At 35.1% G+C, this 72,089-nt stretch overlaps 2 pseudogenes; both read right to left on the bottom strand.

The window, feature by feature from the left end:
- Nucleotides 1–52,129: 52,129 nt before the first annotated feature.
- On the bottom strand, nt 52,130–54,704 carry LOC100026256 (succinate dehydrogenase assembly factor 2, mitochondrial-like; annotated as a pseudogene).
- Nucleotides 54,705–58,414: 3,710 nt separating this feature from the next.
- Nucleotides 58,415–59,123, bottom strand: LOC130457994 (monocyte to macrophage differentiation factor-like; annotated as a pseudogene).
- Nucleotides 59,124–72,089: the final 12,966 nt, after the last annotated feature.

Below are 72,089 nucleotides of genomic sequence, written 5' to 3'. Positions count from 1 at the left end.
GCAAAAGAACAACAACTGCTGCTGAAGGGTGTCGATCCCCTGAACATCACAGGGTCACCCTGAGGACTCTTCCTATCTCTTGACCTTTCCAAGAAGGATGCTAGTGATGTGATTAGAATAGAACAGTGACAGTGCTTAGAGAGGACAGAGAAAGAGATGCTGAAGTCTGAGTCATTTAGCTTGGCTGAAGAAAGAAAAGACAACCTGTAGGGTCTCCTATTCCCATCCCCCCTTTTAGGACTTGAACTATTAAAACACCCTTGTTTGAAGAAACTCTCAGTCAGATTCAAATCATAGAAGTTTAGGAGAAAGAGAGGGTACTGGGCTAGGCTGACCATTTGGCCTTGGCTAAACAACAAAGAGCCAACAGGGACAGTCTGCCTGTCTGACAAGTAGCCCCTCATCTAGGATGTAGGGGCTCAGGCACCAGCCAAGTACTGAGGGCAAGTGAATTCCCTAATTTCCAGAAGTCTACTTATTGAGACACAGCCCTTTTCATCCTTGCCACATCAGCTCAGGGGTACCTCTCTCTTGGATTTGAAAGGTGAGGGAAAAAGAAAATTTCACAGACCATCTCTCAGCCCCAGAGCTTCTCTCTCTCTCTCTCTACCTCACCAGCCCTCCTTATGCCTTCCATCCCTTTACCTCTTCCAATCCCTGTTACAAACCATCCATATTCCCTTTTATTATCCGTACAGTGCTGTCATTTATGCCAAGCAACTTCCTAGTGAAAATAAACCAAACACCTCAGCTTTTTTAAAAGCAGTTAGTATTAGTGATGAAACATTCTGATGTCATATGCTTTACAATCTAAAGATGAATACAAGGTATAGGTTTTGTCAACAGATTGCTTATAATAACTTGAATATGATAATTTGTATAGAAGAGATCATTGAAGAAATATATATTGGGAAAGAAGACCATTCAAATGGCAAAAATGCAGAATAATAGAGAGAAAATCCAAATGTTGAGTGGATGATACAATATATTAGAGAACCAAAGAAAGGTCCATAACTTAGAAGCTTCATCTTTTATAAAGGGTAACTTTTTGAATAAGATGTAGAGGCAGGGACTAGAGTACAAAATATTTGGTTGGATTTCCAACTTCTTGTATGACTGGATCCAAAGAATAGTTATTAATTAGCTCATGTCAATCAGACAGGCATTATGGCATAAAGCAATGATGTCAAACTCATATAGAAATTGGTGCCACTAAGCCATTCATAAGCACCCTGCAGGTTGCATTTTGACTTAGAAAAAATATGCATTCATATTTTCCAGGTTCTAGCCTATTTTTTATGTATTTTATAAAGTATTTCCTAATTACATTTGAATCTCAGAACTGTTATGGCCCTTCACTCATCTGGTATTGAGGAAAGAAAAGCAAAATGATGTCAGAAGGGGTTAGATTCATGATCTGGTGCTGCTTACAACTTTTGTGATCTTGGTCAAGCTACTCAATTCCTCTGAGCCTCAATTTCTCCTCATCAGCAAAGATATATAATCAAGCAATCAACTATTACATTATCATGAAGGAATTAGCTGTTGAAAGGGGAGTCCTTCAGAAGTTCAAGTATAAACTGAGTCTGGATCAGATGACCTATAAAGACAGTTCTAATTCAAGCTTTATTATCCTGTGAGGGACTTGAAGAGGGGTGTCTAATAGAGAATCTATAGAGATTTATTCTTTCCTTTAATGCCATTTGTAATTTTGGACAATGACTAAGTTGAAAGCATTTATCTCACAGTAGCCAAATTTAGAGATGGCTGGAGTCTGGAGGTATTGTTAATGTTGGATATTGGAAGAAAGAGAGTCAGCAAACAAAAAGATCTTAATAGCTTAGAACATTGAGCAGAATCTCCTGTAGAAAGATGACATTTACTATGGAGAAATGTCAAGTTCTACACATGGATTTTAAAAAACAATTTTACAAATGCAAGATGGAGGAGAGTTGAGACTAGACAACGATTCCTGTGAATTAGATCTGAGGGCTTTAGTGGACTACAAGTTTGATATTGATCAACAGAGTAGTTAGGCAGGCAGTCTGCTATGTCATGATTTATACCTACTGATTTATACCCCATCTACTATAACCCACCAGTTTTCTTTCTTTCTCAGCTTCTGGTTGACTGTCCTCCAGAGGACCTGGGCTTCTCCTACATGAGTTACACAGAGATAATTAATTTATATTAACCCAAACAGTCTAAAAAAGCACCTTATCTGTGTAGAGAAGTGACCTTCTTCCTGAGATAGGTCAAGAAGTCAGGGAGGTTGAACCACTTACTTCATTGTATTTGTAGGGTTTTCAGTGTGTGGAAGGGTTCATGCCCCTCAAAATGATTTTTTGTTTGTTATTTTGCAGATGAGTACCCAAATAAGCTTTCGATCAGACTGTTTGATTTAGTGTGTATTTATTGACACATCCAGAGAGAACCTTCAGGGTTGTACAATAATTATTCCCTTTTGTTTCAGGCACCTGCTGTCTTTACAAGGACTTTTGTTAGAATTAATTTCTAGGCTTGAGGACAAGGTAACTATTACAGAAAAAGCTACAGATATCACCATAACATATTAGATCAAAATTACAAGGATTATCTCAAATACAAAAATGTACCTTTCCAATGAAATCTATAAAATTCCTATTATTCATGATCTTGAAGTCAGCTTGATACAGATCATGAAAAGCTTTTGCTCACGGACCCTTTATTTTCAGTACAAGCTTCACCAGGCTGCCTGACAGTACAGAAATGGCACTCTGGACAAATACATCATCTTGGTCCTCAAACTCACTTAATCTTGTCATCTAAACAAGGACTATTTATTGTGTTGGAGAGAGGATAAGACGTGCACACAGATCAGCGCTTTGATCATGAAATTCATTTTGCCATTGTTTACTCTAGCAATCTGACGAAAGTCATTTTTCGACCAATCTTATTAGTACAGAAATAAACCTTAGCCCCAGCAGTAAGATTGTGGTGATTAATTTATATAGCTACTCAGTCCTCGTTCCTATTAATAATGGGACTACAGTATAACTGTATTCCATGGGCTAGCATTTTATCTGATTTATAAACACATTTTATATATTTTGCTGATGCAAGTTTTAATACATTTAATAAAATGCTCTATAAACTTCATTATTAATGTGGATATTTCATAGAGGGCTGAGGAGAAAACATATCTTCCATCTAGGTCATGGCCTAAACAATTCATAAAAAATTGCAAATGTTTTATTTGGGTGCTTCCAGATTGCCACGTGAAAATTTCTTTTTGCAATATGCTCTAAATACATTTCTTTGCAAGAATATTTACTTTGTGACAGTTTGAGTTGTAAAATGCCACAAATGTTTGCAAAAACAGTGAACTCTTAAGAATATTCATTGTTGTACATTTCTGGTTACAACACAATTCATGATATAATCTGCCATAGAAGAACTACGTAATAAAGAATAGTAACAATAACAAGCAAAACATGCTGATATCTGGTTGAGGACCTTATAAAATGGGGCATTAGCCTATCCTAGTAGCACAAGTGATGTAATGGGATTCATCATCAGTAGTATAATGGGATTCAACTTTATTCTTTTGACAGTTCTCCATTTTAATCTCAAATTTCTCAGTTTTAGAAAGAAGACAATTTTACAACAAATTTCTGCAAATATTAAGTGTACTGAAAACAATAGACAAGGTGAAAACTAAGAGATCCTAACTTTCAGAACAAACTCAGGAAATAATAACAGCTGACATTTCTATGGTACTCTGTAGTTTAAAAAGTGTTTTATACATATACATATGTCAAGTATTTAGTAAAGTATGGTGCCCACCTTAGAAGCTAACAAGTATCAAGAGTGGTTTTTTGAAATCAAATCTTCCTGACTCCAAATTTAGCATTTTGTTCACTATACAAAGTTGACTTTCAGCAAGAAAATCTAACACTTTTCAATTAGTCAAGAAATGACATCCCCTGTGATTCAAAAGAAAGATTCCTCATACTATCATTAGTAGTGTATTTGAAAATGCTAATATCGATTGGATTAAAGTGCTTTCCCCAAATAAAAAGTAGTACATGAAGATAATCTATAAATTTGTTGATTGTTAGAAGAAGAAAAACTTAAAATGAAGGAAGAAACATTGCAATGGTGAAGGGATTCAGGATACTAGTCCCCAAGGTGAACAGCAAAGAAAATTGATCTGTTTGTTCCCCTCAATGCCTAGCTAATTTAGTGGCATACCTATATGGTCCACTTGGCAAGTATATTTCTTTGATAGAAAAGTTTATCTATAAGAAAGAGTTTTAGAGTTTGTGAAAAATTTCCATTAAGACAACATCTTAGACTGAAGACAATTTTACTCAACAACCTACTAGTTTGTGCATTAGGTTTTCTTGCCGAGAAAATAATGCATTGACTGACCAATATAAATATCCAATCTACTTAGCAATTCAATTTCTCATTTTGAATTATTAAATTGGAATCATGGTACAAAGAATTCTTCAGTGAATTTGGGCAATGTAGAACTGAGATATCATCTTTACCCCACTACCTTGCCACACACACCACATAAAAACACCACCATTCTGCTAGACTCAGTCATAAGTGTTATAGCTGTCTTTCTGCATGCATATTAATACTTTACATGCATCAGTTCTCCTGAGTGTTCTATTCTATTTGTTATTGAAAGAGACAGTAATATAATGTACAATTGTGTTGTCTCGAACTGCAGGAGTGGAAAATTAAAGGACCTAAATGCCATAAAAAAGGTAGAGACTAATTTGGGAAAATCTACTTAGTATGACAGTTGATTGGATTTCAGGACACTGGTGCCTGAAGAGGGAATGGACTATCAAATGAGGGGCCTGAGGTATCATCGATACAAATATTATTTAAGAAGAGCAAAAGAAGGGTAGTATAGTACTAAGAGCAGAAGAATAAGCATTGGTTGCTCTTTGCTATAATTATAACTTCAGTACACCTTACTCTGGTTTAGAAGATGACTATGGCTGGGAAAACCTGAATGGAAGATAAATCATGAAAACAAAATATCTTATGAATGGGGTTCTGACATATATATATATATATATACATATATATATACATAACGGGGAAATAAATAGCTCTTTCCTGCTCCTGTCACATTCTAGCTGTCATGTTTTCTAATTGAAGGAGATTCCAAATTCACACAGAATAACATAATTTGAAAGATGGAAGGGATCTCAGCAGCCATCTGGTCCAAGAACCAAAGGAATTATATAATATTTGGTCCTTGTAAGCAGAGTATCTTTTACTTTGGGGATGATGGTGCCCAACCTCCCCATTTTGTAGTGCCAATTAAATAATTCATGTATTGACTAAGTGCCAGAAGGAGAGGGGAAATGAGATGGGGAAGAGATGTGGGAAAGGATATAGAATCTGAAATGAGAGGGAAAAGTTGTAAAAAATACCCTTTGTTGGGAGATGGAAAAGTATACTGGACACATCATGAACATACAATTTTAGGACAGAATGGTAGAAGTGGCATTAGTAATCCTTTTGCTCAAGCCAATGATTTTTTACAAATGAGGAAACTGAGATACAAAGAGAAATAATGATCAAAATTAGTAAACAGAAGGGGAAATATTCACATATAGCATATATGATGCCAAGTGCAATGCCCCTTCCACAATATCTGACTAAAAAGGCTATAAGTAAATGAAAATGAAACAATCCGATATGTGACTTGGCTGATAGTCCCTGCAGCAGCAATCGTGGATAGAGTAAAGACAAAGAGCAATGACAAGCACTTAAAGGGACAATATCTCTTCTATGCTGTGATTAAGTAAGATGCAAGTGAACACTTGTTTTCCTTTTGTATGATTGTTAACTTAAATAATTGAATTGCATAAGATCCTAGACTCATGAGCAAATTTGTAAAACCTCTACCAACTATATAAACAACCAAGCCATAGTTGCCCTTAAGAACAAGAGACTAATAATACAGTGACAGGCCAACATTTTGGAAGAAACTTCCATCAATATAACATAATGTACTTATTGAAAAACAATATTATTTTGAACCATTTCCTGTAGGCAGGACAGTTCAGTCAAGAAGCAGACTGCTACCCACGGATGTATGTAACATTTTGCTTTCTGAGAAGACATTGCTATTATATAGGCATGAACTAATTGCCTTTTAGGAATTAGCCTCAGCCTGAAGGATGCTACTTTTCCATTATTCCCTCATTTTTTCCCTGAGGTGAATTAATTTTTTTAACCCACTTTCCAGACTTGGGAGGGAACCTGACTCTTCCACATCGCATATCTGTCTTACTCTTATTTATTAAAAGAAACTGCTGACTTAATTTTTATTTTACAAGATATACTGTGGTAAAATAAAATGAAAATGCATTAGGGAGCAAGAAACCCTATGTGGGAGCTCCCTCCACCAATGTAGATTTCCATACTTCTTTAACAATAGGTAATTGCCAGGGAGTAGCCAATTCAGTGACTTGCTCAGCATGAAAAGGCTGGTTGTTATATAGGTAGAAAGGGGGCTAGGTTTTCTTCATTCTATACTCAGTGATATTCACTATGTTACACATTCCCCTAAAGAAAATTTTCAATTGTTCAACATGTACATAAAGTAATTGTATCTAAGTCCTCCATTTTTTCAAGTTGTATTCTCTGCAAATATTGGATTTTTAAAAAAATGACATGGCCATTTCATGTAACCATTTTTGGTCCCATGAAACAGAAGTCATTTCTGCCTGTGTGTATGTAAAAGCATATGAAGAAATATTGTGGACTGATTAAAAAATAGAGTACTAGAGAGTTGGCCTTAGAAAAGTTGGGCTTGAATTAGAGATTTTTACTACTTGTAAGTCTTGGGTAAGTAACTATACCTTTAGTTTCCTCTGAGAGAATATAACACTAGCCTGCACCCCTTTTCTTTCCCCTGGTACCCTAATATCACCCATGAATTTTAAAAGGAAAGTTTCATATTGAATTTAAAAATAGACCATTCTCCTATTGGGGCTGTAATTCAACCCCACCCTTTGAATTAAGAACAAAGGCTAATTTTTTATCTATCAGCAAGGGCAAGGATGCTTGCAAAGAGACTAGCCAGCCACTTTTGCCTAGTGCCTTTTCTTTCTCTGACTTGTTCTTTAAATTATTATATACATATATATGTATGTATGTATATACATACACACAAATATATATATATATATAAATTAAGATATACTCTGCAGAAAGTTTTAATCTTAATACCTCATTTCTAAAATGTGAGGGTTAGATGAAATGTACTGAGAATCTATCTAGCTTTAAACCTATATTCGCCACAAACACAAGAGAACTTTGCTCATACAAGTAGTTAATATAATTTGCTTAATTGTGGAAATAATGAGCAACACACCCCTAACACCCCCCACCCAACCCCACACACACATACACAGAAACTTCCTGGCTACTTATTATCTCTGCAGATAAGGGAAAGCAAACGGGGAGAAAGGATTCTGACAAGCCTAAGGAGACAGGTACTTGCCCAAAGGTGAGTTTAATAGTTAAAAAGTCTGAGCCATGTCATTCATCTTGGGACAGTGTAGTCACTGAAATCCCCAACAAGAGCCAAGAGCTTTGAACCACACAATTCTGCTTGAGGAAACATTGGTCACTGGGACTTAAGCAACAGTTACATTTTGTATTCTTAAAAAAATGCTAATGAACACTCATTCCCTTTTTTAGGAAGAGGTCTGGATTATGAATGATTTCAGGGGCAGCTAGGTTGCTCAGTGGATAGTGCCAAGTCTCCAAGGGGGAAGTGTTGGCAAGTCACTTAACCCCAAATGCCTGTCTCTGAGCACTCTACTGCCAGGAGAACTGATACTTAGTATTGATTCTAAAACAAAAAAAAGAGAGTTTTTTTTTAATTAATGATTTGAAACAAAGTTTCTGTTCTTTAAACTCACCTAATTGATATGTTACAGAGTTGGTTTTAATCTTCTCTTATCCATACATGATGCTCACCTGCTAAATTCTCAAGAGCAAATGTTATAAACTAAGACAGCTGATTACTTTGAGAATTGTATTTTTTAGCCCTATGCGAAGAAGGAAACTTCTCCTAATATTTGGGACTGAGGACCAGAGCCTTAGCTCAAGGAGTTCCAGCAGAGAGCGCCACAGAACAGTTGGGAGAGAGGTGAGAGTCACACTCCCCCAATGCAAGAGAGAGATTGTTAAAAGAATTAAAAAACAAAACAAAACACCCAGATTTTCTATGACAGGAAAATAGGATTGCAGCAATGTAAGTGGAAGAGAGACCTAAATGGTAAAGAACTCTTCCTCCTTTTCTTTCCACTCCTTCTTTGAAGGAAAGTGCCTGGGGGGCACCTCCTTTTTCTTCCTCCTATTAACTTCCTCCCTTTAGGCCATGCAAGAGGATGGAGTAAACTGTGTTCTTTTTTGGCTGTACTCCATTATTGATGGTAGTTTGTAAACCTGCTTCTCTTTTTATAAGTTGTCTGTGGGTCTGTTATTATTTGAGATCAGAGTGTGTATACTGAGGGGATGGGGAGAGGATAACCCTGGGATTTGGTATTTAATCTATAGTAGAATCTTGAAATTCCAATATGAAAGGTTAAAAGGCTTTCCTAGGGGCTATTGAGTCACAGTTTCATTTCATAATTGAACCTATAAGTCTCCCAAGCAGAGCCCTAAAATGTGAAATTGGGCCTCATTTCAGTCTCCCCTAGGAGAATGAGTCTATTGAAGCTATGGTGGTGCTCAGCATGTGAGAGCTACTCTGAAAGGCTAAATTCTACTCCTTACCCAAAGAGAAAGGATGTACTAAGGGGGCTAAAGAAGAAAATCTCTCCTTTGAATAAGGAGAGTGCAGATAACCTTATGTTCCTCAGTGATCCTATGTGTGTGTGTGTGTGTATATATATATATATATATATATATATACATATATATATATATGTTTAAAACTTTGCAAATCCCAAAGTGTTATAAAAATGTTATTTATTATGTTATCATTATAGTCATTTAACCTATCCCACCTTCACTTTGTTGTTGTTCAGTCATTTCAGTTGTGTCTGACTCTTCATAATCTTATTTGGGGTTTTCTTTTTTTTTTGGAAATATTTAAATTTTAATATTTTTAAACTGCATTAAGACTTTGGGGACACAGGGTACATATAAAGGTCTTTGCTAATAATGAAACACTTTATTATTTTTAGTTATAATTGTTACAAATTAAAGAATTCTAGCACTCCTAATCATTTCCCATTTTTCCCTATCTATAGCCTGTTTACACATAGTTATTTGCCTCTTATTGAAGTGTGAGATCTTTTAGGGAAGGAATTGTCTTTGCACTAGATAGATAATTGATACTTAAAAATATTGCCAGACCAATTAATTTACTATTTGTGAGACCCTGGCTAAGTTATTTAACTTTTTGGTTCCCCAGGTACTTCTCAAGCCTTAAATGCGAGGACCATTTAGGGTTTTCTTAGAAAGATACTGGAATGGTTTGCCATTCCCTTTTCCAGCTCATTTTACAGAGGATGAAACTGAGGCGAATAGCATTAAGTGACTTTCCTAAGATCACACAGCTGAACTCAAGAAAATTAGTTTTCCTAACTCTATAACTGACACTCTATCCACTGAGTCACCTAGCTTCCCAGCTTCAGGTTACTCTTCTGTAAAATATTTTTGACTAGATGGTCTTTTAGAATCATACAGTCACAAGAGTTAGGTCTTGAGCGAATCTAACTCCATAAAGACTATTTTTTCTCTGTAACACTAAATGTTATAGTCAGTTTTTAAATTATAGGTTTAGAAGGCTCTGGGTTACCACTGAAAGAAAGGTTTGGTGTTTGGGTGTCTATTCTGGTAAGCACAACTTTACTACCATCATCTCAATTTCAGGATGAGGCACCTGAGACAGGTATAACTTTTTTACCCCCCCCCCAATATTTCCTGTTTATATGTGACTAAATCCTGACTTCCAAGTTTATAACTATTCTATGCTCAGTAGTCTATAGGAGCCAGCTTGAAATGACTGGGCAGAGCTTATTGTTAAATCTCAGTGGGAACATTTACACCTCAGAAATAGGCAAATGCTACAAATCAGGGATTGATTTATTGTTTTGTCAATTGTCTCTACTTAAAATGATGGAGAAAATATTAATAATATAGATTGAACTTAAAAGCAAATCCTCTGCAGGGTTTTTTCTCTAAGGTTGTTTGTTAAATGGTTATCAGCATATCTCTATACTGCATCATTAACTATAGTGATATTTCATATATTCTAACCCCTTTAATTAGCCTCTTCCCAGGAATGGACCTTATCCAAGGAGTTGTTACAATGCTATATGTTGTAGTAAAAGGCTTAAGAAAATATATGTTATATATGAATAACTTTTCTCATACTACCCGCTTTCTTGTAGAAAGGCGAATGGGGAAAAAAGAGAGGCAGATAACTAATAACTAATAACTAATGTGAGAATTTGTTTTTCTTGGAGAAGCATATTTAATATAATGTATTACATATTCATAACAAATCATATGTATTATATTATTATGGTAAACATATCATATTGTTATATAAAAAATAAAAAGAAATTGTAAAAACAGATAAAGAGGATAGTTTGAGACCAAACTGGGAAAATTGTATAAAATCTACAAAATGACATGAGCTTAACTGGGAGAATAATCTACATTATGACAATATTGTACATATAATCAATCACAAAAGATTTAGTAACTCTCATCAATACAATAATCCATTGTAACTCCAAAGGACACATAATGCAACATGCTATATACCTCTAGAAAAAGAACTGTTCAACTAAGGGAAAAAATGCTTGATAAAGGCATCCCTTGTGTCAGGTAGATCCTATATTGAGGATTTGTGAGAGGGTATGGACACAAATCATATAGGATGAACAAGTGTGGATGGTTGCAATCCAAATCACTGGAGGAATCACTCAAAAGGATGGAATAATGGCTTAATGAGATGTTATCTAAAATTTTGAAGTGGACGTGGAAATACAGAGGTAATATTGGAGTGTTTTCCCCCTAGGGCTCACTGGAAACTAAAGTTGGGGCATATCACCCAGAAAAGATGTTTTTGTTTGACTAGAGGTCTACATCTTCTCATATATCCTTCTTGTTTTCAATCATACTTGATCAAAACTCTCATCCAGCATGTGACAGGAACTGGTTGAAAATCATTAGAACTATATAAAGTACAAAAGACAACTGGTTAAAAACAAATGCAGAAGGAGTTTTTCCACTTATGATAAGTTACCTTAACAGGGGGATTTTGAAGGAACAACTGGAGGAGCAGTCATGTTTATAATTGTAATAATAAAAAATACTCATTTATGTAGTACTTCATGGTTTACAAAATTCTTTCTTGATAACAGCCCTCCTAGCTAAGTAGGTCAGTAATTATCCTTATTAATTTTTTGGATGATATATGCAATTTTTTAAGTGTAGGACAAGTAACTCTCTCACAAATCAGAAAAACTTATAATTTTAGAGAATTTTCTGGGATACCAACTATCCCTGTTATAAAGGCACAGAGACAAGACTAACCTGCATCATCCTGACTCATATACACCATGCTTTGTTCTTCATTTTGTAAATGAGGAAATTAATACTTTTAAGTGTATGAACCTGGAAAAACACAGAACCTTAAAGCAGTTGCAAAGAATAAGTTGTTAATCAGGTTGAGGGGGACAGGGTTTATATGGCCACCAGGCAGAATTATAAGCATTCACCACACAGAGCCAACCTCTGGAACTCTTAGAATAAGGTCTCCAGGAAAATGCAACATGAATGGGAATGCCCATCAAGAGAATTTCCAATGTGGGGTCTTATATACACTTTGGAGAATAAAGGGAAGGAAGGACAACTGATAGGCTTACATGGAGGCTTGGGAGGGAGGATTCCTTCTAGGAACTACCTGTAAGAGACCTAGATAAATGGAGAAACTTCTAAGACAGTGGTTCTCAACCTTTCTAATGCTGTGACCTCACAATACAGTTCCTCATGTTGTGGTGACCCCAATACAAAAAATTATTTTGGTGGTTACTTCAAAACTCTAATTTTGCTACAGTTATGATTCAGAATGTAAATACCTGATATGCATTATGTATTCTCATTGCTAAAAATCAAACATAATTTAAACATAGTGATTAATCACAAAAACAATATTTAATTATATGTTGAGAAATATTAATCCAACAGGAGACAACCTGAGCACTGGGGCGGAAGGTAAGTCTTGCCTGGGGAGGGGGTCTGCAGATGCTGCCTTCTTCTTCCTATCGTCTCCCTCCAGCTTGAACTGAGGCTTCACTTTGCTAGGGTTACTCAGCTCCGTTATCCCCTCCAGGCCTCATTCTTAACCCCTCCGGAGCCAGCACCTGGGTACTCTCTCTGGGTCTCTGTTTGAGTCTGGTCTCTAGGCAATAGGGTAAATCCATCGCCCCTCATAGGGGGAGGGCTGCTGATAGGTAACTAATATTAGTACAATGTGCGGGCAGCAGGGTCCCCGTTCTTTCCGCCATCTTGCTGTAAAGTAACTCAATTTCTCAGTGGCTTTAGGCGACCCCTGTGTTTTGGTCGTTTGACCCCCACCGGGGTAGTGACCCATAGGTTGAGAACCGCTGTTCTAAGATAAAAAGGTACTTAAGATTTTTTTTTTATCTCTACCACTTATCTAGGGTACTTAGTGGGTGTTTGATGGCTTACTGTTCAGTGTGGGACAGGAGTGAGTCTGGGAGTTCCTTGAAGGCAAGTTCCCAGGGGACAAAGGCAAATTTGGTGGCTTCATAAAAGAAGGTTGTCAAATATTTAAGTAAGGTGGCCATGTTTATGGAAAGAATGAGTATCATACCGAGGCTTCCAATTAATCAATTAAGAAACATTTAATAATGGAGTTTTGTAGTCCAGACACTGTCTTCTAGTCAATGGGGATGCAAAAAAAGAAAAAAATGGAAATTGTCCTTATTTTCAAATTGCTTACCTTCCAGTGGACTCAACATTGATCTCCCTGATTCTGGTGCTCTTTCTAGACCACAGAAATACATTAGATAGTATGCTGTCCAATAACCTCATTTACATATAAAAAATCAAGTATTGTCCAGCAAGGAAAATTGTCTTATGTTATTTGGTTTTGGTGTCATTTATTACCAACTGAGTGATTGTGAACTTCAAGGGAATGGAAATGGAATATCTAAAGGAAATAATGTATACAGCTATCTTCCATTCATGCTTTGCTTATTCAATGACCATTCTTTTGGTAGGAATGAGTCTGACTGGGGAGAAGAATTTCTCTCTGCTTCCATTCCTATCTCTGCCTGACAGAATCAATGTGGTCATATTGAGGCATACAAATTATTTAAAGAACATTTAAATTACTTTGCAATTTGGAAATCTAAACACAAGCATACCATTAGTTCTTTGCCTATCTGGCTCCACATAGCTCCAGCCTAAAGCTGCTATGTGTGCTATCATGTAAATAGGTATTCTACACTTGGGGCAGAACTAAGAAGCCAGAAAAGATGTAGGCCAAGTGTTACTGAGTGATAACCAAGGAGTGAACCAGACTAGCATAATTTACTCACTTAGGCTGAATGATTCAAATATAAATATTTAAATAACACTGCAAACAAAACAATGATTATTTGACCTTATTAACGATGCATTGGACTTCATTTTTTTTTCTTTTGAGTGAGGAAGTTTTCTACCAATAAATGAGGTGGAGTAAACTCACCCACTGTGCTAGTTCAGGGATCTCTTAGTCTTAAATAAATTTGGAACTGTGGGTGTGTAATGGCAAAGGTCCAGTTTGAAGGTGTTTAAAAGATTTTGACGACTGTGAAATTCTCTCCAAATTTGAGAAAATATAATCTACTCTCAGCTACATCAGGATAAATAATCTTTGGTTTTGTGCAAGGAGCTTAAATTTTCGAGGTCTAAGTTTTCTGATCTATAAAAGAAGGAGGTTGGATGAGATGACCTCCAGGGGACTTTTCTGCTCTAAATAAATGATCTTTTAATCAATAATTCTATGTTTTTACTTCCTTAAAAGTTTAAGTCATTCAAAACTTTTTTGACAGTTTCCTGATTATTTGACAGGATTAGGGATTACTATAGGCTTAAGTCCTTCTAAGAACCCCAACTCCCAAGAGAAGCAGAGTCTTTGAAAATTTTGTCCAAGAAATTCCACTACTTATTCTCTGAGGCTTTAGGATTTCCCAAACTGATAAACTACTCCTACCTCCCTAACATTTTAGGTAGAGATGAATGTTTCTTCTCAGTTTCTTCTCAGCTAAGACTAAAGAAACAAAATTAAATATTTTCTTTTCTCTTTACCCATGCATATAACTTAGCACAGATCCCAGCACAGAGTTGGTCCTAAAGAAATCCTTGTTGGCTTGTTGTTTGATGTTGAAGGAGTAGGTACATAAATAGATGGACAGGACAATCTGACTTGAAAAAAGAGTGATAGTGCAAAGAAACATCTCTTTGCTAGGAGAGGAGGGCCTGTCTTCCCTCAGACTAATTTTTTCCTATGCTTCTGAAGAAGGAGAATGTTAATACCTCTTTTTAAACTTTTATTTATTCATTTTTATTTATTTTAATAGTATAATTTTTTAAAATTTTAACTAATTGATTAATTAGGAAAAAATTTCCACGGTCACATGATTCATACTCTTTCTCTCCCCTAATAATACTTCTTTTGAGGAAGAAATAATCTTCCTTACTTCTTGTCAGCAATTAGGATAAAGCCCTGTTTGCTTTATATTAGTTCAGGATCTGAGTGTGTTTCTCCTATTTGCTTTGCTTCTGCAAATAGAACAGTTATGGGACCTTAGATATAGAAATAGAAACAACATTATTTTGGTAAATGTTTAAAAACAAGCTCTCTGAAAAATGTATGTTTTTGGAAGGTTAATATGAATGATTAATTATTTCCATCACTTTTTAATAATAATATTTTCTTTTTCCACCATTTCAGGTAAAATAATTTTAATATAAAAAAATTCAGTTCCAAATTCTCTCCCTTCCATTCTCTCTCCCCTCCCACTTTTGTCTCAAACCCCACCCCCATGAGACAATAACAAATCTGATATAGTTTTTACATGGGCAATCATTTAAAACATCTTTTGACATTAGTAATTTTGTGAAAGAGATCTTGAACAAGAAAAAGGAGAATAAAGATCATGAAATATATTATGTTTTGGTCTGCATCCACACTCTATCAGTTCTTTCCCTAGAGATGGGTGACATCTTTCTTCATGAGCCTTTGGGATTGTTTAGGCTCACTGTCTTGCTGAGAATAGCTAGGTCATTCACACTTGTTCATCAAATAGTATTGCTCTTTGATTTTGCTCACTTCACTTTGCAGCAGTTCATAGATGTCTTTCCAGGTTTTTCTGAAATCATCCTGCTCATCATTTCTTAGAGCATAGTAGTATTCCATTACAATTCCATTACAGACTTTATTCAGTCATTACCTAATGGAAGAGTATCTATTCTGTTTCTGATTTGCTACCATAAAAAGAGTTACTATAAATATTTTTGTATAAATAAGCCCTTCCCCTTTTCTACCAACTTTCTTAAATCTAGATCATCCATAAAACAAACAAAAACAATTCCTGTTTTGATTTGTAGCATTTGTCTATTTCTGAGGCATAAAACTTCCCACAGAAAATTCAATAATTGCCTCTCAGGATCCTGTATGAACTGGCTCTAGTACAGCCAAGGGAGTTCTGAGGCTCAGATAAGATTATGGATTAAAGCATTTTGTAAATCTTAAACTGCTACATAAATGCCGGTTATCATCATCATCATTGTTGTTGTGTTCTTGTTGGCCTATGATTACCAGACCTCCATTCTGATGATGACTTCATGCCCAGGAATCTAAATGCCTTCCTGCTGAGCTCAAGCAATATTTATAGAGTGATACAGGGGTGTCAAGGTAAATTCTGAGGAAGTAGCACTCCAGAACAAAGCACATATGTTTAGTTTAGTCTGCATCATTACTCCTAAACAATCAACCAAAAAAATAAAGCCCTGATTTATAGATTGATGATAACTGGTATGTAAATTCTTGTTCAGTTATTTTAGTAATGTCTTTGGGATGGTATTTTGGATTTTCTTGGCCAGGATATGAGAGTGGTTCTCCACTTCCTTCTCCACGTCATTTTATATTTGAGGAACTCTAAGGCAAATAGGGTGATGTGATTTGCCCAAGGTAGATGCCGTGTTTTATTGTGTCACTCCTAATGGTGGTGCAGTGGTTAGAGTGTTTAGTCTGGAGGCAGGAATATTTGAATGCAGATCTGTTTTCAGATACTTCCTAGCTATGTGAGTCTGAGCAAATCATTTAACATCTGTATGCTTCTGTTCCTTAAATGTTAAAAGACGATGATAATTGCACCTGCTTTTCAGAGTTGTTGTGATGATGAAATGGGATAACATTTCTTTTTTAAAGTGCTTTGCACAGTGCCTAGCATGAAGTAGGTGCTATATACATCCTTGTTTCTTTCTCTTTATTCTTCTTGCCTACCCAAAACAATGCTCTGCATGCACTTGAGGCACTTAATGTCAGTTTTATTAAACTGAATCTGTGTGTTTCAGGTATAGGGGGCAGCAGAGTCATTGGTCATTTGTGGTAGAACACAGAGCAGGAGTGTGCCCAAATGACATAGCAAAGCATTTCTGAAACAGAATTAACCTCACAATTACTAATATAATCTCTTGAGTGTTACTCTCATCTTTTCTCTGTAGAGGGTCATTTGTATGTACATATGGCAAAATTTATTATAACTAATTGGCATTATACTACATAGACAATGAGCCTCAAAATGAAGATTTAGTCTTTTATACAAGTATGTGCAGTTTGCCTGCAGAAATTTGGGAGAATTCTGGCCCTGTGTTATATTGCCAATTATTGATTTTTGTTTGTAGAAATTACATTACTGCATCCTTTTACATTCTGAATGGATTCACATCAGTCTGTAATAGGTTATATAGAAATTGATTTGTTTGGGGGCATCATTACTCATTATGTGTCAGGCTTAATTGGTTTTCTTGTGAATTACAAAAACAATATTTTCTTAATCTATTCATAAAAGAGAACAAAATTTCTTGTACTATGACTTAAGCCTGAAAACTGGTTATAAAGCAGTTTGAATTCAACAGTGAATTAATACCACTCAAAAACTATTTGGATTTTGGCTATTATTTGTAGATGTAATAACTATTGAGTCTTAGGGTTAGAGAAATAGTGCTGAGAGATTTATTCTTATAATAAAAGTAATCTTTTACTATCATACTCTGAAAATTTTTCCATGTTTTTAATATTTTTAGATTTGAAGCTATAAAGTTAAAACCTATGATAGGTAAGCAAATTGGTCATGAGAGTATCCCAGAATCATAAGACTGAAGGGAATATTGCATAACTGAGTCTAAACTTATCATTTTTATACATGGAGCAATGCCTCGTATTTAGTATCTCACAGTGAGTTATTTAGAAGGGAAATCCTTTGTTAAAGAAAACAAAAAAGCAAAACCTTAAAAAGTGGTTAATTTCTTGGTAACCCCTTTTATCCTTTTTGAGTAAATATTGAATAATTTCCTTTTTAATGACTCAATGCTACTGTTGTATAAAACTTTAAGTAAAATTAATTTTTGATCACCTACACTTTTAAGAAAAACACACAGATTATTTCACAAGAATAGCAGTGTTAAATAGCATCCTACTCAAGCCTCAGTGTAGAAATGCTGATAAACTCATTCTGATGTTTCATTTTACTTTGACATTTCCATATATTTAGAATCACAAAAGCATAAAATTTTAGACTTTGAGAACGCAGTGGCTATTTTATCCGACCTATTTCCCAAAATAACCTCCATTACACTTTGATATTTCAGCCAGCTTCTCTTTGAAAACTATAATGAAAAGGAACTTCCTAACAGTTGCTCTAGTTCATTGATGGCAAACATTTAAAGACCAAGTGCCCAAATTGAAACCTCACACCACTTGTGAACTTCCCCTTTACCCCAAACAGAGAAGGGAAGACATTCTCTCATTGGGCTGCTGGGCAGAGGGAGGGGGTGAAGTGAAAGATATTCTCAGACTGGGTGGAAAGGGGGAATGGAGCAGCCCCCTATGATACACACCCCTTAGGTTTGCCAACTTGGATGTAGTCCATTTTTGAGTTGCTCTAACTGTTAAGAAGAATTTTCCCCTTTTTGTCAAATGTAAATTTGTTTCCTGGAGCTTTTACATATTGCTCTTGCATTTTCCCTTTTGGGAATGAGAAGAACAAATGGAATGGAAACCTTTGAAGTACTCCTTTCTTAGTCATGTATTTTCCAGGGTACACATCCTTAAAGTTTTCAACCAATCCTCACATATGGTTTGGAATCATGGTCTTCTACCACTCTAATTGCTTTCTGCTGGGCATGTTCCAGCTTGGCAATACCTTTCCTCAGTATTGTTCCCCAAACCATATGGCAGATGCTATCTAATTAGGGGAAAGTGAGCAAGAATATTACTTTCTTCACCTAGAAGTGATACCTCTCATAATGGAAGCAAAAAAGACTACATCAGCTTGTTGTTCATCATCATTGTTGCTGTTATCTGCCATATCATATTAGGAACACATATTGAACTTATAGTCAATTATCAATTGTATTTTTCAGGAAAACTGTTATCAAGTCATGATACTCCTATTTTGTACTTGGGTTCAAGAAAGTGATATCAGAAGTGCAAGACTTTATACTTATCCCTATTAAATTTTGCCTACTTACAGAAAGGCTTATGTAATGCAGAGGAGGTGAAAAAGGAGGAGACATGGGAAATAGCCTCTTTTTTCTTAGTAAAGAATGATTCAAGACAACAATCTGAATAAATCATGGAAAGAAGATGAGCAGGATGGTTGAGAAGAGAAAAGGTTTGTAAAATATTCTGTGGGAGGGTGTAATAGAAATTCATTTGGGGAATAAGGATTGCATTATTGCATCTAAGGATCATAAATGTGTAATGGATTCAATTGATCAATCAATCAATTAATCCTTATTCATTAAACATCAACTGTGTGCCAAGCATTGTGCTAAGAGTTGGGGATATAAAAAGAGGCAAGAGATAGTCCCTGCCTTTAAAATCAAAAGAGGGTAAATATCCCATCTCAGAAAAAGAAATTGAATATTTCACCAATTAATTCATTGCCAACCCCCCAAAAATGGTAGAGGAAGATGGATTCACAAGTGAATTCTACCAAACATTTGAAGAAAAATTAATTCCTATATGATGTAAGTTATTCAGAGAGATAACTTATGAAACTCTACCAAATGCTTTTTATGACACACATGGTGTTGATACATGAACCAGGAAGAAGAAAAACAGAGAAAGAAAACTAGAGACATCCACTATCTCTAAAGAATATTAATGCAAAAATTTTACACAACACAAAATACTACCAAGAAGATTACAGCAGTATAGTATGAGGACCATACAATATAACTAGCTAGGCTTTATACCAGGAATTCAGGAATAGTTCAACATTACAAAAAATATCAATATAATTGACCATAGGGAGCAGGTATGTGGCTCAGAGAATTGAGAGTCAGGTCCCTAGATGGGAAGTTTTGGATTCAAATTTGACCTCAGATATTTCCTAGCTTGGGCAAGTCACTTAACCCATGTTGCCTAGCCATTAGCAGTTATCTGCCTTGGAACCAATACTTTATATTGATTCTAGGATGGAAGGTAAGGGTTAAAAAAATCCCCCAAACAAAACCCATAATTGAACATATCAATTACAAAACCAACAGAAATAATATAATTATTTCAAGAGATACAGAAAAGGTTGTTTGACAAAAATACAACACTGATTCCAGTGAAAAATACTAGAGAATATTGAAAAAAAATGGAACATTCTTCAAAATGATAAATAGCATCCATATAAAACCATCAGGAAAATGAGGATAAGCTAGAAGTATTCCCAATAAGATCAGAAGTGAAGGAAGGATGCCCATTATCACCATTACTATTCAAATTATACTAGAAGTGGTAGGTATAGCAATAAAAGAAGAAGAAGAAATTGAAGGAATTAGAATTGTCAGTGAGGAAATAGAACTTTCAAACTTTACAGATTGATATAATGGTATATCTAGAAAATCCTAGAGATCTGAAACAATCAAAAGCTTTAGCAACATTGAAGGCTATAAAATAAACCTACAGGAATCAATAACATTCTCCATACTACTAATAAAACTGAACACGTTGAGATAGAGAAAGCCTATTTAAAATAACTATAGAAAATATAAAATACCTGGGAATCTACCTGCCCAGACAACCCCAGGAACTATATGATCATAGCCAAAAAACACTTTTCATATGAATAAAGTCAGATCTAAACAATTGGTAAAAACATTAATTGTTCATGGATAGGCTGGGTCGGTCAATATAATAAAAATCACAATTCTTTCTAAATTAAATTACTTATTCAGTGTCATACCAATCAAACTACTCAAATATTATCTTAGAGAGTTAGAAAAAAGTAATAAAAATATTCACCTGGAAAAAAAAACTAGAATATCAAGGGGGAAAAAAAAACCACTAGGAAGGAGATGGCTTAGCTAGACCAGATCTCAAACTATATTATAAAGCATAAACCATTAAAACAATCTGTTATTAGCTAAGAAATAGAGTGGAAGACCAATGGGATAGATCAGACAACTGCAACCATAGTAATTTAATATTTGACAAACAGAAAGATTCAAGTTTTTGAAAGAAGAACCAATTTTGGCAAAAGTTATTAAGAAAAGGGGAAAATAGTATGGCAGAAATTAGGACTAGACCAGCAATTTATGCCATATACCACAACAAAGCCAAAATGATATGTGATTTAGAAATAAAAGGTGTTACACTAAACAAATCAGAGAAGCCCAAAAGAGTTTACCTGTGAAAACTATGGATACAGGAAGAAGTTACATAAAACAAGACAGAGAGAACATTTTGACATATAAAATACATAATTTGACTATATTTAATTTAAAAGTTTCTGTCAAACAAAAGCAATGCAAGCAAGATTAAAAGGTAAACAAAAACTTAGGAAAAAATCTCTATAGCAAGTATCTCTGATAAATTCTTCATTTCTCAAATGTATAGAGAACTGAGTCAAATTTTAACAGTATCTTGTCACATGAAATAAGCCTCCAAATTACTAATGATTAGAGAAATACAAGTTAAAACAATTCTGAAGTACAATTTGTACCCATCAAAATGGCTATCATGATGAAAAATGAAAAATGATAAATTTTGAAGATGTGGAAAAATCAGGACACTAAAATACACTATTGATGAAGTTACAAACTGATATAACCACACAGGAAAGAAATCTGCGAGCATACACAAAGGATCATAAAATTGTGCATGCCCTTTTGGCCCTACAATACCATTAGTAGGTCTGTATCCCAAAGAGATTAAAGATAGAGGAAATAAATTATATATTCTAAAATATGTATAATAGCTCTTTTGTAGTGGCAAAGAACTGGAAACTGAAGGGATGTACATCAATTGAGAATGGCTGAATAGGTTGTGATGTATGTTTATAATGGAATACTATGGTATCATAAAAAATAACAAACAGGATAATGAAAAAAACTTGGAAAGACATATGAAGTGATACAAAGTGAAGTGAGCAGAATCAGGAGAACATTGTGCATAGGAACAATAATAATGATAAAACAGTGATGATCAGCTATGAGTGACAATTATTATCAAGAAGGCAACAATCTAGGAAACTCCAAAAGATATATGATGAAAAAAGAATATCCACCACTAGAGAAGGAGCAGATTTGGTCCAAACAAACCATTCATTATATTATTTCTTTCACGATCTTTTGTCTAGTATAAGCAATATGCCTTACTCTACAATATGACAAAAATAGAAATATTTATTATATGTTAATATATTTACAACCTATAGTATATTACCTGCCTTCTGGGGGATGGATGAGGGATGGAAGAGTTGGAGAGAACATGGATTACAAGATACAAGAAAACAAATATTAAAGTAAATTATACTGATATGTAATCTGGAAAAATATTATAATAAAAAATCTGAGGAAGAACACATGCAAACAAATTTGTACAAAAATAAATACCAGATTAATAGGAAATAATTGTCAGAGGAATATATTAAAATTAAGAAGTGTTGGTAGAAGCTTCCTGTAAAAGATGGGAGTTAGTTGAGACTTATAGGAAGCTAGTGAAGTCAGCAAGTGGAATTGAGGGGGGACACCATTTCAGTCATGGGTGACAACCAGAGGTAATGCCCTCTGAGAGAACTGAGAGATGTAGTTTCTTTTTCATGAAATAGCCAGGAGGTCAATGTTGCTGTATTAAAGAGTAAGATACAAGAAGACTGGAAAGGTAGGAGGGGATGAGGACATAAAAGGCTTTTAATGTCAAACAGAGCACTTTTTATTTCATATAAAAGGTGTAAGCAAGACACAGCAGTTTATTAACTAGGGAAGTGATAGTATAAGAACTATCCTTTAGGAAAATCACTTTGATAGTTGAATAGAGGATGAGACTTGAATCAGGTAGACCCACCATCAGGCTATTACAAAAAAAGAATGATAACTTTGGTGGAGGAGATGGGGGGTATATATGAGAAATTTTTTCAGAGATGAAAACAACAGACTTTGGCAATAGATTAGTTATATGGGATAAAAGATAATGAATATTCAAGGATAATTCCAAGTTTGGAGGCTGTTGGATTGAGAGGATTATGATAGTCTCTACTTTAATAGGGAGGATGTGAGGAAGTGGGTTTTGGGAGAAAGACAATACGTTCTATTTTGGATATTTAATTATGATATCTTCTTGATCTATCTATGATATCTTATGATATCACATCAAGTTTAAGATTTCTAGTTGTGATATAGGAGGTCCACAAAAAGGTTGGGCAAGACAGGTAGAATTGAGAATAATTAACATAGAGATGGTAATTAAATTCAGTGAAGCTTATTACATTATCAAGTGAAGTAGTGTAGAGTGAACCCAGTCAGCTAGGTTGTATGATTTCTTTCAACTCAATTCAGCAATATTAGAGGAGGCCATAGATATATTGGGGCAACAATCTAGGACTACAAATTGACTAGGCATGGCAGTGAGAGAACAAGTGTGTTGGGAAGGAATTTAAAAGAAGAGAACAGTAAAGAATTGAACTAGTTAATAACAAGCAGAGAATAAGGAAGAAAAGCATTTAGGACAAGGCTGGTCACATGATGCTTTAACTCAACTGGAGTCAAAACAGGGACAATGACTTGAGAAATTAACAAGTAAAAGAAAGATTAAAGGTCATGATAAGTCTGAAAAATATGGTTAAGACTTTGGAAGAGATAGGATGGAAAGAAATTATGACCAGGTAGAGATGAATCCAAATTATTGCTCGTGAAAGTAAAAGATTCGTGGGTGATGGCAAGATACTTATGTATGGTTGAGGTGAATTTGAGGGCTAAGTCATATGTTCTGAGGAGATTGAAGAGATAAAAGTTTAGGATATTCAAGAAAAAGCCTAAAGTCATTAGATACTATATTATGAGAGCTAGAGTTAGGGAAGAGAGGAACATGATGAGAAAGGTAGCATATTCCTTGAAAAGGGAGAGAATTACTTGGGATATAGTAGACATCAATTACCATGATTTGGATTGGGGAATAAATTAAAATAGAATGAACTTGCCAAAGGAGGAAAGGTTGCTGAATGATGGTGTGTAAATGGCAATGGAGAGAAAGGAGTACTCTAAAGCCCTACCTTGAACTAATATAGAGAATGTGCAATTAGAACACTCAAGAGAATGTGCAACTAGTACTAGAGAAGATGGCTGAAACATAATGCCATCTGGAGTATTCTATATTCCTTTAAATGCCAGAGTAGAGAAGGAGTATGAGAAGAAGCCTGAAATGATGGAAAGTTTAATTTTTTTGTGAAAATAGTCATTCCAAAAGGCATAATAGCAGGGGGTAAACAGAATTGGAATGAAGCATGGGATGAGTAGACTTGAGGAGGAGGATAGAAATGAATGAGGAGGTGAAGATTTCAGAGCTATAGTGGGAGTAAATAAAGTGAGAATTTACTTTCAGGCACCTTATAATTAAATATTTCAAAGTTTGGGTGAGTAGCAGGTGATAGAAATTTTCTAACCATAGTGGGGAGCAGTGGGTGGGAACAGCTCTGGTGAAGAAAAAACTAATTAGATTAGAATGCTCACCATGGAGGTCTACCTTGGGATCTTTTCAAAGGATTAAACCAATATCCTTTCTGGTGAGCAATAAATTCCACCTGAATTTTGTTGTGCTTTTATGTAGAGGAAGCTCTTTCCCAAAGACAGCAGAAAAACACCACTTTAGAAGTGGGAGGTGGCCTCAGAGATCTGGGGTTGATGCCCTTATACATATCCCATATATCTGATATGGGGAGTTAAATGATAACAATACCTTCCAGATCTACTTTAAGGCTGTTTTTATCCAGGTTTCTCAGAGAGTTCCTTTCTACATCTAATCTAGATCTTTTTCCTAATATAGCTAGTTTCTTAATCCCTGAAATGCTCCCAAATGACCATCCTCCCTTTCTTATTCCCAAAATGAGCCTTTCAGAAAAGTCTCCACTTAGTAGGAATCCTTTGTCTAAACAACTTGATGTCCTGATAAAGAACCCAGAAGTTACTTCTAAAATGAACCTACCTTGGTCCCCATGAACTGAGTTTCGCTCATTCATAATGCTGATATATTTCATTTACAACATTTTCCTTGCCACTCCTATCTTGCTTGCTTTAGAAGGAAAAAAAAAATCTGTTTCTATGTGCCCTATTTGAGATTGTGATTCTCAGTTTTCTTGAATAAATAATTAATTGGACTAGGATGATAGGGTTGTAAGATATTGCAGTGAAGAGAGTGTCAGGTCTGAAATCTTCATGAGTTCAACACTGGCCTCAGATACTTACTAGCTGCATAACCCTGGACAAGTCACTTAACCATTTACCTCAGTTTCCTCATCTATAAAACATGCTGGAGAAGAAAATGGCAAACTACTTCCAGTAATTAAAACTTTCTTACCTTAAGATTCCGAGAGTTCATTCATTTTGTAATCATGCACATAGCACTATACTAGGCACAAAAGAGCTTTTTTGTATATAACAATATCTTTCTACCAAAATAATGAGGCAATGACCCACTGGGAAGAAAAGCATAAAATATTTTATTGTTCTGTAATATCTTGGGGACCATTTCTTATCTTGCCCTAGATCTAAGGTCTTTACTTCAAAAGAAGTTCTCTGCATGAGCTCTGTGGGATACAGAGCAAATAGGAAAAAATGCGGCTATTGTTCTTAACTTTAGGTTAACATGCCATTGGATTCAGATAAAAACTAAATTAAGAATAGTTGAGGAACATATAAAACATTAAGGTCTCCCTGCCTAGTGAGTTTGTCTCATTACTGTGCTAGTTTGGCTCTAAGAAAAAGGAAAAGAACAAAACGTCAGTGGTGTTCTCTGTGGCCATTGAAATGTAATTAGGTTGATGTGGAATTGTTTAACTATAATTGCAGAAAAAACAACAGGACACCTATGGGTGTCCTTCCGGGTACCAAATCTCAGCCTGTATAAATCTATCTGGATACATTTAAATAAAAGGACAATTTGGATCTTCAGCCAAAACCCAGATTTCTGGACATAAAATTTCACTTTTGAAATAGAAACATTTTCCATGCAACATTATAGCCATCAAAATACTGGTGCTTAAAAAATGAACATAGATTACATTTGATGCTACATATAAAATTGACATCAGTGCATTTATAGATGTTCATTGGACATTACCATCTCCATTTAGGAGAAAACGTAGTTTTTGGCCTCAGAAAGTTTCATTCTCACACAAATGCCACAGATGAGAGGGCAACATAAGGTTAGATAAGTAAAAATGTAGTATTAGAAAATCTGAGGAGGAAGAGGGAAGCTTTTTGTCATTTCCAAATCTTTGGAAATAGTCTGTTTTAAAGATGCAAAAACTCAATGCAGTTTGCTTGCCATAAATTCATAGAAAAGCAGGAACTTTTAAAAAGATAGTTATTATGATATCCACAAAATGACAGGAACTTATGGATATATTAGTTTATCTTTCATTTACCACATGTCATGCTATTCTAAATACATATAGGTAGCAAGCAATTGGCACATAAAATGGTCTAGAACTGGAATGGAGTTTTCTAGGTTGAAAAATCTTTCAAGTAACTTACAAAAATGCTTCAACTCACATAAGAAATTAAGTTGGAGCCTTTTAGTGACTCAAGTTTTTAAGGCTTTCTCAGTGTATAAAATACAGTAGATTCAATCACTTATGTTTTACATAACATGATTGTAATTTTTCCTGGTAAAATAACAAGATATATCTCATATTTAGCCATTGCTTATACATTTATATACAAAACTGCTCTACCATGGACTAAAAAATGTTAATATTGTGATTTTACATAATTATACTGTATAAAGCACTTTACTATCATTTACTATTTCATGCTCACAAAGATTAATTAGGTAAGGCAAGAGATTATTAGTCTTCCCATTTCACAGATGAGGAAGCAGAGGCAGAGGTTAAAAGACATGCCTGGGGCCTCAACTAATGATGATACTTTACATTTGCATTGTACCATTCTCTAAGGATCCCAAAACACTACTCTCTCATCATTCTTTTTAACATCAATGTGTAGCAGGTAGGGGACAGGTATTATGATCTTCATTTTACCAAAGAGGAAACTGCTCTACAGTTAAATAATTTCCTCAACGTAGTTGGCAAAGGAGTGAAAAAGTCTGGAATAAAAAAGTAAAACTTAATTTCATTCTAAGTAATCTTTCTGCTGCGTGATTTCCTGTTATGAGAAATCAAGATTTTAGATTAAAATTGAAACTTCTCTTATCTATTTCTTGTCTGTAAACATAGATGTCATCATGTCATCAATATTCAAATATCTTCTATGACTCCCTATTTCCTAGATAAAATGCAAATTTCTCAGCCTGGCATGTCTTCCCTCCTTCAATGCTCTTTCCCTACATCCAACTCTGGGAATCCTGACCTTCCTTCAGGTGCTACCTGTTATACCAACCATTTCCCAATCACTTTGATTTTTAGAATTAAGTTCCACCTTCATGTATCCATAATATAAGCCATCAGGTAATATACCATCATGTCCCTTGAAGGCATGAATTATTTTCTTTTTCTTTTATATCACCTTATTGTGGGAGAAACACACTCTAGTTTGTCATAGGGTCTCTCCCCAAGAATGGAAGAGTCAGACTGTTCAATCCAGAAGTAAAAAAATATTTTATTTTAATTTATTTTATTTTATTTAAACAAGAGGTTTATGGTGGTATAAGCTAATAGTTGGTGGAATAGCATGGAGGCTAGTAGAATACCTTTTCTGGAGCTGATAGAATAGCAGCTCTCCAGATGTGTAATATCAACTGTAGTACTGGAGTAGCAGCTCTGGAGCTGATGGAGAAACCTTTGGGACTGATGGAATAGCTCACTAAGTAATAAAGTATGAGCCGCAGTTATGGAGTAGCAAAATGAAGTGTGAATCAGGGTCTGAATATTTATTGAGGATCTGGGAACTTCTGGATAAATCTCCCTCTTTTCTCATTACAGCCTGAAAACCCTGGAAAATGAGCATGATTAAATTAAGGTAGAGTTGTGGTTTGGGGTTTGACATATACATCATAGGGAATAAGGGCAGGCACAGGTTAGGGGATCCTTCTGGAATGTTAGAGTCATTGATACACATGTCCCATGTTCCTTTGTTGTCTACTATCAACAACTACTATGTTGTCTTGCTATTCTTATAGAAGGTGAACATGGTGGGGCTGGGGGGGGGATGTGTGTGGGGCAAATGCAGCCCAGTAGGTGACCACTTTAGGTAATTAATTATGTCTAATAGTTCAGAACCAAAGTAAATAAAGAACAATATGAATAATTAACACAAAGCTGATGCTCAGTATAGAATATTTCTGATCCAGTACACAGAATGGGTAACTGATCAATCTGTAATTCAGGCTTGACTTAATGCTGAAACTACAGGTTTTGCAGTTTGTTTTACCAGTTTTAACTTGTAGATTTTAGAATATGAGGTCTTGTTCCTGTTCCTGTTCTTCGCTGCCCATGCCAGCTCCCATAAACCTGGGTCTAGCACAGTGACCTTCATGGAGTAAGTGTTTAATAAATATTTGTTGAGTTGAATTATATAAAATTCCTTTTTAATCCTTTCATGTAGATGAGACTAAAATACTTGATAAACTTTGAAAATATCATCTACTGACCAATAAGATGAAAGAGTAGACATTTTCTTCAATCCTCATGATTTCTCATATATCTTTAAAATGGGAATTGTAAGCAAAGTATAAAGCACTTTCTACTATTATAGTCTAAGAAAGCAAAAACAAACAAACAAACAAACAACAAAAAAAAACCCTAAGAAGACAGCAACCAATTGAAACAGTGCAGAGAAGACTTATTCCTCATCCCTAATTCCGCATACTTCCTCTATCAGCCATCAACTTTGGAAGAAGTACACAAACAAACCCCTGTGCATATAACAGAATTCAACTCTACCTGATATGGAGGTGCAGGCTTCTCCTAGGCACCCCAGCACCCAAGATTGTGGGCCAAGTCAGAGAGTACATAAAAGACTCATTTTCCCTTAAATTCCTGCCCTGTGACTTTGTTTCTGAGGAAGATCCCCTCTGGCCTCTCCCTTCATTCTTGTTGAGCACAGATAGGCACCTCTCAGCTTGCTCCTGATAAGCATTTATTTTATATCCCAGATTTCTGATTATCCTCTAAACTGGACAATTCACCACCTTTTGACTTTGAAACATAGGACATAACCATGTAACCCATCTTGGATTCCAGAGACCCAAGTAACATGCCATCACCATCCTTATTCTAGACACATGGGCCCTGTTGTTGAAAGGGTGTAAAAACCCTAACCCCCATCTCTTTGGGGAGACACTGCCTCCTGGCCTTTCAACATGGCTTCCAAATTAATGAATTTTTTTTCTTTTTAATTTTTAAGTTAAGTTTTGCAAAGGGCAACCTGTCCTGAACCTGGGGTTTCTCTTCAAAGTTCTCCCAAAACATACCCACCTCCACTCCATTTACCAAAAGCCAGGAACTTGCTCTGACTGGGAAAGTGTATTTTGCTGCAATAAGCTAGAGAATAGAAGAAAAGAAGGAAATAGGGAAAATACCATGATGTACATGGAATACTTCCAGAACTGAAAACAAAAAAGGGAAATGGCATCCAATTGTGATCAGTTCTGTCCCTGAGAAGTCAGTTGGTGCAGAAACTGTTTGTGGTTGAAACCTCCATTAAAATGGATAGAGTCAGAAGCTGAGCAAGTGGGGAATATAAGGAGAAAAAAAAGACTGAATGGGCAAAAATCTTGAAAGAAAGGAAACTAAGCTAAAAGTCTTAAGCACAAATAAAGAAACCGACATGAAATATTATTAAGGCAAGGGAATATGACCTGAGATTATCTGAATGACTATCTATGAAAAATGTTACAAAATGAAGGAAATATAGTCAAAATCTGATGAACGATCTCTATGGATTCCAAAGAGTTATAAAACCACAGCAGTATATTCATAAATGGCTTAAGAAAGAAGATCACAGGGGGCAGCTGGGTAGTTCAGTGGATTGAGAACCAGGCCTAGAGATGGGAGGTCCTGGGTTCAAATTTGGCCTCAGCCACTTCCTAGCTGTGTGACCCTGGGTAGTCACTTGACCCCCATTGCCTAGCCCTTACCACCACTCTTCTGCCTTGGAGCCAATACAGAGTATTGACTCCAAGACGGAAGGTAAGGGTTTTAAATTAAAAAAGAAAAAGAAAGAAGATCACAAAAAAAAAAAAACTCTATGTTGCAAACTGTAAGACATTTAATAGTTCTAAATGACCAAAAAAGAAATAATTAAAAAATGACCTCCCAATAACAAAACACATTCAAGGGAAAAATCTTTAAATATAAGAGAAAAGAAATTTGAATAACACAAGACCCTTGAATACTTTCATATATTTTCATAGGGAGAGAATGGAATAATGTATTTCCTCAGAGAAAAGGACCTGTTAATTATTTCTGTTGTGCAGGGAAAAACTTAAATCATATCTAGGGGATATGATATTTATTAATTAAAGCTATATACCAATTGCACATATAGCAAGTTTCCCAACAATGTGAATATAATCCTTGGAAATGCCTTCTTTATTTGAATTTGCACTGCTAGTTTCCATTGGCTTAAATCAATCACTATATTTTATACTATAACTTAAAGTAGAATTCATTTGAATAAATGAGACTATTTGAGGTAATTCATTTTCACACCAATGAGGACCAAGTTACATAGAAAGTTACATGTTTGTACAACATTTCAGATGAACTAAGGGAATATGAGCATGTATCTGACTCTCTTCTCTCTTCTTTACCAATGACCTGGCTCTTAGCAAGTGCTTAGAAGTCGAGGTACACATGGTTCTTTGGTTGCAGTTCTATCAAACACAGGGGTCAAATAGTTTGCACTCATCATAATAAAAATCATGTTAATGAAGGCTAATATGACCAGTTTAAGAAACAGTTTCAAAAGTTTATTACAAAGCTAAAGTAATAATTTGATCTTGAAATCTAAGAGGGAGAAGCAAACTTAGAGATCCCCTAGTCCAATTACCTCATTTTATAGGTCAGGAAATTCAAAATTAATATATATATATATATATGTATATATATATATATTCTCAATATACATTAGGTAATTAGGAGAGGAGTAAAGATTTTTGCCTAATTCTTCTAACTTTTAGTTCAATGCTTTATAATGAATTATTTTTGCTGTTGCTTATTTTTTATTTTCAAAATGGCCTAAGGAAATGATAGGATGATGTCTTGACTTGTACATAAATTGGATTTAGGTGAGGCTGAGTTTCACAAAGTTGCCATCTCACTCTATCTTCCAAAGTCATTGAAGTCCAGAGGCAAGAGAAAAGTCAGAATGACTGGTGATGACCCAGAATAACTCAAGTCAGAGTGGATAAACATGGCATCATTGATGTCTGACCAAGTTCTAAGCACTCACAATGCCTGTTTAAGTCACATTCATGGCTACTGAAAAAAATCTCCTACACCCATTCTGCCAAATAGAAGGGTAAAGGCACTCCTAAATAATAGGTGGGATTATGGTCCATTGGTTACCTTCAAACTATTTTAGCCCATCTGCTGAAATGATTTCCTGGACTGTGGTTACTGTGCATGTGTCAGCTTCCTGAAATCATAGGTGAGACTGGAGTGCCAGTGGACTCCAAAGGAAGTAAGCAGTCTGGGCAAGTGCTTGGTAAGCCCTCACAGCTCGTTGAACATGCATATATCCCACAAAAACCATAACTGTAACAAATGAAACTTATAAATAACTTACACTCATCAAATTTTGAAGTAAACCTAATAATCAACAAATATAAATTAAAGAATGAGTATTTCCTGAACCAAAACCTAGAGACTATAAGCCACAAGGTAAGAAAGGGAATGGTGTAAAATGAAAAAAAGTCTTTCTTCCTAAATTGTTCATAAGCTAGTTGGAGAAAATAGCTTTGCATGCCGCCTTTGCCACTGTATACTCGCCTGGCAGTATCCTGACAGTTAAATGAATAACATTTGTGTATAGGGGTAAATATCCAAACCTATGATTATTAGTATGGGGGATTCCTGGTATGAAAGTTCTTTTCATGAAAGCAGGTTAGCTATTCTCCTGTAATTAATAATCTTAGACTATTAACTGGGACAATGAGATATTAAATAAATTGTATTTCATCAATACAGCTAGTATGTGTCTAAGGCAGAACTTGAATCTATATTTTCCTGCCTCTAAGACTAGTTTTCTGTTTACTGTGTCATACTTCCTTTACTACTGAACAATAAATTATTGTCTATATGGGGGACAGGGAAATTGCCCCTAAATGGAAAGTCTTTATAACTAATGCTTTCCTCTAAAGTGAAAGATTACTTTTCATCTGCTCTGTATATGTCTCATAGATTGCTTGTTATTTATATATTGCCTTCTGATTAGAATACGAACTTTTTAAGGCAAAGACCATTTTTGTCTTTCTTTATATTTTTATCACTTAACATAATGCCAGAAACATAGTAAAGGTTTAGTAATGTTTGCTAACTTGCATTGACTTGACTTTAGAGTGAACATACAGAGCAACACTAATTCTAAAAATCTACTCTTTTCCAATGGCAAACATTCTGATTCTTCATGCTAGTTCCTTATGGGACGACCATTATTGAACAAAGCGGTGCCCCAAACAATTGCCTATTGTCTTTGGACTTTTACCTCTAATACAAATTGAAGTAAAATAAATATGAGGAACCAAGGTAATAATATCTGAGTATTCCTGAGTGACAAGATTAATACATGTTAAAGAGAGTTACAAAATGCAAGGTTAATGCTTGGAATGTATGATGAATGAATAACAAAGATAAGACATTCATCACCATGGTTTGAAATATCTAAATATAAAAAGTAAAGGCATAAGAACACATTTATGACCATATTTTTATTCATGGCTCAAAAATCCTGACAGAAAATGCCAGTAAGGTGAAACTCACACAAGTCATAACTATGTCAGTAAGGCTGAAAATTTAAAATTTTAAGCAAGTGGGATCATTTTTTCCATGTGTATGTGTGTGTTTGTATGCATGTGTGCACATTTGTGTGTGTGTGTGTGTGTGTGTGTGTGTGTGTGTGTGTGTGTGTGTGATTTCCTGCTCACTCCATATTCTATCTGGATCTCTGCTAGATTTCAATTGTAGGGAATTTTAGTTAACCCACAACTGGAGACCACCTGGTATCTCTCTTTACCTTTCCAGCTTCTTTTTTGTGTGCCACCTTCTTCCATTAGATTTTAAGGTCCTTGAATGAAGGCACTGCCCTTCTTTTTCTTATTTATATCTCCAGTAATTACTGTTATGCTTGATAAATAGCAGGCATTTAATAAATGTCTACTGAGTTGAATTTGTTTATTCATTTATTTACATGTACACATAAACTTATACAAATAATATAATGTAAGGTGATATAATGTGACATGAAATGACAATATAATGTGGCATGATAAATCCATATATGATATAAAAACAAAATATAACATTCTAACAACCCCATTTGGAGTTTTCTTGGTAAAATATACTGAATTAGTTTGCTATTTTCTCCTCCATCACATTTTACAGATGAGGAACCTATAGCAAAAAGGTTTAAGTGATTTGCTAAAGGTCACAGAGCAAGTGTCTGAGGTCAGATTTGAACTTTGAAAGATGAATATTTTGTATGGACCTGGTGCTTTATCTACTATACTACCTAGCTGCCCCAATATAAATATATGCATATTTCCAATTCCATTTTATTCTGATGCCTAACTTTTAAAAATTCTAGTTATCCTATTTATACTTTGTACACATTTATTCATTTTTGTCTCCCCCAATAGATTGTGAGCTCTTTAAAACACATAGTAGTTACTTAATAAATATTTATTGAAAGACTAACTCAGTTATAAACACATATAGATAATCCCAGAGGAAGTCCATGCGAAACATAAGGAAAGAATATCTTCCTAATGAAATTCAAATTGAAGAAAATAGAACAGATTTTCATAATGGGGAAGAAAACTGAACTTTCATTTCTCTCTGCCCTCTTTATTATCTACTATGAGTAGAATATTGGTAATGAAATATTAGCCTTAAATGGGATCTTAGACATCATTTGGTTCAATCTTTTAATATTTTGGATGGGGAAAGTAAAGTCTTTGAAGTAGCTTGATTTCTTAGCACCTGTCCAGCACATATGCATCAGAAATTTGCCTCTTTTTCTGACAGTAATTTCAGAGAAATTCAATTGCATCTGTTACATACCTTTCATTCAATTTGACTTAACTCAATCATTAAATGCCTAATATATTCAAGATACTATGATGCTGGAAATACCAATACTGAAATGAAATTAATGTTTTCCTTCAGGGATTTTTATATTCTAGGAGAAAAGGGTATACTACAAAATATAAAAAATCATTCACCAATAAGTATAACAAAAGGAAAATAAAAGAGCTGGGAGTTCAAATGGATGAAAGACAGACAGACAGAGACAAAGAGTGACAGAGACAGAGAAGCAGAAAAACAGAGAGAGAGAGAGAGAGAGAGAGAGAGAGAGAGAGAGAGACAGAGAGAGACAGAGAGAGACAGAGAGAGGGAGGGAGGGAGGGAAAGAAAGGGAGAGAGAGGGAGAGAAGGAGGGAGGGAGGGGGGGAGGGAGAGAGAGAATCAAGAAACACTCCATGGCAGAGAAAGCAAAACTTGGAATAAAAAGTATTCAGAGAGAGAGAGAGAAGGAAAGAGTATATTCCACTTATAAGAAATTGCTTCAGTGAAAGCATAGGGCAATATCTGGCACATAGTAGGTGAATAATAAATACCTATTGAATAAATGAATATTTGTTCGTTGATCTCCTGAATTCTCAGGAAAACTACAGTAGATGAGAATGTGTTTAAGGCTGAGCAAAGCTGAACTACTTTTTGTGGGTCCAAATTTATGGTGCCTGTGTCTCTGATTGTGTCTCAGAAACCAATTTAAGGCTGATCTGACCTAAATAATGTTTGGATTTTTTATCCTTCTTCCAAGAACTCGATCTGTCATTTTACTGATCCTATAGTGAAGATGAAAAGCCACTCTGTAAGAGTGGCCCAGGACCCTGAAAGAAGAAATGGCTTGACCAAAGTCACATGACCAATTGTGCCAGAAATGTGACATTTACCAAACTTTGAGGGCAGCTTTCTACTATACAAACTGCCACTTGCTGCATAGTTTAATAAGATAACAATAGATAACATTTATATAGAGCTTACTACAGGAGCCAGACATTATTCTTTACAAATATCTTACATCTGATCTCACTTTAAAATCAGATACATACCTCTGTCCATTTCTTGCTTTTATTGTATGTGTTCCTTTGTATTTACTATAATACATGACATGCAATAGAATCATTTTTACTCTAATGGAGGGTTAGAGTTCACAAAAAAGGCCTGCCACAAATCATTTTAGTGAGTAGCTCTCTCTACCATCTTTACATGCTGGCTTCTACTCCAAAAAGGAAATAAATGGGATCATGATCCTAAGAGTTGTTTTCTTTTTTTTCATTGTAATTAAATAAGTGCCTCTCTGCTAAGAATGACCATAAGATCACTGCTTGACTTGGCTACAAAGACAATAATGATGAAGTGATCATCTGAAGTTGTATTAATTTTCCCCTCTTATATATTGCAAAGTAATTTCAGTGCATACATCTTAGGCAATAAAACAGTAACCAAAGATATGTGGCTGACTCCCTCTGGGGCATTAAGGAGGTCACATCACCTTTCCCCCTCAATTTCTCTATCTGTATAATGAGAATGATCACATTTACATATATCAAAGGACTATAGAAGGGCAAAATCCTTGGAAAATATATTAAAAGCCATTTTAATTCAATTATAAGTAGAGTTTAAAGTATTTGTTCTCCATCATACATTGCTTATGACTGACTTTCACTATCTCTTTTATAATATTTAATGATTGTAAATGTCTTTCATGCAGAGGGTACTTATGAATCTGGGGGAAAAGGTCACCTCTGCCCTTTCTTTGATTTGTTTTACTTTTGATATTTAATAAGAGAGGAAAGAGGAAATAGAAATTCATGGCATCTACAAATAACATAAAAAAACAAGTCAAGGAATATGACTGTGAAAGTATAATAAAGAGATAAGAAGATTTGGATTCCTTGACTTCTGTCACTAAACAGTGATATAACCTTGCATAAGTCATTTTCCTCCTCTTAGCTTTGGACTAAAAATACCCAAAGTTGTTATGAGGGTCAAAGGATTTATTTATAGGAAATATGTAGGGAAATGAGCAATGCCCAAATGTGTTACTATTATTATCTTATGCTTTCCCTCAAAATGAATACATTTAAAGGGTAAGTCTATGTCCTTGATCTTCAGTTATTATATGAAAAATATATCATATCTTAACTGTGCAGATTCAATTTAGTAGATGCTAGATGGGAAGGGAAGGCATAGACAGTTATCTGAATTAGAAAAGTACATTTTCTTTACCAAAAAAATTGGTATCTTTTGCCTTTTTACCACCTTCCTCTTCAAATTTATCCCTTTTACTTTTTCCTATCCTGAGAGACATCTCTCATTACCAAGAATGTAAAAGATAGAGAAAAAAATTAAAGCAATTCCATAAAAGTAAAACATTGTGCAAGCCTAGTATTATACCCAATATCCCATATTCATAGTCTCACAAACATATAAAGGAAGGAGAGAAAACATTGGGGCATGGAATTCTCATTTCTATATTTTGGGGCCATGATTACTCAGAATTTCACAGCCAACATAATAAACTGGATTTTTGTGTCCATTTATGAATATGTGTACATACTTTTTTCCTTTGCATCATCAGTACATATAAGTCTTAAGTTTTAGGAAGGATATTTTCAAAGGGAATAAGAAATCAGGATGAACTACAGCACCGGGTCTTACAATGTAAAGTGAGTTATTATTTTTCTCTCGAGTCTTGGTTAGCAATACAAAGAACCTGACCTAATATAGCTATCTGAAGAAAAAGAGTGTCAGTATAAATATTCTATGACTATGTATTTACCTAAGCTTTCCTGGCATTTAAGAACCTGAATGAACAAATGATAAATTTTGTTCAAATAAGATCCAAATACAAAAGTAAGTCTTAGAGTGAAAATGAAATGAGGAAAGTATCTGTTAGGAGAAAGGTACTTCAGAATGCTCCCCAGAAAGGGATTAAGGATTTATTATAGAAAAATCCATAAAGCTATCAACCAAATACATAGCTGAGGTGAAAGCAAACAGGAGACTAAATTATATTAGTAGAGGAATAAAACATAAATCAAGGGAGGAAATAGAATTTCAATAGTTAGATCTCTCATCAAATATTGCATATATTTTCCATGTTCAATAAAAATATTCAATACTGAATTTACTTACCAGACTTATATACCTTCCCTCCCCACAATATCATTACTCTCAAACAAGCGTGGTCAGAGTAGATACAAAGGTGAAAATAAGGAGGCCTCTTCATCATGGTCTACCAATTATTTTTAATCTTAGCTGAGATTGTTATGTATAGGAAAAAGTTGGGTTGACTGGAGAGATAAACTAATTGGAATTCTTTTTGTTTATTTTTTTTTAGATGTGGAGTTTCACCTTTCAACATGAGGGAAAAGACTCATAAAGTACTAAGAGCCTTAGCTTCCGTGTCTATTGACAAAGTTAGTAGATTTTAAGTAGTCCAAAGAATAGAGAGGACTTTTATTTTCATATTTTTGGAAGCTTATTTTATTTATATGGAACAAACATTTCAATTTTAATGGGGTGGATAAAAGAAGCACTTAGGTTGAACAAGAGGATAGTGATTCAGATTTTTCTCCTTCCCTTAACCAAGTCAGTGACAGAAAAACCCTGGCATTTCATTTTCTTGTACCTTAAATCATTTTTCATTCCTTGGAGTAAAATTGTATATATCTCTATCTCTAACTATCAATCTATCTATCTATTTATCTGTCTGTCAAGATTGTTTTATAATTGAAGTTTGGCACAAGTGTAGATCATCTAAGATGGCATCATCCATATCAAGGTTGATTGGTGGGAAAGATGAGGTACAGAAAATACAAAAGCAAATGTATAAAATATATTATTATTCAATAGACAAAGGCACTAACCACTGGCAAAAGTACTCATTATTTGACAACAAACGCTGAAAATCAGATAGCAGTATGAAAGAAATTTAGATTTTTACTTCACAACTTATACAAAAATTAGCTCCAAATGATTATGTAATCTAGATATAAAAGGTAACATCATAATTAAATTAGAGGTATGTGGGGAAAAACATTACCTATCTAGCAAATCTCAAGAACAAACAAGGGACAGAGAGCTTCACAGAACTCAGAAGGTGAGGCTTCCTGACTACTCTTTGACATAGCTGCCCTAATATAAAGATTAACAATACTCTAAAAGCAAACAGCATTAGAAGTAATAAAAAACTATAATCAATACAATGACCATTATTGATTCCATATATTCAATGATGAAATATGGCATCCATTTATAAAATACGATAGATTTAAGGTTTAGAATCAGTGGTATTATAGCATACTTTGTATCTTTCTCTTTATCTCTCTCTCTATGTGTATATATATATATATATATGTATATATATTTGTATATGTATGTATTAGGGAAATTTCTACTAACAAAATTAATTATATATTACTAAGAATAGCTTCTATCAATGGACATTTTCTTCTGAAACAATAATGCAAAGATTCATACACATGTATATGAACCATTACACATATGTATATGCCAATGCATGCTCACATACATATCCATTCCTTCAAAGAAGATGAAGAAAATTGTTAGATCTATTTTCATTTTTTCTCCTTTTCTTATTTTTAAATTGAAATTCACATTTTTTCAATTACATGTAAAAACAATTGTTAACACTTGATTTCTAACATTTTGAAAATCAGATCCTTTCCTTTCTTTCCTCCTCCCCCTCCACAGGATGGTGAATAGTTTGATATAAAGTATATCAATATTTTCATGCAATACATATTTCTATATTCCCCATTTCATGACTGAAGATATATATAACATATATGATAAGAAACTCATGAAGGAAATAAAGTGAAGGATCTACAATCAAATTCTAATACTTCCTTCTTGGGTTGTAGATAGAATTTTTTTTCCTTCATCATGAGTCCCTTGGAGTTCTTTTGGAAGATTGTTTTGCTAATAATAGTTTAATTATTTCACAGTTGACCATTGTACAATATTTCATTAACTGCATACTGTGACAGTGAAAAATGTGGGTTTCAAGACTATGAATTGCCAAACTGTAAAGGTTTCAGCCAATCTGTAAAGATAATTTTTAGTGTTTTGATTTTAAATGAAAAATAAGTAGTCGCCATGGGAAAAATTCCCAAATATGAAAATATCCAAGTCAGCTGGGTTTTATGGAGATTTTAATTAATATGAATGAAGGAATTAAGGGAGAGGAGAGAGACAAGAGTAAGAGGAAATAGTAGGAAAAGGCTAGGACCTAGGCCAAATGTCCTAGGTCTTTCTCTTTAAGAGAGGAAACTAAGTCAGTCTTTTATCCACTCACCACAAAATTTTGTCCAAGCAAGCTCTAGTGTTCAGAGAGACCCTCCAATTCAGCTTCCAAACTGAACTAAGTTCACAGGCCCCAGCTCTGAGCTCCTGACCTCCTTTTAAAGAGAATTTTCTCCTATGTCAACTCCTCTAAATTTTCATATCTACAAATAACAGTAGATGCTTTCCACAGGACTGACCATTCTTAATTCACATCTTCTTTTGTTATCACCTTCTCTGAGTAGACTAAAACTTCACACCTCTTTTGTTAAGCTTGCCTTTTGTAAGTTGCTTTACCCTTTAGTGATTATTTTAACCTTTATAGGTACTTAGCACCCTTTTGTATTAGATCTAAAAATAGACCTAGCTTGAGGTTTTGGCCTCATTGTAAGTATGAGTTAGGGACTTTTTCATTGTTCAGTAAGGAATTTTACAAATTTATCTTCCCCTAAGGTATGAGGAGACTAGTCTCCTCAATGATCATTTAACATAATCATCTTATAGTTCTAAACGCACTTATAACTACAGATGTATACAACATTCAATTTTCTAAGAGGAAATTACATTAGTTAGGGAGGAATAGAAAAGAAAGAAAGGAAAACCAATGTTTTCCTAGGCACATTGACAGAAAGCCAAATTAGGGGCAGTCCCTTTTGGCATAAATGTGTACATTTACAATAAATGTTCAGTCAAACTTCAGTTCAATCAACCACACCCAAAATTAATTCTTAATCTTCTTGATGTACTGTAGGCTTTGCGGCATCTTTATGCAACAGTTCATTCTCTGGATTTAGGAGTTATAGCAAGCTTCTTTCTTTCTTTCTTCTTTCTCGAACAAAAATCAAAAATCTTGGATTTTTATAAAAATACAATCTCAAACAAACAATCAAAAATCTTGGATTTTAAATTAAAATACAATCACCCCTGAAGTAGATGTTAAAAAAAAAACATCCAGTTCAGCTCCAGATTCAATGTTGAGTTATGGGGGTGTATGAGTCAATTATCAAAAGAAGAGAAAAACACAATCAAAAACATAAGGGAAAAAAATCAAAATAGGCCCTTGTATTGGTCCAATTTCTATCCCACAAATCTGTAGGAAAGAATGCAGTAATATTTCACTTACCCATTTGCAGCCAAGACTACAGGAAGTTGACATACTATAAGAATGAAAGGAACTAGAATTCTATTTTGATAGGGAAGTGGCATTCCCTCATCTGATTTTTGACATTCTCAGGCATATAGGGAGCCAGCATGATAGTCAAATTTTGTACTTGTATGAGTACTTCACATAAAGTGTAGATACAAGGAAGTCCTATGACTTAACATATACCAAGTGTCACAACCTTGAGTCCACATTAGTATTTCATGTGTGCTCTTTTTGGCACTATTCAGGTTAAGTCTGTTCTCCTTGTTTTTATCCTTTTTCCTAGAATCAGATACAAACATTAATCACAGTCCCATAATATTTTATCAATAAATGGCAGGTTCTCATAGTTTAAAGCTTTTGGGTATGCATTGATATTATAGCAAGTATACATATGTATTAAACTTCTATTACTGCAGAAAAAAAAGTACTAATTGTATATACCTTTAGTACATGAAATGAGAAAAAAAGGGAAAAAATCAAATATTCTAATCAAAATAAAAGAAAAGCAATAATAAATAAAGGGGGAAAATCAGGAATTCAGTGTATTCTCAAAAAATATCATCCACTTGTCAATGGATTATTATCTCCAATGCCTGTGATAGGATACGGTCAATCAGTCTCAACAGAAGATGCTTTCTTCACATGTGAGCAACAAATCCAAGCGTCCTTCTCTCCAACCTTTATAGATATTGGAGTAGTTAATATTTGGAATGGTCCTTCCCAGGAATGCTGAGTTGCTCTAGTACACTTGAAATTCTTAATATACACTTTATCTCCTGGGTTCAGGTCATGAAGAGAAAAATCTAGTGGTCTGGCTTGTACTTCAGCTCCGGATTTATGAAGTTCATGTAGTTTGTACTGTAATTCCTGTATAAAGGAAGGGGAGAAAGGTTTATCCTGTATAGGCAGATGTCCAAAAAGCATCTCAAATGGTGAGATATGTAAGTCTTCTCTAGGCCTGCTTCTAAGATAAAATAGGGCCAGTGGGAAAATTTCAGGCCTAATTTTCCAATCATAGTTTTAAGTTCTTTGTTCATCCTCTTAACTTGGCCTGAGCTCTGGGGATGATATGGAACATGGAATTTGGGAGTTATCCCCAAGCAAGAATATATCTGATTTAAGACAAACAATACTTCTACCTCATGTGGACACACAATTGTTAATGGGCATCCCAATACTAGATCTACAGTTTTTGTCACTAGTAAGGCTGTAGCAGCTATTCCTCTAAGACATGGTGGTACTCCTGATGCTATTGGGTCCAGTTGGGCAGAATAATAAGCAATTGGGCTCTGAGAAGGTCCCAAAGTCTGAGTTAAAACATCTGAAGCTACTCCTCTTTGCTCATGTACATACAAAGTAAATGGCTTGTTGTAATCTGGGATGCCTAGAGCAGGGGCAGACAGGATAGCCCTTTTTAGATCTGATAGATGTGACAAATGTCCTGGCTCTAATTTGAAGGGTTCAGGAACTGAATCCTTTGTTAGTACTATAAGGGGTTTAGTAATTTCCCCATAGCAAGAAATCCATTGTCTACAAAACCCCTTTGCTCCTAAAATTGCTCTTAACTCTTTCTTAGTAGTAGGAGCGCTTAGATTTTGAATATTCTCAAATCATTTTGGAGAAATATAATGAGCACCTACAGTCAGGATGAATCCCAAGTATTCTACTTTAGGAAGACACCACTGAACCTAATCCTTTGAGATTTTATGTCCTCTTTTGTGCAATTCCAAAAGAAGGTGTTTACTATCTTCTTGACATGTTTCTGCATCTATTGAAGCCAAGATTAATTTGCTATTTTTAAATGTTATATTATCTGTGTCTTGGCTCAAAATTTGCACAAATAAACTCAGGCTTTCCACATAACCCTGGAGCAGACAACTCCATATATATTGTAAGTTCTACCAGGTGAAAGCAAAAATATGCCTAGAGTTCTCATGTATAGGTATGGAAAAGAAAGCTGAGCACAAGTCTACTACTGTAAAGTATGTAGCTGTGCTAGGAATAGAGGAAATAATAGTATTTATGTTGGAAACTACGGAGTGTCTTTTTATAACGTGTTTATTCACTGCCCTTAGATCCTGTACAAATCTATAGAGGTGCTTGCCATCAGGCCCTCTTTTTGGTTTCTTAACTGGCAGGATGGGCCTGTTGAATTCAGATTTACAAGGGATTATTATTCCCTGATCAATTAATGAGTTTATAACTGGGGTAATACCCTCAATTGCCTCTTTTGAGAGGGGATTCTGAGGAATGGAAGGAGGTGGGGTAGATTTAGTTTTTATCTGCACAGGAATGCAGATTTAAGTAAGCCTACATTGGAAGAAGATGTGGCCCAAAGAGACTCCTGTATATCCATAGGTATTTCAAAAGTGGGAGGGACTTTTGCTTCCTGGCTCTCTGAGAGAAGTATAGGGAGTAAATTTAAGGATTCCTCTGGTACTTCCAATGTGAAGGAACCATCTGGGGAGCAAGTTATTGTTGCTCTGAGTTTGCATAGAAGGTCTCTCCCCAGCAAATTTAAAGGGGAGTCAGGCATCAAAAGGAAGGAATGTTGTACCTCTAGGGGTCCTACAGATACCATTCTAGGGGCAAATTTTTTTAACTCTTTGGGGTATTCCTGATACTCCCACTACACTTTGTGAGTCAACGGAATAACAATTTAAATCTGGGACATTCTTTAATACAGACCTGGTAGCTCCAGTGTCTAAGAGACAATCATAATAAGTGTTACCCACCTTTAAGGTAACATGGGGTTCATTAGTATGGGGATGGGAGTGGATAGGGGCAATGGGTAGTAGGACATCAGGATTTGGAAAATCAAAGGTTGCATCCTCTGATTCCTGTGTCCCAGCCACCCCTGGACACCTTCATTATATTTAGGACATTCCTTGGGCACCCCCTGGAAGGATACCCCCCTAAGGGGAATTAGCATCTCGAGTATTTTTTGGATGAGCACCTTTTCTTATATATTGTTGTTGGGTATTATTATTTTCTTCATTTGGAGCACTGTCATTATTTTCCCAATTCCTATTTCTAAAATTTTGGTTTCTAAATTTCTTATTTCTATAGTCACTATAATTATTTCCATAATTTCTAAAATTCTGGTTTCTATAATTATTATCATCATTTCTATAGTTATTACTTCTAAAGTTGTTATTAAACTGCATATTCCTTCTGATAATCTTGAGAAAAGTTCTACATTCTATTATTCTGTGGCCCTTCTTCTCACAGAAGTGGCAGGTTACTGATTTATCTGTGTATTACTGCAAAAGGGGCTATAGTCACTCCCTCATTTTTCAATTGTCTCTTTAACATTTCAATTTCTTTCTTAAAGTCTTCCACTAACATATTGTGTTCCTCAGGTCTTTTTACATGACCTTTATAAACATAGGTTGCTACTCTCCTCAATTCTTCAAGGTCCACAGAGTCCCAATTAGGACAGCTAGTTTTAAAGCAGTCTTTTACCACTGAACAACAATTCTCAATGAATTGCCTACGGATTTGCTTAATGTCCCTTTCTCTGGATAAATCAAGGTCCATATATGTATTTCCTACACCAATAAGTCTGTCCATAAACTGGGAGGGGGTCTCATCAATTTCTTGTCGATTTCTTTCAAATTTTGACCACTTTTCAGGTCTATTCGAGCATGCTCTCATGGCTGTCAATAATGCTTCTCTGGCCTGGTTTAGTTTTGTGTGATATAGGTCAACATTGGGGTTCTAATGTGGATCTTCAGTTGGCCAAGAATGTCCTCTTCTACCTTGTTTCTGATTAGCCAGAGAGACGATATTGTTTTTTTTTTCTTCTCTTTTTGTTAAAAATGCCTCTAACAAATTCTCAACAGCCATCCAAGTGGGGTCAAAAGTTCTGAATATGTTCTCTAATTTTTTTTATGATTAATATTGGTTCTTCCTCAAATGATGGAAGATCTTCCTTAAATTTATTTAAATCCTCAGGGTTAAAAGGTGTGTGGTGTTTTACAGATACTAAGTTTCCATTTTTATTAAAAGTGGGTACTTCCCTTAAAGGAAATAATCTATCTGAAATATTTAGTACTCCTGTTTCTGTTTCTAGATTTCTTAATCCATTCTCAATGGGGTAGGTATGAGAAAAAGAAGGGTTGGACACACTGAGGGAGAGGGTTTGTTGTCCCATAGTGCCAGAAGGATCAGAGGTGTTAGGGTTGGATGAATTGAATTGGGTCAGGTGGGAAGTAGGGGCAAAGGAAGAAGGGTCATTAGCTGGGGGGAAGGATGCAGAGGTGTTAGGGTTGGATGAATGAGTAGGGTGTGAACTTAAGGTGGAGGTATTAGGGTGGTCAGTATGGATGTCTTATGGAAAAAAAAAATATATATATATATATGTTTGTCCCTTTACCTTACAGATAATGTTTTACTACTTAACACTCCCAATTTCTTTGTTTCACTTTTACCTCACTTAAACCCTAGTGTAACTTTTTGCACAACTGGAAAGGAGGGCAGAATCCCATCCTAGGACTCATCTGTCCATAGTTAGATATTTAAGACACTAGTTTCTCCTCTGAAAGGTTTTGGTCTCTGGGGCTTCTTAAACTCTTACTTCTTACAAAATTTTAATTCTTCAACCAATAATTGAGGTATTCAACCTTTTTTGCTATTCCTGGTCCCTATACCAAGTTATTATCATGAATTCAGGGATATGCTTTCCTTAATGAGTTATTTGTCCTTCCTAAAACTCTTCTCAGCTATAACCCCAGTTTCTGAGTGCTTTTTTATATTAGCCAAATCTTTCATTTATGTAGATTAAAAATTAATATCCAAAATACTCCAAGTATTATATTTATAAAGTTTATTAAAAATAACTTGAAGTAAAAAGCCCAAATAAAACCAGCCTTCCCAGCTGCTCCCTTGGGGGAAAAAAAGAGTGAGAGGGAGGAGTCACAAAATTATATACAAACATGTAACAAACACAAACATGAATGAAGGGAAAATAATTTTTGGGACAAGAAAAGAATTCTGGGAAATGGAGTCCAAGGGTTCAAGATTTTCTAATTACACACATACCTTTCTGTCTCATCTTCATGTAATTCTGGATCTTACTTATTTTCTTTGAATTTTCTTGTAAGATAAAACAGAATATGCACAGTTCAGTGGCACAGGTTAGATCACTAAGCTTGGAATCAGGAAGATTCATCTTCATGAGTCCAAATATGGTCTCACACACTTACTAGTTGTAAGACCCTGGAAAATTCACTTAAACTTAAGTGCCCAATTTCCTCATCAGTGGAGAAAGGAATGGCAAACTGCTCCAGTATCTTTGCAAAAAAAACCCCGAGTAAGATCATGAAGAGTAAGACATAACTGAAAAGTAACTAAAGAGCAATAAACCATATTATACAAATTTAAAAGTGAATAATTGGAGTATATATACAAATTTGTATAGAAAACCAAATCTATATATTTTTAATGTAGTAGGTCTAAGTTGCTCTGAGCTCTAATGAATTAAACATGTATCATGCTAAACATGGTACTCACCATTCCACTTGGACCAAAAGCAATTCTACTATATTTTTTCCAATTATAACCCCACACAAGAACCTTCTCCTCAGAATATGTAAGTTAAATGAGATTGTGTATTATAGCTCTCAGGGCCAGGCTAATCATCTCAGTCTTTCAGCTATCTATATAATATTAGTCAGTGAGGAAGCTATAGGTTTGGGGTAAAATTTCAGTATATAATTTAAAAAAATTGCTCACTAGATAGAAATTTTATCCTTCCCTCTAAAGGCCCAAATAAGGAAATATAAACAGATAAATCAGAACAGGCCACATTTTCTTGTAATCAGAATTCAACTCTGTTTTAAGTCCCTCTAAGTTCATAGAAGATACTATAATTTCTCATGTTACCCAACAAGCTCTGTTTACCCATTTGTCTGTTAAGCTGTCTAATTTACTGACATTCCAGTCTCTTTTTCATTTTCTTCTTACTCCTTGACTTAGTGTCCTGCTATATTGGAGTTGTTGGATAGAGTAAATAGAGAAGAATGGCAGGATTTGATACACAATCAGGTAGAAAGTAAATTTGAAAGTTCATTATATTGGGCAGACAGAAGAGAATGAGAGGACTTGATGTAAAGCATATGGCATTGGCCATTCGAATTGCTGGCAAGAAATGAATTAATTGACTAAAGACTCTAGGAAAGTTTTGGCCAAAAAAATAGAGGCCTATAACATTCTAGGTGGAGAGATTGTTTTGGTTATTTGCACAATTATTAATAGTCATTTTACCTTCAGATATTTTCATTTTGTTACTTAAGATATTCCCAGAAAACCTAAGCATTTAAAATACATACATACATATATATGTATATATATACATATATATATATTCTCATCTGCAATATTTCTCATCTTGAAAATATAAGCTTAGCGGTCATACTAGTACCAATCTCCCTCTTAACCATAGGAAAAAGAGTAAAGAAATATAGTTTGAAATGAATGAAAATTTAGTAATACAAAATCCATATCTCAAATAACATAGCAAATGTTTGTTTAAAAACTTATTCTTTGGATAGCTGTAAGAATTACTCTTAAGGAAAAAAAAAAGAATGATTTTAATATTAGGGTAACTGCAGAAATCCAAGGAGAGCTCAATAAGATAGTATTACAGTCACAGGATTCCTAGAAAAATATATTAGATAACTTGCAATACCAAGAATTGAAGGCTATATTCATGAGCAAGAGGAATATAGAGAGAGGGAATTGGAAGAGAGTGCAAGAATACTGCACTTGAATTTTTAATCAAAGAGAATAAAGAAGGGCATAGGAAGAAAATGTGAAAATGGAAATAAGAAAGAAGACAGCATGGTAAGTTTTACAGTATATTCTCATTGGTTAACTGAGTTACACATTTTCAATAAATGTTTAGAGTTTATTTTTTTAAGGATATAAAGTAGATTTTACCTTTGATTGTCGGTCATTTACAGAAGGAAATCATATATATTAACGTATAGATTAACCACTAACTTTAAAATAATCATTTGGCTTTGTTCTGTCTCACTGTATTATTAGTATCATAGCTAGAAACAAGAGGAGAATTCAGGTGTATCGGTTTCTGCTATTTGGGTGAACTATAACTAGGTAAAAACCCCAACCCAGCTTCCTTATTGTGAAAATGGGACTGTTATTGCCCTAATGAATAGAAATGCTCTGTGACTGCAAGAGACACAAAATGTTCTTTCTCAACATTCTGTGCAGCTACTAAGGCACAACATGAACCCACGTTTTGGACTAATTTTCTCAACAGGGGCCCTTTCAGACTAGCCCTGAGGAAGCAAAATCATATGATTAGTTCTAAAGTGGCTTGAAATTAATTTTATGAGTTTTTCTGCAACAATCTTGTCTAGTAGTTTCTTTTGTGATTCCAAGTGCTGAGATACATACACACTGCTTGCCTATTTCTTTAGTTCAAGCAGCTTTAAGATGACTCCATCTTGGTCATTCAGGCGTATGGTTTGTTTGGACAGTGAGCTTTTGAAAATGTCTTTTAAGCCTACTTATTGATCTAAAGAAAATGTTCTCAAAAGAGAAGGACATGGTGGAGGGAGATTCCATTCTAACAGAGGCAGGTTTTGCTCTTAGTATATATAAGCTATTAATAGGCTAAGTCAAGTCATCCATGTTCATAATGGGATTCTGATGGCTTAAGGCATCTGAAGCTGACTTCTATGTGAATCAGGACAAAAGATCATTGTGCATAGAGAAGCTCAAAGGCGAAGTAAAAATGCAATTCTTGCTAGGGTATCCTAATGTAAGGCATTACAGAACTTACCATGATGACTATGCAAGCCTTCAAGAGGCAGGCAAAATCTAGCTCTAATCATCATTAGTCTCATCCATAGATTTTTTCCATTTAAAATATAATGCTTTATTGAGAGAGAGAGAGAGAGAGACAGAGAGAGAGACAGAGACAGAGACAGAGAGAGAGACAGAGACAGAGACAGAGACAGAGACAGAGAGACAGAGAGAGAGAGAGAGAGACAGAGAGAGACAGAGAGAGAGAGAGAGAGACAGAGAGAGACAGAGAGAGAGAGACAGAGAGAGAGAGAGAGAGAGAGAGAGAGAGAGAGAGAGAGAGAGAGAGAGAGAGAGAGACAGACAGACAGGCAGACAGAGACAGAGAGAGACAGAGAGAGACAGAGAGAGAAGGGGATGGAGCACTGTCTCAAGTCATGGACTCAAGACAGATGCTCCCAAGGGATTACAAAGAAAATATGGGGCACTACCTCAAATTGTTGACCCAAGAAAAATTCCCTCATCCATAGGTTCTTCACATAATTTCCTTGCAGGTGCACTATTTCATTTTCCCCTCTTATATCACCAGAATCTAGCATAGTACATGGCATACAGGAGGTACCTTAGCATTTTGAAGAGGAATGAAAATAATAAAACTATTAGATATGATTATAATTAAACTATTATTTGTAACCAGTTTAAAATGTTTGTTATATCGTATCTACCAATGTGGCTTGGGATAAATACAAATTCTTGAAAAAATTCTTTGAACTCAACCCATCTGTGACTCATAGGTTAGTCCCCAGGCATAGAGATTCAAAGATTTGTTCATCATCATAACTAGATATGGTTTTTCTTAACAATTGATTTAAAATATTTATTTATATTTATTTAGCCTCTTCCTCTCCTCCCCACATCATAGAAGGCATCATTCAGCAAATTACATGTTATGTTTTTATGTTTCTATTTCTCAGTCCATTCTCTGGAGGTGATTATTCACAAGTTATTCTTTAAATATCAAATCTGTAGTTGTATATACTATTCTCTTGTTCCTTCCAATTTTAAAAGAAGTTTAAAGAAATTAATCTTGTCATCATTTCTTACAGCACAGCAGTTCATCAAAATCATATACCACAATGGTTTTAATCATTCCCCAGTTGATGGACATTTCATCGATTTATAGTTATTTCCTACAACAAAGAGAACTGCTATAAATACTTTAGAATATATAGGTTCCTTCCCTTTCCCCTTTAATTTCTTTGGGAAATATATCCAATAATAATATTTTAGGTCTAATGATGTATGTAATTTTATAGCTCTCTGGGTACAATTTGAAATTGCTCTCCAAATTAATTGGATCAGTTCACAATTCCACCAACAGTGTATTAGTGTTTCTACTTTTCCATGTACTCTCCCTCTAACATTTGTCATTTTGCACTTTTGTCTTTTTAGCCAATATGATGGGTGTGAGATGATACTTCAGAATTGTTTTGGTTTGCATATTGATTTAGAACAATTTTCAGAGCTATGTATTGAGATGAGTTATGAATGAGGTTCACTGATGTATAAAATATTGTGGGACCTTTATAATAAAGATAATGTTAAGAGATACTGTGAAATTATTTGGGAGTATACTTTATGCTTCTTTTTATTAATATTCTCAAACACTGACAATAGCTTATGAGTATTATATCTAACTGTAATAGAAAAGCTGAAACTTAAGTAATAGTTAACAAGCTTTTTTAAAGTGCCTATCATTTGCAAGGAACTGTATTAAAAGCTAGGAGTAAAAAGAAAGGCAAAAATAGTCCCTGTTCTCAAGAAGGGCACAACTTAAGAGGAGAAATAACATGCAAACTACTGTGTACAAAAAATATAAAAGATAAATTGAAGATAATTAATAGAAGGAGATCACTAGCAGTAAAAGAGATCAAGAAAAACTGTTAGAAGATAGTTTTACTTGAGACTGGAAGGAAGGCAGAGAAGTTAGGAGGCTAAGATATTGGAGAGTTACAGACTTGGGGGCAGCAAGTAAAAAATGTCTACCAGACTTAACAATAATGACAATATGGAAATAAGTTTTGCATGATAATGTATGTATAACCCAGATCAAACTGCTTACCATCTCTGCAAAGTGGGAGGGAAAGAAGAGAGGGAGACTATTTGGACCTTAAAATTTTGGAAAGCATATGTTGAAAAATGTTTATTACATATATTAGGAAAGTAAACTATCTTTGAATGAAAAAAGAAAAGGAGTGCCTGTGACAGGGGAATTATACTGAACAGGGTTGAGAGGGCGTAAGAGGTACAAAGACTGGAAAGGTCAGGAAACAATTTATAGAGGACTTAAAAATCCAAATAGAAAATTTTATATTTGACCTTGGAGATGTAATAGATAGCCAGTGGAAATGATTAAATGTGTGTGCATGTATGCATGTGTGTTTGTGTGTATATGTGTGTGCGGGTGTGTGAAAGAGAGAGACACAGACAGAAAGGCAGAGAGACAGAGACAGAGAAAGATGAGACAAAGATAGAGATGAGACAGACAGAGACAAAGAGAGAGTGAGGGAGAAAGGGAGAGGGAGAGACAGAGATAAAAAGAGATCAGACGTGCACATTGTAAAAATCAGTTTGACATCTGAGTGGAAGATAGGCTGGAGTGGGGACAGACTTAAAACAGGAGACCAACCAGCAAACTGTATGGGAATACACCTATTGTCACAAATGACATTTTTTTCTCCTTCCTTCCCCACATACATATTTTATAGATATCCTAGACTACATATTCGATTTCAGTATATTTGTTGAATGAAATCAATCTAAGATTTTATAGTTACAGAACTTTGTGTGTGTGTGTGTGTGTGTGTGTGTGTGTGGCATGAAGGATCTAGGCCTGTAATTTCTTCTATGTGGGGAACTCTCTCTAGAAACTTTCAGCTAAAGTATATCCTCAAATGTGATCTTAGAGATTTAGTTGGAGTACTAAGAAGTGGTTATTTTACTCACAAAATTGATGGAAGTCAGAAATGGGATGTGAAACCAGGTATCCCTGATTTCAAATCAAGTGTACTATCCGCTAAAATCTGACAAATAAATAGCAAAACTTCACCTGTTTTTTTTTGGGGGGGGGGGGTTGTTTTATTGTTCTTTTTGTAAATTAAGGCATTTGTTTTAAATGATGCCCCAAACATGCTTCATTCTCTTTAGACTCTTGTTTCCCTGATGTTTGGCAAGTAAGATGAATAAGATCAAACTACATAATCATCTCAGGCATTTGTGTATTTGCTAGAGAAGAAAGTTAGTGTTTTTGTCTTATAAGGATAGGAATCAATAAATCACTTCTTAATATTGCAAAGGGTTTAGAGTCATGTAACATACAGACCTGTTGTTCATTATTGATGAATCAAGTCTTTTGTTCTTTCAATGAATTTCTTAAATGTCTAAATTAAAATATTGGCTTTTTTTTTCAACTGTGGAGCACAATTTCAGCTGCTTTCAATAAGTCTATTTATCAAATTTTAATTAGATTCCTTGTAGCTGTATGTTCTTTGATCAAGTGGAGTGATCAATGCACTGCCATTTTTAAAAACTCAGTTTCAGGTTGCCTCAAATCTTCATAAAAGGCAATGATTGTTTATGGTTGGTATAGCACAGGTGAGGTCACAAAATGTCCCTGTTGAACTTAATGAAATGAGACTGCTTTTCACATGTGTTTTTTGATGCTTCAGTAATCCTACTTTTCATGAAGTGTGAAGAAAAGCTCTCCTGAAATCACAATATGGCATTACGAATCCTTAGGAAGGATAATGCCATTTTCAAGCATGGATGTTTAGATTCTAATTAATATTAAAGATATCATGATCATACATACATACATACATACATATATAGTATGGGAATAAAAGCATTTATTAACCCCCGAGTCATTAATTTAAAACATAATAGCTTGGAATGACCAACTGGTACTTTTCAAGTCTTTATAGTCAATCAATTTTAGCTGAAAAATAAAGGAATTTTCATATTATAGTCTCCTTCAGAAAAAAGATGTCAGTACTGAAATATTAACTGCACCATTAATAAGGAATCAATACTCGCATTTAATTTTGAGCAGCTTATGTTACTAAATAGTCTGGAGGTAAATAGGTTCTCTTTGTGAATAAAATCTAACTTTTTAGAGTATGTTTTATACTCTATAACTTTTAAGTATTCTCAGTGACTTACATTTTAATGCATTTATTGAAAATGTATTAGATCCTAGTTCAGTAATTATTATTGTTCAGTAATTTTTAGTCGTATCTGCCACTTTGTGACCCCATTTGGGGTTTTCTTGGCAAAAATAATGGTAGAGTTTGCTATTTTCTGTTCCAGCTCATGTTACAGATGAGGAAACTGAGGCAAACATAGTTAAGTGACTTGTCCAGGATCACCCAGTCAGAGTATGAGGCTAGACTTGAACTCATGTTTTCCTGACTCTAGGCCTAAAATTTTATCCACTTTGCTACTTAGCTGATTTTTTTTCTTTTTCTTTTTTTTTCTTTCTTTCCTTCTTTCCTTCCTTCCTTCTTTCTTTCCTTCCTTCTTTCTTTCCTTCTTTCCTTCTTTCCTTCTTTCTTTCTTTCTTTCTTTCTTTCTTTCTTTCTTTCTTTCTTTCTTTCTTTCCTTCTTTCCTTCTTTCCTTCTTTCCTTCTTTCTTTCTTTCTTTCTTTCTTTCTTTCTTTCTTTCTTTCTTTCTTTCTTTCTTTCTTTCTTTCTTTCTTTCTTTCTTTCTTTCTTTCTTTCTTTCTTTCTTTCTTTCTTTCTTTCTTTCTTTCTTTCTTTCTTTCTTTCTTTCTTTTCCATTTTCCAGGTCAGTGGCTCTTCCAATGAGAACTTTCAAATTTTCTTTTATTTTTTCATTCTTTTGAATTTGTTTTATTCCTTCCTGGTGTCTGATAAAGGCATTAGATTCCATTTGTCTAATTCTAATTTTTGAGAAGCCATTTTTTTTTGAAGCTTTATACTTCTTTTCTTTGGCAATTATTCTCCTGTTTGAGGTATTGTATTTCCTTTATAATGGAACTGATTTCTTCATGAAGTGTTTGTTTAAGGTGTTAATTTTTTCTGTGATTTTGTTTTCTAATTTGTTTTCTGTCTCATAATTTTTTTTTTGCTTTTCCAGGCTCTCATTTTGAGGTTGACATCCTTTCTCATTTTCTTTTGAAGCTTCTTGTGTTTTCATTTTTTGTGTCTTCCTTCTCTGAGCTTTCATTTTGATTATCTTTGTGGCACTCAGCAGAGGTTGCTTGCTTGGCCTGCTGTGTAGAGGATTGGTCCAGTTCAGATGTCATTTGTTCTGGGTTGATTTAGATTCTTCTCACTCATTTGAAGACTAGACTGCCTTGGTGGGTCATGCCCAGTCTCTGTTCTAGTTGGACTATGCATGAACACTTTCCTCCTGCTTCTGCCTGTTTTACATTGTTGTGGTTTTTGATCTTGGTGCTTTGGTGTCTGTTCTTTCCCCTGCCACTTGTGCTGTATCAAGTTCTGCTAAATCTTATTCAGTACTCTTTACTCTCACTCTAGTGAGATGAGCTCTCCTTGTAGCCTCACCATGTTGTTCTGGCCTGAAGCACTGCTTCACTTTACCTCTATCAGCTAATTTAAAAAATTAGTCCAATTAGAATTATTTCATGTAGCATGTAAGTAATTCAGTCTAAGCCTCTTTTTTTTTGAGATACAAGGAGCCCTTTTATAAGAAGTTACATGCTTTGTGAATGGGGCCTTCCAATGGCTAGGCAGCCCCGACAGCCCGGCTCAGTGGTAGGAAGCAGGAGGTGAGGATTTCACTAGGTGGTGGCAGCCATGAGTAGGGTTAAATGTTTGTCCTTTTAGGTCCTGTCCCTGGACCAGGCCAGGCCAGAACAGAGCTCAGGTTGGTTTCTCAAAGAGGTACTTGAGATCTGGGGCCCGCAGCCTCTGTTCTTTATTCTTGTTCTTGGCAAAGTCCCTCAGCATTGCCATGACTTCATTTTCAAAGATCTCGGGGCTAGCTTTGCTTCTGTTGCCCAGTAGTAGATATCCCAGTCATTACTGGGCTCATTGATTAGTCGGTCATAGAGGTTCAGCTGCCTCTCTGTCATCTGGTGTAGATTCTCCTTGGCAAAGAGGTTCAGAAGGATGCAGTTCTCTAGCATGCCTCTCTTCCTGCTCTCATAAAGCAGGCGGGCCCTCTTGGTTTCAATTGGTTCATGTGTTCGCTCTTCCCATGGGGGCAAAGGGATATCAAGCATGTCCTTTTGGGAGTCTGTTGGGCTGTCACCTCGGTAGAATCGTCTGGATATTGATCTGCCCCCGAAGGGAGATACAGGAGTGTGCCTGAACAAGGCAAGAAACCCAACCGCAGGGCTGGCTGCCTCCGCCGGCCGCCACCATTTCCGCTCAGGCCCGGCCGGAAGCGTGTCCACTTGCCACATCCTGGGACCTTGCGCCTGTCCCAAGGCCCCCGCGGAGCCTCCGAAAGAGGTCCTAAGCCTCTTTCTTAATATACCTCCATTTCCATTCACTCATCCTAAATCTGCTCTTATCTGGTCTCTAAAGCAGGGTTCTCCATCGCTTTCTATTCCATTGTTTCACCTCATTCTACTCATAATATTTATTCTGATTTTGCTTCCTTTGATTCACAAGTTTGCCTTCATTTCTCCCTTCACAATCTGTTCAAGAAAGAATACCCTTCAATATTTTTCTCCTAAAACCCTCAGTGACCCATCTCTGCCATCTTATTTCTGTGTCTACTTATGGCTTGACAAGTATAATTGACAGAAGTCACATAAATGTTTAGACCAAAGTACTTCAAATGTTCAATACATATTATTTCAGAGTATTTCTTGTATTGATGTCGGATTGACAGCAGATTGTTTGCAACAGTTATTACTCATTTCTCCTCCAACCCTATCCTTTCTCCTTACTTCCTAATTTACTGAGAAGATGGAGATGGGGTAGGTGGCACTAGTGAGTTGAAATTCAGTCTCAAAACTCTTTTGTCTTCAAACTCTGGGCAAATCACTTAATCTCAGATGCATTTTCTGTATCTAAATAACAAAGGAATAATAATAAAAAAATCCATTCTTCTAAATAACACAAGGGCAATAATAATACCTATGTCATAGGGATATTTTCAGGACTAACTGTGACAAGATTGCTGCAGCACTTTGAAACCTTAAAAGGCTATATAAATGCTAGATGTTATTTTGTTTTTATCATTTTTTCTGACATGAGTTTTCTTCATGTACTTTTCCATACTTCATAACATCACATTATATTTACCCTCTCCTCATTTCCTTTTTTCTTTTCCTTTAGTGCTAAAGGAAGATGGGTTCAGATCTTTCTTCATCATTGCTAACTCCTCTAGTTATGCACTTGATTTCCTTCTCTCTCTTCTGAGACCCTACTTAATCAATCATTCCCTGTTTCTTTCTTGCTTTAATCTCCTCTATGCTAGCTCAAACCCCTCACCATATAACATGCTTAGGTCTCCATTCTCTTAGAAAAATAAGCAAAAAAATGTGTTATCTCAACCCTGTCACCCCCTTCTAGATATTATCCTATTCTTCCTTTTTCATGATTAAACATTTAGAAAGCATAGTCTATGCTGACTGCCTCCCCTTTGCTAGACTCCGGGGATGCTCTGGTTGAGAACGAAGTTTTGCCAAAGTTTAGAATGCTCTCATTTCTGGATACTGGTGAATTACTTATCTCTTATTCTTTGCAAATACATATCCATTCATGCATTCATATTCCAAGCTAGCAAAGGAATATATTTGTATTTCTGCAGTGGTTTAGACTAGATTTATTTTTGATCTTGGTCACTTTTAGAATATATTGTAAGAAATTAGTACACATCAGTAGCAGGGTTGAGTTAGAGTGTCAATGGAAGGTAATAATAATAACTAACATATATATTGCTTACTTCTGTATTATAGGTACTATTATTATCCCCATTTTATAGTTGAAGAAACTGAGGCAAATAGATATTAGGTGACTTGCCTGGGGTCACACAACTAGTAAGTATCTGATACCAGTTTTTTTTTTTTCCAAATTACAGTTGTATTCAAGACTACAGCAGGATTTTCCATAAGTTTTAGTAGTTTTTGACAGTGCTACTTTTGAACAGAGTAAAGGAACCCACAAAAACAGTAAAATATTAAAACAACTCTACACAGGAAGAAATCAGGCATCCAGATGTGTGAGAATCATACATACAAAAGAGTGGTCTGTGGTTGTTGGGACTGGGGCCTGCTTCAGATCATGTAGTTTTGTTTACCACCAAATACTCTAGAGGCCTTCTGCTCTGGGTTTTATTTTATGGGTTTATGGGGCTTTATTATTATTATTCCTTTGTTATTTAGATACAGAAAATGCATCTGAGATTAAGTGATTTGCTCAGAGTTTGAAGACAAAAGAGTTTTGATACTGAATTTCAACTCACTAGTGCCACCAACCCCATCTCCATCTTCTCAGTAAATTAGGAAGTAAGGAGAAAGGATTGGGAGTAGATTAGGGGTTGTAGGAGAAATGTGTAATAGCTGTTGCAAACAATCTGCTATCAATCAGACATCAATACAAGAAATACTCCGAAATAATATGTGTTGAACTTTGAAGTACTTTATGCTTTCCCACATAATTCACACAAATGTGTAGAGTTTTTAACTTATTAAAATAATGACAAAATTTATCCCCTCTGAAGTCACACCAAGAAAAAAATTAAAATTGACCATATTAGTGATCCTAAAGTAGGTTATCAACATTAAGTGATTCTCACTGATCAGGCCCATTCATGGAAAACTGGCAATACCTGGAATCAATGCTGGAGGCAAGAGGTTGTTTCATTATTAAAAATACCAACATGAAATACCAAGAGAAGGAAGCAACAAGAGTATCAATCTTAAAATAAGGCATTGATAGGAGATTAAGACAGGATATAGTAACATGCTAAACATGCTATCACCATGACACTGACCCAGGAGTGGAAACATGGGTTCTGGGCTCATGATTTCCAATCCCATAATGTTTAAATACTTTTAAAAGGAAAAAAAGGAAAAGTGTATTGAAAGATAGGAGTGTGAATGAATTGATGCATCTAATCATACAAAGCAAGTTCTCAAATTTCAAATGTCTTAGAGTCAATACTAATGCTAAACAACATTGGCTAAGCCAGTGGACACAAAATAGGCAAGGACAAATTTAATTCCATCATAATCTTCAAGGATTTTCAACTGATGGTAAACCCAACCCCATGAATATATATATATATATATATGTATATATATATAATATATGAATATATATATATATGATATAAAAGTCCCCTATCTATCATCATCCAAAGGATCAATCTCTGAAGTAATGGTGGTAAAGGCAGAGGGTGAGTCAAGTCTCCATAAAAAGGGGGCTACATTAGGTCAGGTGTCTGAAGCAGCATTGAATTCATAGATATAGGTTGGCAGGCAAGTTTTGAATCTGTAGTTTTCAAAATTGGCAATTATTTGACATAATAAAATTGCTAGAAGAGGTAAAATGTTTATCAGTATGTGGAATGCTGACTGCTGGTTGCAAAGATTTGCAACCTAGACAAATGAATAACTGCATAGATGTCTTATCAATGAAATTCTTTAAAAATTTTATAAAAACCTAAAGTTTTCATTTTAAAATAACCACATTATGCCACAATGAAACATGGCAAAAAAGTAGTCAGAGTCCTATCCATGATTCTTCACAAAGCTAATAGATAAAGTGGTAGAAATTATTTTTTAAAAAGAAAAAGAATTTGTTATTGCACTTAAGCACTGACTTCTTACATCTTAACTTACTAATTTAGAAAATCTATGCAGTAAAATTGATAAGATTAAAATACAAAATTCTCATTTGTAAATATTCATTGGCCATTCTATACAGAGAATTTCATGAGGGTGGAATGCAATAGACAATTAATACAGTATCTTTTTTGCTAAGGGGAGGAACCTACCCAACATAGATCATAATTTCAGTTCATAGTAATTGCATTTAAAAAAAAATCTAGCAAAGTCAGTGCAGTTGTTTTTCTTTCTGTGCAGTGAGTTGTCTGCTCTCCTCCACTCCCATTCCACAACTGAAGTAATACTGGTTTGGAGAATTAGCAGGGGTTTGATCATAAGTGTTGGATAAAGTCTGTAGGACTTTGGTAAAGGTATTTCCAAATAGCATAGTAACATACTGCTGCTGCTATGGCCACAAAAAGGTGCCAAATGGCATGGGTGAATGGAATGATGCCATCACTTTTGAAGAACACGACTCCTAAGCAATAAATTAAGCCTCCACAGGAAAGTTCTTATAGCCCATCAGTGTTATTCATTGAGGTTACTACAGAGAAAATCCCATTGTTAGATAGAAAAATAACTTGACCACTCCATACTTTTCATGGTAGAGAAATACATAAATGGTTCCCCCAGTTGCCATGAGCCAGATAAACCAACTCATATGAGATGCCAGGGGTACAAGTTCATGGAAATTTAACCATGGCGCAAAGGAGGCTGCAATGAAGAAATAGATCACCATTCTATCGCACATATATAAACAATTCTCCATGTCCTTAAGTGACTCTTTTTCCATGAAACAATGTGAAATACTGTGGAAACTATGAAGAGGGCACATAGGTCCATTCCATAAATCCATGCTGTGATCTTTTCCCAACAGCCTTCTCATAGTCGATGGAGGAGGGCACTGCCCACGATAGCAGGAACAATGAGGAATGCATGTGTGTAACAGTTAGCTGCATGCTCATAACAGGTAGGTTTATAGTGGCTGTTGGCTAGGGCCTGATGGTTCATGAACTGCAGGAATCGACTCTTGAACCACATGGATGCTCCGGATGCCTCAGGGGCTCTGCCTCAGCTCTCAGCGTGGCTGGTCCTGCAGGCTCAGGGCCTTCATCTCCCAGGGTCGGACTCATGCTGCTGGGCTCTTGCAGCCACCCATCCCCATCCCCGTCCCACCAGAGACTTCTCTGCCCAGCTGGGGCTCAACAGACAGGACTGGAGAGAGGGAGATGGGGCCCATTTGTGATACCAGATTTGAACTCTGGTCATCTTGACTCCAGAACCAGCACTGTATTCACTTTTCCATCTACCTAACTGAAAATAGGAAATGTTAGGATAGGTCCTTCCTAGCCCAAATTCCTATTCCTAACTATAATGGGTTAGTGCATTTTAAAGTCAGGAATGAATCAGGTATGGGAAGCCTGTTAGAAGTGAGGGCACATTTTAGACGTTATATTGATAGTGTGAACAGAGGTAGGTAGAAACTAATATAAATTACAGGTGCTTCCATCTCTGAGAAATATGTATGCTGGATCCTGATGATCTATAGAGTAAAAAAAATGTACTTTTCTGCTTGTCTGGATATAGATTTGTAGGCAAAATAGAAAGGCAAGAAAGTACTCACTCCTTTCTCTACTACTTTTGGAATCTGGCCCTTGCTAGGCAACACAAGCTACACCTTTTTCCCGCTACTAGGAAATTGCTACTCCTTAGTTACCAGCCTTGACTCCAACCTAATAAAAAGTTTTCTCTGTACATGTATGAAGAGAAGTGAACTAAACAATATGCCCTAGGGAAAGGAGGAGAAATCATAAATTTAGTTTAGTTCTGTCATTTATGAAATATATATGTGTGTATGCATATGTGTATACTTAAAATTGTAACATTATTTTTCATTTTGGATTTTAGCTCCAACCAGGAGAAAGCCTAATATTTTGAGGGATAAGTGCTTCAACTGTTTCTTTCCAAATCTATAAACCAGAATCTCATTGCTCATCCTTACTATAGCACCTGTTCACTGAGGCACCAAGCAGTTGGATCAGCTGGCAAAAAATTAAGTAAAAAATCTAGAATTTAAATTCCATTATAATTTCTCATCAAAATTAGAAAATAATTTGACTGAATGGAATACACTTTGGATTTACTTTCGGTATTACTTAGGTATAAAGGATGATGAAGTAAGAGGAGATCAAGTTTCATAGTCTCCTAAATTAAAATTCAGCAACCATTGTCCTATTCTGGCCACTGAAAGCAGAATGAGTTGAAGTAGGGTGGCCCCTTAAGCAGCTGTGTGCCAAGTTCAATCAGAGGTTTTGCAGGCTACTGTGCCTTCATGCTTAATTCCCCAATTTACATTCTTTCATTTGATCTCTCTCCTTAATCTTTTGAAATATGTCAGCTTCACTGTTATTACCACAACTGTCCATTCTTGTCTCTGTTAAAACCAAGCAAGCAGGACTTCTGGGTAAACATGACGACAGTCTAGACACAGAACTCTTCCTCTCCTCACCACCTACCAATATAGATTACCTCAAAAAGCCAAAAAAACCCACCCCAAATTCATATGAACAAAAGGACTCTACAGTAGGGCACAGCATTGAAGGTATGTGAGATTTGGGCATTTCCACACCATGAGGGGGTGAAAAAGCTTCCACCAAAACACGAGCTGATCCACCCTCCCCCACCCCACCTACAAAGCCAGAGTCAGAACCAGCAAATGCTAGAATCAGTGAGTGAGCATGGGGCACCTCTAGAGCAAGTGAGGGACACCTCTAGGTCCTTGGCAGCTGACTAAGAACACTAAAGACCTACCCTGAGAGCTGCTAAAACTGAAACCCCAACAGGCTGAAGAGAGCAGACCATGGGTGTCCACGGGGAGATAGCACAGAGAACGGCAGCATACATCAGAGGTTCCAGAGACTCAAGAGCTGGCCTCAAGAAAAATCCTTGCTCCTTAGCTCCATACAGAGAGAGCCTGCCCTCCTCACCCAGATTTCTATATGAAAAGGGAAGGAAAAATAACCATAGTGATGGCAAACAGTGCCCAGGAACAACTTCCCATCACCAAAAAAAAAAAAAAAAAAAAAAAAAACAAGAAGGCATTGACACTAGATAATTTTTACAGAGCAAAAATCCAGACTACAGAGGAAATAGCAGAAGAGAAAATCCAAATAAATATGCCAAAACCTTCCCAAAAAATGGAAATTGGCCACAAACTCTTAAAGAATTTAAATTGGAGCTTACCAAAAAGATGAAGCCTTCTGGCAAAAAAAACAAAACAAAACAAAACACATGGGAAATCTTTCAAAAAGAAAATAACAGTTTAAAGTACAAGAACTCCCAATTGCAGAAACAGTTAGAAGCCAAGAAAAGCAGGATAGATCAAACAAAATAGTAAAATAAAAAAAAATTATAGCAGAAAATCAAAAGATTAAAGCAGAAAATCAAAAAATTATAGCAGAAAATCAAAAGATTATACAAGAAAACCAGGTCTTAAAGACAAGAATTGGGCGATTGGAAACCAATGATCTTGCAAAACAGCAAGAATTAATAGAGCAACATCAAAAGACTGACAAAATAGAAGAACACATAAAATATCTCAGTGACAAGATGACAGATCAGGAAAATAGATCATGAAGAAACACTTTGAGAATCACTGGTCTAACTGAACAGCCAGAAATAACCAGAAATCTTGACATCATACTATAATAAATTATCCAAGAAAACTGTTCTGATGTTCTTGAACAAGGGGGGAAAATAGACATTGAAAGAGTTCATAGAACATCTTCTACACTAAATCCTCAAAAAACAAATCCCAGGAATGTAATTGCCAAAATTTTACAAGAAGCAAAAAACAGATAATTTAGATATCAAGGAGCACCAATCAGGATTATACAAGATCTGCCAGCATCCACACTAAAGAACCACAAGGCTTGGGATATGATATTCAGAAAGGCAAGAAAATTGGGTCTTCAACCAAGGATCACCTACCCATCTAAAGTGACTATATACTTCCAGGGGAAAGTATGGGCATTCAACAAAAATAGAAGATTTCCAAGTATTTGTAAAGAAAAGAACAGAACTAAGTGGAGAGTTTGATATCCAAACACAAATATCTAAAGAAACATGAAAAAGAAAAATAAGAAAGAGAGGAAAAAATGGGAAAAATGTTTTTATTGAAAATTTCTTCTTTAAGGGCTACAATAGGATCAAATTATTTATATTAATATATGAGGGGAATGTTATTTGTTGCTCTCAAAAATTATATTCACTATTAGAGCAATTAGAAGAATCATTCACAGGAAGAGTTTGGGGTAATAAGTGCTATAAGATGATATGCAAAAAAAGAACAAGGGAGGGGGAATTGAAGAGGGCACCACAAGAAACTTGAAAAAATAACATAAATAGGATAATCTATATCACACAAAGAGTCACATGGGAAAGGGAGGGGAAGAATACTATTATAAGAAGGTGAGGAAGAGAGTGCTAATAGGTAATACCTAAACCTTACTCTCAGTGAAACCAATGCTGAGAGGGAAGAGCATCTAGATCCACTGGGGTATTGAATTCTATCTTACCCTACAGGGAAAGTGAGAAGGGAAAACTAAGTGGGGGGTGGGAGGGAGTAGAAAAAGGGAAGGAAAGAGAGGGAGGAGGGAATATAACATACTCTAAAAAATAAGAAGGGAACAAAAAGGGAGGGAGAAAGAAAGGGAAACATATTGGTGGGGTTTAGGTGGACTGATTAAAAGCAAACCACTGGTTTAAAAGGATATAGCAAAAGAAGAAAGGACAGAACTAGGAGAGGATATCAAAATGCTGGGGAATACATAAGTGGCAATCATAACTTTGAAGGTGAATGGGATGAATTCACCTGTAAAATGAAAACAAATAGCAGAGTGGATTAGAAACCAAAATCCTACCATATGTTCTCTTCAAGAAACATACATGAGGCAGGTAGGCATACACAAGGTTAGAATTAAAGGTTGGAGTAAAATCTATTGGGCTTAAACTGAGAAAGAAGGCAGGAGTTGCAATCATGATATCTGAAAAAGTTAAGTAAAAATAGATGTGATAAAAAGGGATAGGGAAGGTAACTACATCCTGAAAAAAGGCAGTACAAACAAGGAGGAAATATCAATAATAAACATGTATGCACCAAGTGGGATAGCATCTATGTTTCTAAAGGAGAAACTAGTGGAGTCAAAGGAGGAAATATATAGTAAAAATATACAAGTGGGAGACCTGAAACTACCACTATCAAATCTAGATAAATCAAATAAATAAATAAATAATAAAGAGTTAAGAGATGTGAATAAAATCTTAGAAAAAATAGAGTTAATAGATATATGGAGAAAATAAATAGGGACAAAAAGGAATACACCTTCTTTTCAGCAGCACATGATACATTCACAAAGACTGACCATTTACTAGGGCATAAAAACATGACAAACAAATGCAGAAAAGCAGAAATAATAAATGCAACATTTTCAGATTATAATGCAATAAAAATAATAATCATTAAGGGTCCATGGAGAGCCAATTCAAAAATGAATTGGAAATTAAATAATATGATTTTACAAAATTGGTTAAAGAACAAATCTTAGAAACAATTAATAATTTCATTGAAGAAAATGACAATGATGAGGCATCCTTTCAAAATCTATGGGATGCAGCCAAAGAAGTACTCAGGGGGAAATTTATATTGTTGAGTTCATATGTTGACAAATTAGGGAGGGCAGAGGTCAATGAATTGGACATATGAGTCAAAAAACTTGAAAGCAAACAAATTAAAACTCCCCAGATGAAAACTATATTAGGGATCCTAAAAATTAAGGGAGAAATTAATAAAATTGATTGTGAAAGAACTATTGAATTAATAAATAAGACTAGAAGTTGGTATTAAAAAAAAACAAAATAGACAAAGTACTGGTCAATCTAATAAAATAAAAGAAAATCAATTTAACAGTATCATAGATGAAAAGGGAGACCTCACCTCTAATGAAGAGGAAATTAAAGCAATCATTAAAAACTATTTTGCCCAATTATATGGCAACAAATATAGTAATCTAGGTGATATGGATGAATATTTACAAAACTATAAATTGCCTAGATTGACAGAAGAAGAAATAGAATTCTATCCCATATCAGAAAAAGAAATTGAAGAAGCCATCAAAGAACTCCCTAAGAAAAAATTCCCAGGGTCTGATGAATTCACAAGTGAATTTTATCAAACATTCAAAGAACAACTAATCTCAGTATTATACAAACTATTTGACAGAATAAGCAAAGAAGGAGTTCTACGAAATTCCTTTTATGACACAAAGATGGTGCTGATTCCAAAGCCAGGCAGGTCAAAAATGGAGAAAGAAAACTATAGACCAATCTCCTTAATGAACACAGATGCGAAAATCTTAAATAAAATACTAGCAAAAGGACTGCAGCAAGTGATCAAGAGTGTTATTCACTATGATCAGGTGGGATTTATACCAGGAATGCAAGGATAATTCAATATTAGGAAAACCATCCACATAATTGACCATATCAATAAGCAAACCAACAAAAATCACACTTATTCCTATTGAAAACACTAGAAAGTATAGGAATAGAAGGGCATTTCCTAAAAATAATAAACAATATCTATCTAAAACCACCAGCAAATATAATTTGCAATGGAGATAAACTAGATGCATTCCCAATCAGATAAGGAGTGAAAAAAGAATGTCCATTATCACCCCTATTATTTAACATTGTACTAGAAACACTAGCAGTATCAATTAGAAAAGAAAAAGAAATTGAAGGTATTAAAATTGGCAAGGAGGAGACCAACCTATTACTCTTTGAGGATGATATGATGGTCTACTTAAAGAATTCTAGAGAACAACTAAAAAGCTAGTGGAAATAATCAACAACTTTAGAAAAGTTACAGGATACAAAATAAACCCACATAAGTCATCAGCATTTCTATATATCTCCAACACATCTCAGCAACAATAATTGGAAAGAGAAATTCCATTTACCCTACACAATATAAAAGATTAGGAATCTATCTGCCAAGACAAACACAGGAACTATATGAACACAACTAAAAAATACTTTCCACACAATTAAAACTAGATCTTAACAATTGGAAAAATATCAACTGCTCATGGGTAGGATGAGCTAACATAATAAAAATGATCATTCTACCTGAACTTATTTAGTGCCATTCCCATCAAACTACTGTGGAAAGGAGAGAAATTATAAGGCATGCAAAAGGACAAGACAGAGGCTGGAGATTGATCAGTTGTCAATCACATGAGGATTCCATTTGGAATGTTATCAGGAAACAGTTGAAGGCAAGAGCCAACTGCTAACTGATTTTCTGGGCTTTTTGGCTGATGTTGGTGAATTTGAAGGAAGAAACTGGATTTATTTCTGGGACTTGGGATAATCAAGTTGGAGGTGACCTGGCTGATTTGAAAGCAGAAGAAGAAGGAAATAGTCCATATCTCTCTCTCTGACTTGCTCTATTTCATAGGAGTGACTGAATTGCCATTTCTCTCAATATCCTTCAACCTAAGATTCACTGTAGATAATAGGGAAAACCCCAACCCTCTTATCCTCATCCTTCATCTTTTCCTGTTTTCCTCAATAAACCTCTACTTGAGATAAAGAAAAGAGTATTTCCTCTAAAACATCATAGCTCACCCTGAGCGACTAAGAAGGAGGCTGAAGAAGAAGGGGGGAGGGGAAAAGAGAGAGGCTGAAGAAGAGGGAGGGAGAGAGAGAGGAAGGGAAATAAAGAGGGAGGAGGGTAGGCAAAAGAAGATAACTACCTGATTCATGAGTTATCACTTACCCATCAAATATACACCCTCCAATATTATCTATTACACTACCAAAAACATTTTTACAGGATTAGAAAAAAATATAACAAAGTTCATTTGGAAGAACAAAATATCAAGGATATCCAGGGAAATAATGGAAAAAATGCAAAGGAAGGGGGCCTTGCCATACCAGATCTCAAACTATACTATAAAGCATTGGTCATCAAAACAATATGGTTCTGGATAAGAGACAGAAATGAGGGTGAGTGGAATAGACTTGGGGCAAGTGACCTCAGCAAGACAATCTATGATAAGCCCAAAGATCCCAGCTTTTGGGAAAAAATCCACTATTTGATAAAAGCTGCTGGGGAAATTGGAAGGTAGTATGGGAAAGATTGGGCTTGGATCAACATCTCACACCTTATACCAAGATCAACTCAGAATGGGTGAATGAATTGAATACAAAGAAGGAAACCATAAGTAAATTAGGTGAACACAGAATAGTATACATGTCAGATCTTTGGGAAAGGAAAGTAAATAATTTTGATTACATTAAATTAAAAATGTTTTGTACAGACAAAACCAATGCAACCAAAATTAGAAGGGAAGGAACAAATTGGGAAACAATCTTCATAACAAAAACCTTTGACAAAGGTCTAATTACTCAAATTTATAAAGAGCTAAATCAATTCTACAAAAAATCAAGCCATTCTTCAATTGATAAATGGTCAAGAAACATGAATAGGCAATTTTCAGTTAAAAAAATTAAAACTATTAATAAGCACATGAAAAAGTGTTCTAAATTTTTTATAATCAGAGAGATGCAAATCAAAACAACCCTGAGGTATCACCTCACACCTAGCAGATTGACTAACATGACAGCAAAGGAAAGTAATGAATGCTGGAGGGGATGTGGAAAAGTTAGGTCATTAATGCACTGCTGGTGGAGTTGTGAACTGATCCAACCATTCTGGATGGCAATTTGGAACAATGCCCAAATGGCGCTAAAAGTCTGTCTGCCCTTTGATCCGACCATAGCACTTCTGGGTTTGTCTTCCCAATGAGACATTAAGGAAAAAGACACGTACAACAATATTCATAGCTGCACTCTTTGTGGTGGCAAAAAAAAATGGAAAATGAGGGGGTGCCCTGTTCAATTGGGGAATGGCTGAACAAATTGTGGTATATGTTGGTGATGGAATACTATTGTGCTCAAAGAATAATAAAATGGAGGAATTCCATGGGAACTGGAACAACCTCCAGGAATTGATGCAGAAGGAGAGGAGGAGAACCAGGAGAACATTGTACACAGAGCCGGATACACTTTGGTACAATCGAATGTAATGGACTTCTCCATTAGTGGAAATGCAGTGATCCTGAAAAACTTGGAGGGATCTCTGAGAAAGAACACTATCCACGTTCAGAGGAAAAAATGTGGGAGTAGAAAGATAGAAGAAAAACAACTGCTTGATTACATGGGTTGAGGGGGATATGATTGGGGATATAGACTCTAAATGATCATCCTAGTGCAAACATCAACAACATGGAAGTTGGTTCTGATCAAGGACACATGTAATACTCAGTAGAATTGCACGTCAACTATGGGAGGGGTGTGTGGAGAGGAGGGAGGGAAAGAATATGTTTCTTGTAATGAAAGAATAGTGTTCTAAATTGATGAAATAAAATTAAATAAAAAAAAACAAGCAAGGTAACAAATGAAAGCAGCTCCAGATTCTCTAGAACTCTTGCCTTTCACTCCTGCTCCCATAGCTATAGCTCAATACTTCTCCCTGCCTGCAGCTTTTGTCTCAAATACTGATTACATAAGCATTTGGGGCACTGATGATGAAGCCTTTGCAAATGTGGCATGTGATTTATATCATTCTGAATCCTTATTATTTCCCAGGAAAAGAAATTACTTGAGGTGCCAGAGAAAACTCAGAACCAGTTCTTGGTGAAGTGTGAGAAAGCACTATGTGAACATGGGTTTTCTTCTCAAACACTTACAATATGGCTACTGTCTTGACTACCTGTCATTATTTTTTTTATTAAGGAGTTCTAAATTGCTGAATTTATTGGTCTTTCTTAGTTTTTATTCTATTTGACTTCTTTGGATTATTTGATGTAATTGACTGACCTCACCTTCCTTCCTTTTGTTTTTAACTCTTTCTTTCCATCTTAGACCTGATATTAATAACAATTTCATGATGGAAGACCAATAAGGGTTAGGTAATAGAGGTTAAGTGACTTGACCAGGGTCACATAGCTAGGAGGTGCCTAAGGTCAAACTTAAATTTAAAAGCTATGGTCTCTTAGCCTGGCTTCCAATATGCTAAGCCACCTAACTGTCCCTCTCTGCCACCTTATTTATTATTATTTTATTTTTTATATTTTATTTTCTCAGTAGATATAATAATCATTCTCATATGTTTTCTGAAATTATAGGATCCAAATTTTCTCCCTCTATCCCTTCCCTCTTCCCTCCCAGAGGTGGTAAGCAATTTAGTTTGAGTAGGTAAACATATGTATGTATGATCATACAGAACATATTTCCATATTGATCATTGTTGTGAGAGAATACTCATGTAAAACCCAAACCCCGAAATAAAAAAATAAAGGGAAATAGTAGGCTTTCATCTATATTCATAGTCCAATAGTTCTTTCTCTGGAAGTGAGTAGTATTTTTTTTAGTAAATCCAGTATTGTCCTGGATCATTGTATTACCGACAATAGCTATGTCTTTCATAGTTGATTATCCTACTATTATCATGTACAACATTCTCATGGTTCTGCTTATTTCATTCTGCATCACATGTGAAATTTGATATCTCATCTCTGTGCTTTGACACATGGTTTCCCATGTGACTGAAATGTATTGCCTTCTCATCTCTGTTTCTCTTGAAGTCCATGTCAAGTACCAGCTTCTACACAATCCCTTTTTTGATCCCATCATTTGTTAGTTTGTACTGTGTAAACCTAAAAATTTCACAGACTTATGAATGTTAAAAATTTTACTCCACATTGAGGAATCCTCCAATTCCCTACTTGAAATAATTCCCTACCATATAGTGAGAACTCTACTTGAATGTGAAAACTCCTTGCTATGGGAGGATCTCTACCCCATCCCTACTTGGGACTGCTTTGTGGGAGAAAACTCCTTGCTATGGGAGGACCTCTATTCTACCCATATTTAAGACTGTTTAGGGCAGAAAACTCCTTGCTAAACAATGAAAGTACTTGAAAACCATACTTATAAAGGAAAGGAGTTCTTTGAGCCATACCTGTTTTTGGAATTGATACAATGGGATGCTAGGTGCCTATAAAGGTGGGGCAACTTGTAAACTACTTAGACCTAAAAGGTGAAAACTTACTCAGAGGTTTTCTCTTAATGAAATTAGTCGACACAGCAACATTTTTTCTGACTTATTAAAGAGATTAATCTACTCAGCTGTGAATTCAAAATGGGCTGTCTTTTGGAAAACATCTACAGTGATTGGTAGATGGAAGAACTTAGGGGAGGTGACATAGGAGATTTTGCCCTTAAAAATGAGAGCTCAGAGAAGAGCTGAAAGTCATTCTGAAACATTCAGATCGAGGAGGACTCATTCTGAAACATTCAGATTGAGGAAGGACTGATTCTGAAACATTCAGATTGAGGAGGGAGCTGGTGAAAGCAGCTGAGATGATGCTGGCCTGGTGTCACTAGAATCCTTGCTTAGACAGATTTTGTGGTGAGTGTTAAAAAGCTGACTGATTTCTCTCTTAAGACTCAGGTCTAGGCCATATTGGCTTGAGGCCTTTCATACTTATTCCTTTCTTACTCTCTCTCTCTTTCTTTGATTACTCATTGTATTATTAATTAAAAATCTCTATAAAACCCAGTTGACTTGGCTATTTGAATAATTGGGAATATTTCCCTGGTGACCACCTTATATTTGATTTAAAACCCAAGACACTGTAGTGAAGCATATTTTCTGTGGTCAAATTTACTCACCCTCTCTTATATCTATCACAATTTATATCTTCCACCATTTTAACTCAGTACAGTTTAAGACCGCAACCATTTTAAATCTAACAACTGAAAGTATTGTGTATAAGTAACACCATCTTCAAGAACCTTCCTTCAGGACTTTAGATACTGTTACTTTGTCTTTTAAATGGTTAGTTGAAAAATCTTTTTGGAGGTTGTTAACTATACTGGCTGCAAAGATAGTTGAGACAGAGATAAAAAGGGAAGTGATTTTTCTGAAGGGCTGAATTAATTGTCCGAATAAAGAAATGTGAAGTCATTCCCTGAGATAACTGAATTTAACTCTTATCTTGTGAAGAAATGTTATGAGGAGAATTCTTGAGACTTTTGCTGTCATCCTGAGAGAGGTGAACAGTGTGGAATTGCATTTTTCAGAATTGAGAAGTCAGCAATAACAGTTGTAGTTAGAGGTGACTCTTTGAGTTTTCTCATATCTGATACATTATAAATATTTATGTTTTTGTTTCATTCTTTGATATACTGTTAATAAATTGTATAGCCAGTAACCTTGATGTTTATTTAAACCAAGGAGATTAGGGAATTTGATATACAAGAGTGAACAAAAGCTAATGGGGAAAAGGTTTCTCCAGTATATTTTCTAAGTAATATTTAAAAAAACTGCACAGGAGGCTCAAAACCCATTGATTAATTAATGAAAAATGTGTTATAATGTTATTAATTTAATAGGAAATATCAGAATAAATCTTGATTGCCTTACAGCCTTTGGTAAGGAAAAATAATTTTTAAAGTGAGGCAGGATCAATTAGTGAGAAGGAGTGAACACTATACATGTGCTACAAATGGAGGTTGTTCATGATTTTATATATATATATGTACCTATGTGTATATTTATCCTTAAATCTAATTGTATGATAAGCATGGACAAATGTAATAGAATTTGAATCAGAACCTTAAGCTCCCAGGCATAAGGGAAAGTTAACAATTTTGCAAATTTATTCACCAAAATTCACCAAGTAACTCCAATGTTTTGGCAGTCTTATGTAATGAGAAAAACATACAAAAATGAAACAAACAAAAATGAAACAGCATGAAGTATAATTTAATCTAGGAATCAGCTGGTATCCATATGTTATATATTTAAATTACATATATACATATGCAATTTTAAAGTTATAATATATATGGTATCTATATGTCATACATAGTTAATAGAAAAGCAATGTATGATATATACTGTTATACATATTATAGATATAATTCACCTTTCATAGTATTATGAATTATAGCTATATGATGTATCATATTATACTGTTATATTATAAATGTTATAAATAGTGTGCATGTATCTGTGGGTAGGGTGTGTATATATTATATATATGTATATATATATATATATATATATATATATATGTTTGTTTGTTTGTTTCCTAGAATAATTTATGACTGCTTGAGACCAGGAAATGTTACATTTTTTTATTTTTATCCTTAGAATATAGTACAGTACCTAAAACATAATTGGTTAGTAAATCTTTGCTGAATTAATGAATTTACAAATTGGACAACCTACCTCCTGAGAACTTGGGCTTTTGACTCAAATTCTTGTGATATTTTCCATGCTCGTTACATAATGGAACTTGAGGAGAAATTGGAAATCTTCAGATGCTATAACTTATTATAGGATTCCATTTGTGATACTCATAAACTTTGAGGCATCATTTCAATAAAAATCAGGAAAAGTGATGTTGGAGGAGAAAGGGAAAAATAATTTTTAAGAGTCTATTTTAATATTCTTAGTACAAAGAGAAGAATTTTTGAATTCTGAGTGTATGGCACTTTCTAATATATAAAAACTTGCCATTATCATCTTCTAGGTATAGTTCTGATAGAGTAGATATATGATATAGTTGACTTTATCATGAGATTTGATCAAAGATCTTCACTAATTAATGAATGGGCTAGATTTATCTAAGTCAGTGTCAATTTAGTAGGATATTTTGATGACAGGTATATTTGTCACCTGAAAAATGTCAGAAAGTTCAACAAAATTATAAGGGCCTGGACCAGTACAGTCACTGTCAATTCACAATTCACAAGTTCATCAGCTTATTTTCTCAGTCAGTGGAACAAGCAAATTATAACAATATATATGATTTGTTGTCCAATCTATTTGCAATCACGTTTGATTCTTTCTGAGCCTAATTAGGCTTT

This window comes from Monodelphis domestica, chromosome 3 (genome assembly GCF_027887165.1).
Source record: "Monodelphis domestica isolate mMonDom1 chromosome 3, mMonDom1.pri, whole genome shotgun sequence".
NCBI classification, from domain to species: Eukaryota; Metazoa; Chordata; class Mammalia; order Didelphimorphia; family Didelphidae; genus Monodelphis; species Monodelphis domestica.
The sequence above is the reverse complement of the archived record's forward strand: the minus strand, read 5'-3'. Positions and strand labels throughout refer to the sequence as shown.